General features: G+C 42.2%; 1 protein-coding gene across 1 annotated transcript; it reads right to left on the bottom strand.

Moving 5' to 3' along the window:
- Positions 1–810: 810 nt before the first annotated feature.
- RAD23B (RAD23 nucleotide excision repair protein B) lies at positions 811–33,743 on the bottom strand. The gene is given in 11 exon segments (XM_075067439.1): positions 811–2,136; positions 9,572–9,583; positions 9,970–10,110; positions 10,112–10,129; positions 11,491–11,618; positions 14,396–14,525; positions 21,672–21,799; positions 26,186–26,241; positions 28,126–28,397; positions 30,539–30,618; positions 33,666–33,743. Coding segments are annotated over 10 exon segments (1,011 nt in total). The 5' UTR covers positions 30,551–30,618; positions 33,666–33,743; the 3' UTR covers positions 811–2,022.
- Positions 33,744–54,624: the final 20,881 nt, after the last annotated feature.

Raw genomic sequence — 54,624 nt, 5'->3', positions numbered from 1 at the left:
TTATCTGAAGTGTACTGAAGTTTGTTTTTATTTCTGCTTTGTTTTCTGAAGTCCTGAAGTTAAATTTTGTAAATTTGCAAAGGTTAAAGTTCATTCAGGAACTATTTACAGGTCTATACAGCTGCCCATGATACCACTGCCACATTGTTGCAGTGTTAGCACTTATGGATATTATGAAAGACACTAAGGAGTTGCAATGAAAGCTGAATGAATAAGAAACACATCAGAAAACTGAAGACCCTCAACATGATTGAAGGCTACAGCAGAGCGCTCTGTTGAGTTAAACCTCAGGCACCATGAAGCTCATTATTCTAGGCACCGAAAGGTTTAGTACAGTGTAACTAGTCAATGCAAAGATAAAATCCCAGGTTGGGAGCTATGTGTTTGTTTTACTCTCTCCCATCACATTCCCTTTCCAAGGTCCATGACTCATTGTAGACAGTGAACAATGAGATCAGTCAGCATACTGACTACCCATTCTATACCCAATCCCTCCTCCGATCAGAACTGTACCATTAAAAATAGAGATGAATAAGGATGAAGAGCTCAAAGGTTAAACACCGAGTTTAGAGAGTTAAAATATAATTGCTGTATGGCCAAAAAGTGACGACTTATTTTCAGACCATGTTCATGAAGTGTTTACAAGAGATTTTTGGAGAAAGTAAAATTAATTTTCCTCCTCAGCACTGCAGCAGAGTTAAAGTTGTCTCTGCCAAGCCAAAATGTACTTAAGCAGGAAGCTCAATGAATTAGCCACTCAGCACTCAAAATAACTGACAATGAGGCACCAAGAAATAAGACTCGGAACTCTACAATTGGAGCTTACTTTTAATAGAAGGAAAAGTAGGTGTGCATAATGTTTTGGGATGCAATAACTTGATTGTTCGCCTAATTCTCAGGTTCTGAATTCCCCCCACACAGCAATTTATAGACAATGTCCTTCCTGAAGAGAAGTACCTGGAAAATTACAATCCTTTCCAGAGCAATACAACGCCAATAGCTTTAGAGTGGTCCTACGTTGTCACAGAAGATGAAAAAAATAAAAGCAAAGGTATTACAACATTAGATACCTGGTTTTGAAATACTTCCAGCTGTACTGGTGAAACAACTTTAATAAAACAGGAAGTACAGTGGAATCTGACTTGTTAATAAATAAATATTTCACTACGATGGAGAGAAGTGAAGTTTACATTTTTTTTTTTTCTGACCAAAAAGTGCTCAATTCACAAAAAGGGATACATCAAAACCAAACATGCAACGGTTGTTTTTAAAACCTTTACTGCAACGTAACATTGAAGTAAACAATAATTAGATATCTATCATTTTTTTTCCAAAAAGAAAAGACCTAAAGAGGAAAATAAGTTTGCCTGTATGTGTACAGCTTCTCAGATCATGTTAGAAGGGAGTCTAATTCAATGATCAACAAATTTTAACATAACAGTAATGAGTTTTCATTTGAAGGCATTTTTTCTTAAATCCAGCATTTAACATGAAATCATGGGCTTCTTGCACTAAATTTAATACATCTGAAGCAGCAAAATAACCCCCTATATTTTGGCATGTATGTTTACAGTTGCTCAATTCTTTTAGATTTCACAAAGCCATTATCCAGTGTTGCAATGAAATACAGATTGTAGATTCTAGGTAGCAAAAGCTATTTTCCAATACCAATGTTAAGTAAAAAGAAACATGAAGCAGGGCATTACACTAAGTTTCTGGAACTACTACAGTAAAAGTGAAAACCTAGAAAAAAGTTAACCTACAGCTTACAGAAGGAACTAAATACCTGCAGAAGCTGATTTTTGGTTGTGTAGTATTTTACACTGTGTGATTTGCTGCGTCTGCCAATTTAAAGCAGACATGCTTTATTTATCCTTGCTTTGTTTCCTATGTTTTTTCTCCCTCCCCCCATACCATACACCAAGTATTGTGGATATGAGCCCAAATACCCCCAAACAATCCAGTGAACAAAGTTAGTGTAATGCACTGGTGTGAAGCGTGAGATAAAAAAGTCTCTCCCTTTCAATCTTCATCAAAGTTCTGTTGTAGAAGAAAGTTGGCAGCCAAGTTTTCATTCTTCTCGCAAGCAAAATATGCTTGTATCACAAGTCCTTCAGGAAATCCTAATGCCTTTAACTAAAGAAGAGAGATGCATTTAGAAATCATTACATTTAAGTATATTAAAACTCCCTGAATGTTTACTATATTAGGATTTCACCATTTAAGTCATTTGTTCATATAAATAATGTGACCACAGTTAGGCTTCTCTTCCCATCTCTTATTTACTAGAGATTTTGAATTGAATTGATTTCTTGTAGTAACCTCAAATTAAGTTCTCATTTAAAAAGTGGTTATGTCAGTCTGAGTACATTAAGCCACATCACTACGCTTTCACTGCTGTAATAAGTTATAAAACAGGCACCAGGAAATCGCAGCTGAATGCTGCATTGCTGTAGCTAAAATTCATTCAACACAAAGCACAGTTGAAATATGAATAGTATGATAGTTCAATGCCTTTAGCAATAAGTATAGATTGTAGCAAAGCGGGTCTAGAATGCAAGGACACTGGGGAACCTGACTATAGCAAAAAGAGTGATTTTAACTGAGCGAGCAGGCAAATGCAATTGCTGCTGTGAAGACCATTAACCTCTGACTACTTGGTTAGGTTTGGATCGACAAGAGTGCTGGATTTATCCACTTTACACTTCTGTTTAGGTCTTCATTTTAGCTAGCTATAAGTCAGTCAGGTTAAGGAATTTGTGTTTTCTGTCACAAGATTTTCTGCACATATTCTAAATTAATACCAGACTAGCACTTAGTGTCTGAGACACTGGGTGCTCTTAACCAGAGGAGGATATCAATCCCTAATTAAATCGAGAGACTTATCATAGTGTACCTCTATAGAGCCCATGTCAGCAGTAACACCACATAAGGCATTTGAGCTCTGGAGTGTGCTGAGCATCTGACCAGAAAAAAATGTTACACTCTTTATGAGGTTTTGAAGTTATTCTAGAGTTAATCCTTTGCTGCATAAAAATGAATTTAAAATGCTTCAGCCCCCATTCCAGAGGACATGCTTTCATGCTGATGTCCATTTAAAAAATGTGTTAATTACATTTGTAACTTAACTCCTTGAGGGAGAATTATATGTCTCCTGCTCCGTTTTACCCACATTCTGCTATATATTTCATGTTATAGCAGTCTCGAATGATGACCCAGCAAGTTGTTCATTTTAAGAACACCTTCACTGCAAATCTGACCAAATGCAAAGAAGATACCAATATGAAATTTCTAAAGAGAGCTACAGCACTTGACCCAAAATTTAAGAATCTGAAGTGTCTTCCAAAATCTGAAAGGGACGAGGCATGGAGCAGATTTCAATAGTCTTAAAAGACCAACACACTGATGCAGAATCTACAGAATCCAAACCACCAAAAAAGAAAATTAACTTTCTGCTGGTGGCATCTGACTCAGATGATAAAAATGAACATGCGCCGGTCCACACTGCTTTGGATCGTTATCGAGCAGAACACGTTAGCAGCATGGACACGTCCTCTGGAATAGTGGTTGAAGCATCAAGGGACATATGAATCTTTAGCGCACTTGCCATGTAAATATCTTGTGACGTTGGCTACAACAGTGCCATGCAAACACCTGTTCTCACTTTCAAGTGACACTGTAAACAAGAAGCAGGTAGCATTATCTTCTGCAAACACAAACAAACTTGTCTGTCTGAGCATTTGGCTGAACAAGGACTTGTAGGCTCTAAAGTTATACATTGTTTTATTTTTGAATGCAGGTTTTATTGTATAAAATTCTAGTATTGTACAATAATTATGTATTATTGGACTATAAGGTAGATAGAAAGCTGGTTAGATCATTGGGCTCAATAGGTAGTGATCAATGGCTCCATGTCTAGTTGGCAGCCGGTATCAAGCAGAGTGCCCCAAGGGTCAGTCCTGGGACCAATTTTGTTCAATATCTTCATTAATGATCTGGAGGATGGCGTGGACTACACCCTCAGCAAGTTCGCAGATGACACTAAACTGGGAGAAGTGGTAGATACACTAGAGAGTAGCGACAGGATACAGAGGAACCTAGACAAATTAGAGGATTGGGCCAAAAGAGATCTGGTGAGGTTCAACAAGAACAAGTGCAGAGTCCTGCACTTAGGATGGAAGAATCCCATGCACTGCTACAGACTAGGGACTGGGTGGCTAGGCAGCAGTTCTACAGAAAAGGACCGAAGGGTTACAGTGGATGAGAAGCTGGGTATGGTAACAGTGTGCTCTTGTTGCCAAGAAGGCTAACGGCATTTTGGGTTGTATAAGTAGGGGCATCACCAACAGATCGAGGGACATGATCATTCCCCTCTATTCAGTATTGGAGAGGCCTCATCTGGAGTACTCTGTCCAGTTTTGGGCCCCATAGTACAAGAAGGATGTGGAAAAATTGGAGAGAGTCCAGCAGAGAGCAACAAAAATGATTAGGGGGCTGGAGCACATGACTTACGAGGAAAGGCTGAGGGAACTGGGATTGTTTAGTCTGCAGAAGAGAAGAGTGAGGGGGAGATTTCAACTACCTGAAATAGGGATCCAAAGAGGATGGATCTAGACTGTTCTCAGTGGTAACAGATGACAGAACAAGGAGTAACGGCCTAAGTTTGCAGTGTCTGTGGGGATGGGGCCCAGGGGGTAGGTTGAGATTAGGAAAAAAAACTTTTTCACGTGAGGAAGGTGTAGCACTGGAATGGGTTACCTGGGGAGGTGGTGGAATCTCCTTCCTTAGAGGTTTTTAAGGTCAGGCTTGACGAAGCCCCGGCTGGGATGATTTAGTTGGGAATTGGTCCTGCTTTGAGCAGGGGGTTGGACTAGATGACCTCCTGAGGTCCCTTCCAACTCTGATATTCTATGATGATTTGTAAGTTCAACTTTCATGATAAAGGGATTGCACTACAATACTTGTAGCAGGTGAATTGAAAAATACTATTTCTTTTGTTTACAATGCAAATATTTGTAGTAAAAAATATAAAGCGAGCACTGTACACTTTGTATTTTGTGTTGTAATTGAAATCAATATATTTGAAAATGTAGAAAACATCAAAAATATTTAAATAAATGGTATTCTATTAATTTTTTAATCGCTTGACAGCTCTAGGAATTCTTGCTTTGCAACTATTTATAGAAAAAAACTGTTTTAAAAGAACTGCATGGAAGCACCCTTTGACATACAAATCCAGATTTAGATATTTAACTATTTCCTTAGTGCTGATAGGTAGAGGTAAAAATTATTGTGCATTTTACACTTTAATGCTCCAATCTAGTGATTACTGCAAAATTCCAGCTATGCTTCTAGTTAGCAAAATAATGGAACCGCAGTCTATTCTACAAATTTTAGTCACAACTGCTCAAGTTTCATTTTGTTCCAAATTACTACGTGTCACCTTTACTGAGCAGCAAGTGGAATTTAATGCATTCACTGCATTACATTTCCAGACCTTGCAAATCTGCAAGTTTATTTAGATGTTTACTAGTATTTTTAGCAACCTACGGAGCAAAAATTCAGAGTCAAATAACTGGGTTAAGCAGTGACTTTCATCTACGTCCTACAAAAATTCAGAGCCAGTCTGAATACTTTAGGAATCATTTTTAAGGTACAAAAAAAGCACTACCCCTGCACATTACCAAAGCACTATTATACTTCCAGCATTGGTATCTGAAGCTTTCGCAAAAAAGAATGGCTACTCACTTTCTTGTTACTGTTGTTCTTTGAGATGTGTTGCTCATATCCGTTCCAATCAGGTATGCGCACGCTGCGTACAGTCAATGGAAAGTTTTTTCCCCTAACAGCACCCATCAGGTCGTCCATTGAGCCCCCTGGAGTGGTGCTACTGTAATGCTCTACATATGATCCCCTCAGTTCCTTCTTGATGGCTACTCTGATAGGGGGAAGGTGAGTGGGTTTGGAATTGGTATGAGCAACACATCTCGGAGAACAGCTATGAGAAGGTGAGTAACCGTTCTTTCTTCAAGTGATTACTCATAGCGATTCCAATTAGGTGACTCCCAAGCCTTACCTACGCGGTGGGGTCCGAGTTATGGAATTGCTGATTGAAACGCTGCTCTGCCAAATGCTGCGTCATCTGTAGCATGCTGGACGATGGCATAATCAGAGGTGAACATATGCACAGAGGACCAAGTCGCTGTCCTGCAGATTTCTTGGATTGGGACTTGGGCCAGGAATGCCGACGATGAAGCCTGTGCCCTTGTAGAGAGTGTGCCGTAAGTGCTGGAGCTGGGATTTTGGCTAACTCATAGTATGTGCAGATGCCACGACTATGAATAGCTGGTTTGATTTTCTGAACGGGTTAGTGGAAGTCCGTGTAAGGTAGGTCAGAGGTGAGGGCATTCAACTCAGACACCCTTTGTGCTGAAGTAATGACGATCACAAAAGCTACCTTGTAGGATAGAGGAGGAAGCAAGCTGCCATCAGTTCAAACGAGGGCCCCATTAGATAGGAGAAGACCAAGTTCAGATCCCACACAGGAACTGGCCATCTAATCTGCGGATGGAGGCATTCCAGGCCCTTGAGAAAACATCTCACTGTGGGGTTCGCAAATATGGAGTGTCCAGATACTCCTGGGTGGAAGGCTAAAACAGCAGTGAGGTGTACCTTAATGGACGACGCTGCCAGGCCTTGTTGTTTTAGGTGTAGGAGGTACTCTAGGATGAGTGCTATAGGTATCTGGATTGGAGGGATGTGATGCTGGGCACACCAACAAGTGAACCTTTTCCACTTAGCTAGATACGTGGATGATTTCCTGCTGCCAAGTAGGACCTCTGTTACCGGTTCCAAGCACAGAAGTTCCATGGGATTTAACCTTGAAGCTTCCAAGCTATGAGATGGAGAGACCTGAGGTCTGGGTGGAGTAAGCGACTGTGGTCTTGAGTGATTAGGTTGGGGTCGAGTGGCAACACAATCGGGGCGTCCACTGATAGTTCCAAGAGCGTGATGTATCAGTGTTGTCGAGGCCATGCCAGGGCCACCAGGATTACCTCCCCTCAAGGTCCCTGTGGACTTTGAGAAGTACCATGTGCACCCTCCCCTGGAGAGCAGAAACGCATCCGTGACCAAGACCGGGCTGTGATTCTCGAAGGAGCAGAACATCGGGCACTTCCTGTTGCTGCAGGTGGAAAACAGGTTGACATAGGGAAACCCCCCACCTTTGGAAGATGGCATGTATGACTTCCGGATGGACGGACCATTTGTGATTGTGGAACAATCTGCTGAGACGCTATGCCAGGTCATTCTGAGCCCCTGGGAGATAGCCCATTCCGTTCACCTGGAAGTGTCCTATGCAGAACTCTCAGAGCCTGAGGGCTTCTCGATATGGGGAGAAGGAATGGGTTCCACCCTGTTTGTTCATGTAAAACATGGCAGTGGTGTTGGTTCATCCTCATTGCCATGCACTGGCCTTGCAGCCAGGTGCAAAAAGTTTGGTATGCTAGGTGTACCGCCCTGAGGTCATTGATGTAGATATGAAGAGAGAAATCGTCCCGAGACCATAGGCCCTGCGTTTGTAGATCTCCCAAATGCGCACCCCAACCCAGAGCCGACACATCCATTACCAGGGACAAGGAGGGCTGTGGATGGGGACTCCTTTGCACACCATCCAAGGGTCAAGTCACCACTGGAGGGACTCGAATATGTGCTCTGGTACCATCACTATTAAGACCAGGTTGTCGTGTCCCAGGCAATAGGCCGATGCACGCCACACTTGCAGGGGTCTGAGCCTCAGCCTGGCACGCCAGACCACCTAAGTGAAGGCTATCATGTGGCCAAGGAGATGTAGGCAACCCCTTGCGTAGTGGTCAGGAATTGCCTGAGGCCTTGAACGATGTTTGACATGGCTTGGAATCGTGTCTCCAGCAGAAATGCTCTTGCCTGCACCAAGTCCAGCACTGCTCTGATGAACTCTGTTCTCTGGGTCAGACACGAGACTGACCTGGTCACACTGAGGAGGCCCAGTCTCTCGAAAGTGGATCTGATGAACCAGGCCTGAGATTCCACCTGCTCCCTAGCGTGCCGAAGCAGCCACTCGAGGCAGGGATATATCTGCACCTGTCTCTTGAGAAGGAAGGCTGCTACGACTGACATGCAGTTGGTGAAAACTCAGGGGGCTGGCAACAGACCGAATGGGAGGACCATGAACTGACAGTGTTTGTGGTTGACAACAAACCTGAGAAATCACCTGTGCATAGGGCAAATGGCTATGTGACAGTACATGTCTTTCATGTTGAGGGCAGCATACCGGTCTCCTGGATCCAGGGAAGAGGTAATCGTGCTCAGGGAGACAATATGGAACTTCAACTTCACCACGAATTTGTTGAGTCCTTACAGGTCTAGAATGGGTCAGAGACCCCTCCTTTGCCTTGGGGATTAGGACTCTGAGCAGTACTGGGATTCCAAATGGTACCTCGTCCCTGGCAGCACTGAGGGGTGAAGTATTGCAGGCTTTCTTGGGACAGTGTCACAAGCTGTGGCATTGGGGGCTTAGTGCGAAGGGCCAGGGACTGCAGTGCCCTCATGTCTATGATGTCTCTCGCGATCTCAAATGTATCTGGGGTGGAAGGCAGTTGTACTTCCTCCACCACCTGACACGGTGAGTCCAATTGCACCAGACTCAACGATCCTCTTGCAGGACTGAATTCGATGGTGCTGGCTCCAAAGTTTTCGGCACTGGGGGCTCCTCCCTGGGACGCACCCCACTGGCTGGTTCCGAGGGGTTGGGTCCCAAAGTCAGGGAACCATTCCTTTCTTTACTCCGGTGCCACTTCTGACCTGGGTAATGGGACCAATGCCAAGTCATCTCTGACTGTTTGTTTCCGCACTGGAGAGTGGCGGTGATGCGGGTCTCTTCAGTCCTTCCACGGTGCCATCTCCACCGCTGACAGGGCACTATGCACCGATGCACTCAGTGCCGGATCCTGCCGTGCCAAGGCTGGTTGCAGTCTAAGTGGTGCCTCCATGAGGGGCTGCTTCAGCTTAAAGTCCTGCTCCTTCTTTATTGGGCGAAACCCTTTGCAAATCCTGCATTTATCCATCTTATATATTTCCCTGAGACTTCAAGCAATCGTCATAAGGGTCACCCGTTGGCATAGGCTTATTGCAGGACCTGAAGGGTTTGAACCCCTGGAACATAAGCATGCCCTGAGTCCCCAGCGAGAGCACGGCTGGGCTGAAGGAGAACCCCCCCACTTCCGACAGTGAATTATTAACACTACACTAATAACTAACTAATGAAAACAAACACTAAGTAAACAGAGCTAGGGAAAGGTGCAAGCCTGCTGAGCAAGACACCATAGTTCCAATGATTGTCACTGGCAGGAAGAAGGAACTGAGGAGGCGCTGGGTCAGCAGGGTCTATAGAAAGTGCTATGGAGGCACCACTCCAGGGGACTCCACAGCTGACCCAATGGGTGCTGCTAGGGGAAAAACCTTTCCGACAACTGTGCACGTGGCATGTGCACACCTAATCGGAATCGATATGAGCTAGCATTCAAAGAAGAACTCGTTTTATCCTCTTCCTGAATAGGGCTCTATTCTTCTCATTCAGTTATGCATGTGCACAGTGGACCCTTGGCCACTTCAAACTGCAGTGTTGTGATTGCAACTGCACGGCCTTTTAAGCTTCTCTTCTAAAAAGGCAGGTTCCAGAAGAGGTTGGGAAGCAATGGCCTTACAGCAAGGACATGATTTCCACCAGGCCAAGACTACAACAGCTTGTAAATCTTACACTGGAAAATTAAGATGATTCACAGCAGTAAGATATCAACTTCACATACAGCTTCAGTGCAGGTTTTCACCTGCACAATGCCTAATCTTGGGAGAAAAAAAAAAAAAAAAAAAGATATGCAAGAGACACGTCAATATTTTAAACCAAAAGTGCTTATCCCACTCTCTATATGCTTCTTTCTCTGAGGTGTTACTGAATGTATTCATCTGACCACTTCCAGCTTCTGCTACTCCTCCACTAGCCCGCCAAGCAAACTAATCCTCCTTGCCACAGACTACTTGAACTGGCTCATTAACATCTGCAATAAATGCCTCACTGATGTTGGCTGATTTGCTGTGGTGCATGGCGAGACACAAAAGGGAAGCAATACCTGGAAATAAAGCGTGTTCAGTTTCCTGCCACGCGCACTAGTTTCTAGTTGCAGTGAATTTGTGGTCTAGAGAGAAGTTATAGAAGCCCTTTAATTTGAGAATAACTGCTTGGGCAGGTTCTGACTGAGAAGAGATGCCATTATAGTTACAGAAGTCATGCGCACTATCTCCTTACTTCTTACAAATATCTGCATCCAGTAGAAAGGAAATAAGCTGTCAAGGCAATTCATGTCAGGAACTAAGGCGTTTCTCTCAATTATTCTCACTGGCCAAAAAGACAGCTACTGAGGAAGCCAACTTGTCAACAGATATGACTTTAGGGAAGTATCTACCTCGTCTATTATCTAACATATAATACCTAATCAGTTGAGTCTCATAGCTCCCACTTGCTGAAAAAGTATTGATTTCTTCTTCCAACCGGCCATTTACCACACTTATAATTTGAGAAGGTGGTAAGAGAAAATGAAAACTAAGGAGAATTTGCAACTATAAGTATTAGAATTAAGGACAAGTGATCAGCATCTTGACGCATGAATTAGTAGGAGCATTGCCAGCAGATAGAGGGAAGTGAATTATCCCCTCTATTCGGTGCTGGTGATGCAAACATCTCTAAGATATGTGCCATCCCATTTTGGGCCCAACTACAGAAAGATATGGACAAATTGAAGACAGTCCACAGCGGAGGGCAACAAAAATGATCAAGGGAGCTGGGGCACATGACTTACGAGGAGAGACTGAGAGGAGATGGGAATTGTTTAGACTGCAGAAGAAATGGAGTGAGGGGGGATTTGATAGTACCTTCACTACTCAAGGGGGCTAAAAGAGGATGAACCTTGCTGTCTCAGTGGTGCAAGATGACAGAACAAGGAAAGCAAATGGCTCAAAGCTGCAGGGAAGGAGGGTCTAGTTGATATTAGGAAAAACACTATTTCATTAGGAGGGTGGTGAAGCACTGGAATGGGTTACCTAGGGAGATGGTGGAATCTCCATCCTTAGAGGTCTTTAAGGCCCAGCTTGACAAAGCCCTGGCTGGGATGATTCAGTTGGTGTTGGTCCTGCTTTGAGCAGGGGGTTTGACTAGATGACCTCCTGAAGTCTCTTCCAACCCTAGTCTTCTATGATTCTATGAACTCTGAGACAGTATCTAGTACTTTGGTTTGTGGCCAAACTGGGCGAGCTGCAGAAGGAAAGCCTCCATCCTAGTACTTTCCAGTCATAAAATTGTTTCACACACCCCGAAAATAAGAGGGCACATTGTTACTATTGATACATTAAAGCGCCCTTGCCTGATCTAGACACGTTATCCCGTGGTGCTTAAGTCACCTGCAGTAGCTGGGGGTTTTCCCGTCCTATCTGCTGTAGCAATGCTGGCAGCAGATTAGGATTCTGCTGAATAATTTGTCTCATCTGCTGGAACTGAGGCTGATTTCGTAAAAATTCAAGTGGATGTCCTGCAATATAAAGAGTTATACATTTAAGAAAAAAAGCAAAGAAGTTACTACAGTGGCTTCTGTAAATGAGACCAACAATATATATAAGAAGGAAAAAAACGATTAGCTGAAGTTTCACAATTGGAGGGTAATGTGAAATTCCTTTCAAGGTGACTCAAGTCTTTGAAGTGCACAATATTCATAATGGCCTTATTACGGACAAGCTCAGACAAAGGAGTGGACCTGGCAGCAGGACCTGTCTCACCCATAGAAGTGGCCCCTCTCTTAGGGAGGAGGTGCACCAGTGAAACGGTAGCAAAGCTTGCCTCACCAATAACCACACGGCTCCTGTTCTGTGGCTCTATACAGAAAACTTCAGTTTAAGAGAATGTCAAGCAACATTGCGCAAGAATTAAAAAAAAATAAAAGCAGACTTTGGTCTCTTAAGGCCTAAGGTGGTGCTATGTTGGGGACTAACATTTCACAGTTTAAACAGTAAAATGTAATACAAAGGGATAAACCAAATATACAAGTTCAAAGGATCTTGTGGCTTTAAAAGCAGTGTCTCAGACTCCAATGAGATGGTGACTGCAGAGCTCATCTGAAGACCACTGCAGCTGAATTACTGAGATCAAGTAAAAGCAGACAAAATGTTCTGCCTCTTTGGGACCAGCATTTACTGGTACAAAGTCTTTTAAGAGGCTTCTCCGCCCCTTCACACATTGAACTGTTACTTTCCAACCACCCATGAACAGTAATGAAAATATATCACCTCAAATAAAGACTAACATCTAACCTTTTAAAGAGTAGAACATAAGATTCCAAGGGTGGTTTTCCATTCTGTATAATTCATAGCGGAATTAATTTTAACAAGCATACAACATTTTATTTTGCTTTTTAGATAAAGAGCAGGATGATTCAACATAATGGAAAAACAGATATTTCTGCTAACCTAGGGGAGGTCAAAAAATTGGTGTCTGTGAACCATATAACTCCCTCCCAAATATCCACATCTGAAAGATAAAAATGCAAAGCAGTAGCAAAAGCCTTTATAATATGCAGCATGGGTGTAGTTTTATTCTGGTACACACAAAAAAGGCAGAACTTAAAGCAAACTTGTCATTACAATGACAAAAATGCAGCAGACAATTTAATTTATTTTTAGCATTCACTGAAGTATGAAGGACTAGCAATAGCAATGAGCTGACACGCTTACTGACACTCTCCACCTCCTCACACTAATTTCATTTTGGGGGTGCCAATTCCAAGTGTTACTCCTTTTACCACCTTCCTGATGATGTATGTTCACTCCCTTAAGTGTCTCCACACAACAGCTCAAACTTTTCAAAACTATGCAGAAGAAACTATAGGGGCTCCTTTGAAAAGTAATGTTTGAAGCTTTATATTTGACAGTGTAACTTTGCAACCACATTGCATTTAATGAACATAAGTACTTGTTAAATGCTTATGTTAAGGCAAGTCTGAGTCCTCTGAACTTAGTAGCTGGACTGGTGGGTCCCCTGCAGAAAACTCCAAAGCTTTCTGCTGCTGTGAGGTAGTATATCTGAGGGAGGTAAAATGATATTCATGAACAGGTCCTCTTCCCATGCACCCTCAAAGGCTTACCCAAAAGACTGGTCTACGTACAGCAGAGCCCAAACTGAGATGGCTCACTGAGCATTTCATGGCAGCTGATTAAGAGCTGGGTGGACATGTAGTGCTGGCTTTGTTTCCAGCTACTTCTATAGGCCTCTTTGAAAACAGCTGGAGGCATGGAGAAGCCAGAAATAGTGGAGCCAGTCTAGCTGCTTCTATTAGGGTCAGGTACTACACAGGAGGACAAAATGGAGTCACTAGCTAGAAAGGTACATCCCTGGAAGCAAAGCAACCAAGGATCAAGTACCATATGCAGAACAGGTGGAGAGGGGACAATAAAAAGGAAAACACTGATGAAGATTGAAAAATTGAGTTGCACTAAGACATTTACTATATTAAAAAAAGGAAATATACCATTTTATTTTGTCAACCTTGATTTTCCATGTACCACTGTTGCAGGTGCAAGAGAGAGGAGGCTCTCACAGATCACCTACTTAAGAGTATTTGCCACATTTTGAGTTTTAGGACCCTGATTATTATTTATATTACAGTAGTGCCTAGGAGCCCTGGTCATGGACCAGGCTCCCATTGTGCTAGGCACTGTACAAACAGAAAGAGCCCCAAAGAGCTTACTAATAAGTTTAAAAATTTCAGGTGGCCACAAGCAGGGCTGCCCATTATAGCAGGCAATACAAAAATGGACACCTTTATAAATTAAACCTAATACTCTGGGGTTACAAGTGAGGAAGTTTTGAAGTGATGTACTGCTACAACTCTAATTCTAGACAGTAAGAAGCCAGAGGTGAGGATGGGGAAATATGAAGTTGTCCATAGCTGCGATCTCAGAAACTTAAAACCAAACATATTGGATCAGAGTGGGTATAAAACAAACAGTGGTGTTTGGGAATTTTATTCATAGACTCTAGGACTGGAAGGGACCTCAAGAGGTCATCGAGTCCAGTCCTGTGCCCTCATGGCAGGACCAAATACTGTCTAGACCATCTCTGATAGACATTTATTTAACCTTTGAACAACTATGGCCCCAACATTACAGATCTACTCACCCACAAGTGTTTCCTCCAAGCAAATTCTGCTGCTCTTTTGTCTCTCACTTTGAAAAGCCTCATGAATTTAAACCCACTATTTAAACATCTAGTACAGACACTGCTTAACAGCTACCCATAAACACAAGACCATCTTACCTCCTGAAGAACTAGTAGTCGTAGTTGTGGTTGCTGCCGCTGCTGCCACTGCTGAAGATTGAGAAGCACCGGTGCTTGCTGCCTGAGGGGGATCAACTGCAGCTTGAGTCTCTCTATCTCCGGGGATACCCTAAATCCAGGGATCATGTTACAATTTACAGCATTTTCATGGGTAGAGATCAAAGTTAATGGTTTCACTGCACTTGTTTTGCCCTAGAAATAAGACTCAATACTTTTGTTGCAAATATAAACCAATTAACACACTACAAATTGCAGACACTATTGCTAACAAACCTACAAACAGCTCCAATATTTTTATGGCTGACCTGGAACAACGCTTCCTCAGCTCTCATCCACTCATCCATTCACGCCCCTTCTCTACCTACGCTACATTGATGACATCTTCATCATCTGGACTCATGGGGAGGAGACTCTAGAAAAATTCCACCACGATTTCAACAACTTCCACCCCACCATCAACCTCAGCCTGGACCAATCTACACAGGAGGTCCACTTTCTAGACACCACGGTGCAAATAAGTGATGGTCACATTAACACCACCCTATATCGATAAACAACCAGATGCCGCTCATGCCTACCTTCATAGCTCACAGCTTCCTATCCCGGGCACTCAACAACATCCATTGTCTACAGCACTAAGCACTTGAGAGTACACAACCGCGATCTGCTCTAACAACCAGCAGAACAGAGACCAACACCTATCAAAATTCTCCACCAAGCATTCACTCAAAAACTACAATAACCCGCACAGAGGAAATTAGAAACAATCAACAGAGCCAAGATATGTAACGCCAAAGAAAAGCCTCCTACTGCAGACAAACCAGAAGAAACACAGGAACCACTGCCACTCAATACAGCCCCAGCTTAAAAACACTTCCAGGCTCATCAGTGGATCGCAAACCACACCCTGGACAATGATCCAACTTTCCCAGGCTTCGAGTGGCAGGTACCGTGCCATCCACGACAACTGCCAACCTAGAAACGTTATCACCAGCAACTGCACATTGTTATCATAGTACCTAAGCTCAGAACCATCATGCACAAACCTCAATGCCATAACCCTGCCCAATATCTACACCAGCGAACACCTCCACGGACCTAAACCAGATCCAGCCATACCGTCACTGGTTCATTCACCTGAACGTCACACATTGTATATACAGACTAATTAATGCCAGACATGCCCTCTAATGTAATCGGCCAAACTGGACGTCACTCGGAAAAGAAAAACACAAACAGATATTAGGAATGGCAATATACAAACCTGTGGAGACACTTCACCCTCAACTGGCACCTAATACGAGCTTAAGGGCCATTCCTGCAGCCAAAAAAAACGTTGCCAAGGGCTCAACCCTGAAGACGACTTAGGACTGTGAGCTGTCAGTTCATCGCAAGTTTGACCCACGAGCCTCTGATAACAAGACTGTGAAGGCTTGCCATCTACAGAACCCAGTTTTTCCTCCCTTGGGTTTTATACCTCTACTGGCTAAAACAGGGCCCCATCCTCACAACCTCACCTGACTGAACAACTAAACCTAATACTTCTAAGCACTAATTGACTTGCTAGCAATATATACAACACTTAAAACCTCAGCCGCACGAAATTTCCACTACCTGCGTCTGACGAAGTGGGTATTCACCCACGAAAGCTCACGCTCCAAAACGTCTGTTAGTCTATAAGGTGCCACAGGATTCTCTGCTGTTTAAACAGCTCCAAATCATTCAATATAGCATTGAGTAAACTGAAAAGGGAGAAAGGTCTCAACAATTTAGTGCTCAACATCTTGAACTGCACTAGGAAGTTTACTGGCACTTAATCCAGAGAAGCGCAGTGTTCCAATACATTTTTTGCATGGTGAGTGCTTCGTTATATGACTTTAATAGAGGTAATCGATACATAATTGTCATAAGGGCCACATCCAAATGGGAGGATTGCACTTGTTGCCAGCCGCTGATGGTTAAAAGCACTCTTGCCTACAGAACTCAATAGTTAGAAGCGGACCAGGATTTAGGACCCTTAAACGTCAAGTCTGTATTACAATGGGCTCTGTCAGTCAGAGGTACAGATCTAGTTCTTTAATTGCTCCCCCCAATATTCTTATTTGGGTTGAGCAGTTCTTGGAACATTTCCTGGAGGATAACATCTTGTTTCAGAAGGTGGAGGAAATAACCATGGGACACCCATTTTAGACCTGATTTTGACTAACAGAGGAATTGGTTGTGAATCTGACAGTGAAAAGCAATTTTGCTGAAAGTGAATCATGAAATCGACCATTTCATGACTAAGGAAAGAAAAGAGTGATCAGCTGAATAAGGACAATGGACTTTTTAAAAAAGCAGACAAAACTTGACAGCAAGTTAAAGAAGTATGGGCAGGATGAATGGACTATAAGGTGGATAGAAAGCTGGCTAGATTGTCAGGCTCAACCGGCAGCGATCAATGGCTCCATGTCTAGCTGGCAGCCAGTATCAAGCGACATGCCCCACGGGTCGGTCCTGGGGCTGGTTTTGTTCAATATCTTCATTAATGATCTGGAGGATGGCGCGGACTGCACCCTCAGCAAGTTTGCAGATGACACTAAACTGAAAGGAGTGGTAGATATGCTGGAGGGTAGGGACAGGATACAGAGTGATCTAGACAAATTAGAGGATTGGGCCAAAGGAAATCTGATGAGGTTCAACAAGAACAAGTGCAGAGTCCTGCACTTAGGATGGAAGAATCCCATGCACTGCTACAGACTAGAGACCGAATGGCTAGGCAGCAGTTCTGCAGAAAAGGACCTAGGGGTTACAGTGGACAAAAAGCTGGATATGAGGCAACAGTGTGCTCGTTGCCAAGAAGGCTAATGGCATTTTGGGCTGTGTAAGTAGGGGCATTGCCAGCAGATCGAGGGACGTGATCATCCCCTCTAGTCGACACTGGTGAGGCCTCATCTGGAGTACTGTGTCCAGTTTTCGGCCCCACACTACAAGAAGGACGTGGAAAAATTGGAGAGAGTCTAGTGGAGGGCAACAAAAATGATTAGGGAGCTGGAGCACATGACTTATGCTGAGGGAACTGGGATTGTTTAGTCTGCAGAGGAGAAGAATGAGGAGGGGATTTGATAGCTGCTTTCAACTACACCTCTACCTTGATATAACGCTGTCCTCAGGAGCCAAAAAATCTTACCGCATTAGAGGTGAAACTGCGTTATATCGAACTTGCTTTGATCCACCGGGGTGCGCAGCCCCGCCCCACTGGAGCACTGCTTTACCGTGTTATATCGGGTCACGTTATATTGAGGTAGAGGTGTGCCTGAAAGGGGATTCCAAAGAGGATGGATCTAGACTGTTCTCAGTGGTAGCAGATGACAGAACGAGGAGTAATGGTCTCAAGTTGCACTGGGGGAGGTTTAGGTTGGATATTAGGAAAAACTTCTTCACTAGGAGAGCGGTGAAGCACTGGAATGGGCTACCTAAGGAGATGGTGGAATCTCCTCCCTTGTAAATTTTTAAGGTCAGGCTTGACAAAGCCCTCGCTGGGACAATTTAGTGCGAATTGGTCCTGCTTTGAGCAGGGGGTTGGACTACAACTCTGATATTCTATGACAAACCCAGAACTGGTAGATAGGGTCCCATGGGAAGAAAATCTAAGGGTTTGGGAGAGGAGAGTTGGCAGTTTCTCAAAGAGACAATATTAAAGGCTCGACAGAAAACTATTCTGATCCAAAGCAAAGTAGGAAGAACAGTAAGACACCAATATGGCTGCATTAGGAGTTCTTTAATAACTTGAAAAATCAGAAAGAAATCCTACAAAAAATGGAAACATGGATAAATTGTTACGGGTGAGTACAAAAGAACAGCATAAGCATGTTGGGACAAAATCTAAAAGGCGAAAGGCACAAAATGAGTTGCAACTAGCAAGGGATACAGAGGCAATATGAGGAGGTTCTATAAATCCTCTCTCTTGCTTCTAATGTAAAGTGTAGGTCCACTATTTAGCAGGGAAGGAGAGCTAATAACTGATGACACAAAGGTAGCTGAGGTGTTTAATGCCTCTTTTGCTTCAGTCTTCACTAAAAAGGTTAATTGTGACCAGAAGGGTTAATTGTGACCACAATTAATATTTATAACAAGGAATAAGGAACATAAGCCAGAATAAGGAAAGAACATGTTAAAGAACATTCAAGTAAGTTAAATGTATTCAAGGTAGCAGGGCCTAACGAAATTCAGCTAGTGTATTTAAGGAACTTGCTGAAGCAATCTTGGAACCACTGGCAATTGTCTTTGAGAATTCATAGAAAGACCGACGTGGTACAAGAGGGAGAAGGGAGAAAACAGTACCTAGCTTTAAAAGGGGAACATAGGACCTGGGGAATTATAGACCCATCAGCCTAACTTTGACACCTGGAAAAATACTGGAACAAAATTATTAAAACAATTTGTAAGCATCTAGAGGATAATAAGTAATAGCCAACATGAATTTATCAAGAACAAATCATGCCAAACCAACCCTAATTTCCTTCTTTGACAGGCTTACTGGTCTACTGGACTGGTGGGGAGAGAAACAGACTTGACATTTTGATTTTAGTAAGGCTTTTGACATAATATTCTCATAAGTAATCTAGAGAAATGTGATTAAATTACCGAATGGCGGGTTCACAACTGATTGAAAAACTAATCAAAAGAATAACGAGCAATGATTTGGCATCAAACTGGAAAGACTGATCTAGTGGGGTCCCAACAGGGTTCTGTCCTGGGCCTGGTATTAGTCAACATTTTCATTAATGACTCAGACAATGGAGTGGAGAGTGTGCTAATAAAGTTTGTGGATGATACCAAGCTGCGAAGGGTTGCAAGCATTTTGGACGATAGGACTAAAATTCAAAACTACCTTGATAAACTGAAGAATTGGTCTGAAATCAACAAGATGAAATTCAATAAGGACAAGTACAAAGTACTACATTTAGGAAGGAAAAAAATCAAATGCACAAACAAAATAAGGAATAAATGGCTAGGTGGTAGTACTGCAGAAAAGGATTTGGGGGTTACAGTGGATCACAAATTGAATATAAGGCAATTATGATGGTAGGTGTAAAAAAGGCTAATATTTTGGGGTGTATTAATGGGAGCATTGTATGTGAAACATAGGAAGCAGATGTCCTATTTTGGGTGCCACCATTTAAGAACAATGTGGATAAATTGAAGTGAACACAGAGGAGAGCAATAAAAATTGTAAAAGGTTTAGAAAACCTATCTACAAAGAAAGATTACAAAACTGGGCATGTTTAGTCTTAAGAAAAGATGAGTTAGGAGAAAAGATGACCATAAGTCAATGGTGATCAACTATACTCCATATTCACTAAAGGCAGGACAAACAAGTAATAAGCTTAATCTGCAGCTAGGCAGATTTAGGTTAGAAACTGGGGAAAATTTCTAACTATAAGGCTAGTTAAGCATTGGTATAGGTTACCGAGGGAGGTTGTGCAATCCCTGTCACTGGAGGTTTTGAAGAACAGTTTAGACAAACACCTGTCTAGTTGGTTCTGCCTCAGCAGTGGCACAGGGTGAGGGGGATTGGATTAGATTAGTGTTTCTCAACGACTTGCAACCTCCTTACCAGTCCTGAGATTTCCCTGACACAGTTTAGGAAGACAGCAAGCCAGTCTCTGGTATCAAAAAGGTTGAGAAAAACACTGGAGATGACGACATCTCAAGGTCCCTTCCAGCCCTACATTTCTATGATTAGCTAGCTATCCCTCATCAAGCCCCAATCCCAGATACACAGGAACTATGCGGAAGTTTACATCATTAAAAAAAATATCTTATTGCTGGCTTATTAAACAGCTATGTAAAGAAATTTCTTTATTATTAGACTAACATTGTGAAACCTATAACATTAATGGGGAGGATTGAGGTAGCTTTATATCTGTTCTGTAGTGCAATGTTTAGTCCTTGCAGTTTAAAGTTTGAAGTCATTTTCAGAAGCAGTTAAATGGAATTTATGTTGAAAATGAGTCATAAGCAGGGCTTTGGAGCAAAGCCCAGAGCTGGAGCGCGGAGCAGCTCCAGAGCAGTGGAGCTGCAGGTTTTTGCCTGGAGCTGGAGTGGAGCCGGAGCACAGCTCCAAAGCTCTGGTCATAAGTAACAAGTGCAGCTCTGCTTAAAACTGTAAGTAGTAACCTGAAGGATTAACATACGAATGATACCTATGGAAAAGAGTTACCAATTCAAAAGCTTCCTCCTAGGAAGTTCCAACCAGTTTTTTTCCTTCCTTGGTCTATAGAAAGCCACATTCACACATGATCTGTATATCTCAGCCTCAAAATAAACCAGAAATTAAGTTCATTAAGTGTGAATGGGGAATAGCAAAGGGAACCTGATGTCGGGGAAAAAAGTGACTGTTTCAAATGAACCCAAAAGGTAGCCAAAACTGGAGACACTGGAAATATGCATTAAATATCCATCTGTCCCACTGAGCTTCCATATTCATTTTCATATTTTTCTTCATTTCTAGAGCTGCTTGTAACCTATCAGGCTGAGAAACAGAACTGAATGTAACCCAATACAAAAATGGAATGCAGAAGATTTCAACATATGAAGTAACGTAACAAGATTCACTTGGACTTGTAGCCATTTTCCATTTCCTCTCAAGCAAATAGAAGTGCACTGCATTTTTAAAGCCAGTCTTACTACGGATAGGTTTTATCTTGTTCAGCAGATTGATCGATCAACTCCTCTCTAAGTTTAACTACTATTTAAAGAGAACACTGAAGTCCAGACCCTAAGTTAATATTATGCATACATGATATGCTCTCTACGTTCTATAGCATGATTCGTACCAAGGATGAACCAACAGCTTTAAGGGCTTGGTCTGTTTTGTGATACTATAGCTGCCAATACAAAAAACAGTGACTATTAACCTCAATTGTTACAATAAGAGAATCATTTTTAGTTCATTGATACAGGCAGTATTCTATTGAGATAGGGCATAGCTAATTAAACCACACCATGTCAGCTTCAAAATTTTTAGACACACTTTGCATACACAGCCAAATAAATGAGTACGAAATATGGTAATCACAAAATTTAGACACCAATATCACCCTTAAGACAGTAGGCTCTTTAAAATCCATTTCTCAACCTCCCAGTCTTTCTGCTTAAAGCTGCTGTTCCTTTGTGGACTTTTACTCATCTCTTATAAATTGTATATTTTTCGAAGATGAATTCTTCCAAAAAGACAAGGAGAAAGTGAAAACATGAAAAAATAGCTCACCATTAGAAGGTATTCCACTGCTCTGTCAGGATTGTTGAAGCTGGCTCTCAGTGCTGCAATTACTTGCTCTCGCTCATAGCCCATTGACATGATCTCAGTCACCATATTCTCATAAGACTGACCTGTCACTAGAGGGGCAAAAATAGCAGTTTTAAATGCGGTAGAAGGGTGCAAGCAGACTTTGAGAAATGCCAAAACAGACATTCACTCGACAGGAAGTGAGGGAAAGTCACACTAAACTTGCCAATTTCTGCCTATTTCATTTTTCAGTATGTTCAAGTTTTATATTAAGGACTCAACAGGATGGCAGAGTTCCCGGGGACAGAGCACAATGCAGCCTTCTATGGAAGATTCAATGTTTGTGACACTCCTTGTACTAATAATTCCTCTTCCCCATGCTTCACTAAGGTCAAGGGCATTTTCACAGCTATCTAATATTCAGTTCCTGGTTTAATTAAAAAAGCTTCCTGCAGTTTAAGGCTGGATATTAGTCCCACTAAGCCGAAATCTGTGCCAGCTTGCTTTGGAAAACCAAATGACGACTTAACACAACAGCTGGAATGGTCACCAATGGTAAGTGTGGACCAACTGACAGTTGTGCACCATTGGAATGTGGTAAGGGGAGACAGTGAAGGCCACCTGGACAGCACAGTAAAGCATTGGATGGATCAACCCAAGATGGCAGAGAACGGAAGTTCTGAAAAGTAACAGAAGGCTTGAAGTGCTGTTTAGCGATGCAATTTTTTTTTTTTTTTAAACAGTCAGTGGATAGTGAATTGGGTCCAACAAAATTAAGAGTGTTACATATTTATGGCCCCACCAACTGACACCTTCCTAACTTAATAGATTCTAAGTTACCAAGGCAGTCTGATCTTATCTGTCCTCCTGCATGACATGCGCTACAGGACTTCTTGGATGAACTAGAATATCTTTTAGAAAAATATCTAATCTTGATTTAAAAATTGCAGAGATGGAGAAACCACCACAAGTCTTGGTAAACTGTTCCAGTGGTTAAGTATCCTATTAAAATATTGCACTTCATTTCTTGTCTGTTTGTCTAGCTTCAAACTTCCAGCCATTGGATCTTGTTTTACCTGAGAGATTAGAGAGCAGAGATAAGATTAGTGCCCTTTATCAAATGTCTGTTTCCCATGTAGGTACATACGGACTGATCAAGTTATCCATTAATCTTCTCTTCATTAAAAACTGATTGAACTCCTGGGGTATCACAGACAACATAGGCAGTAGCTTGGTGTACAGCCCTCTCAGGCAGGGTTTTCTACACTAGGCTGTTGCCTCCATCTTTAGACACATCTGAAGATGCTCCAGAGGTCCCAACACTAAGGTGAAGGGGAAAAGGTGCACACATGCCCTGCCTCATCATATGTAGCATACTTAAGGACTTTTAAAGGAAAAAATTCAGTGTAAGAACCTAGAAACTACATTCAGACACATTAGAGTAAAATGACTGATTTTTGCATTTAATAGTAAATGCATTGCTGCCTTTCTTTAAAAAAGGAGCACATCACACAAGTCAAGTCAAGGGCTGATTCTACCTTGAACTATAACCTGACAACTTTCATGGTGTGGTGAGGGGATAAGTGTGGCAGAGCTGATCAGCACTAACTGACTCAATGGAGCTGTACATCACTGTTCTAGATACTAGTGACACAGACAGGTCACTTGAGCAAGGTTGTGAAAACCATTCAAAATTGCAATTACAGCAATTACTAACAGTTTTGTTTTCCTGTTACTTATCCATATTCTAAATTTGCTAATTGTACTCTGCTACGAGTACTAAGTAACAATGGAAAAGACTCTCATATTTTGGGGCTGGCTCCCAGTCGCCTCCCTCACCAAGCACACAGTCTGGCCACCCCTGCACACGCAGCCCGAAGGAAGGCAGGAATGGCCTGGGAGCAGGGCAGAGAGCAGAGTGGGACCAAGCAGCTCCCATGCAGGGGTGAGAGCAGCAGAGCTCCCAGCTCAGCACAGCTGGGGAAGGGATGACCCCCACCATCCAGGCAGCAGGGAGCTGCTAGGTTGGGTTGTGTGCATTTTCCTCTGAAACCTGTATTTTGCATCTAACTTCAAAACAGACAAAAACAAAAGCCAACCAAACACACCTTCATTGACCATCCCATTTTTAAAATTCAGAATTGCAAAGTTTCATGCTAATAGTATGACAGCCCTGGAGACTGATGTCCTAATTATCTCAGCCTAGAGCTGGAAAGCCCAATTCTCAGAGTATATGGTAGTTCAGCATCAGCCTTCTCAAACTGGAATAATTCTACTGCAACAGTCACCAAAGGAGTTAATTATTCAGATTACGTACTCATGTACCCCTTATCAGAGTTAGGAAACAAGGTGGGCGGTAGAGTTTCCCTGCAGTGCATTATGTTACTAGGGCTAGAGTGTCAACAGCTGTGGGGTCAGGCATGCTAGGCACTTTGGGATAGAGTTTCTTTGACTCAGATCTGTGCGCAGCAGTGTGGATGCCAGAGTCCCAGGTTTGAGCATGGGTCAGAAAACTCTTAACCTAGGGTTAAAATGCAACGTAGATGCAAAATTCCAGGGTTCCCTGACATGCATCAGCTGACTGGAATCCCACCAACCCTAGGCTTACACTGCTGTGTAGACACACTCTTTATTATCTACAATGAATTTAGGGGGTAAGTGGAGGTAACATACATAAGCCACTGGCTTATCCAAAATAACCCAGTAAACCACGTATAGAGCTGGACTCCCCATGGCATTAGTAATGTCAATTCAACATTAAACAAAAATCAGTTCAATTCTAAGTGAGCACCACCTAGACTAAAACTGTCAATGCAGGGTCAATAACTTTGGCTCAGGTTTAAAGAAGTGCATGCACAAGGTACTGTGGTTATGTGTGCATCTGCAATAAGGGATTAACCATTGTCTCTCCTTGGCCTTTCAAGTTTACAGAAAGAAACATCTTAAAATATAAACTTGTAAAGTAATAGATTTGTGTTTTGAGAAACAGTGGCAGAAAACCAGTACAAGTACAATCATCTTAGGTGAGGTGATCTTAACTTACCAGATCAGCAATTCTTTCTACTGCCACATTTACTCATATTACAAATCACAAACTAAGACTGGCAAAAACATGATTCATACTTCAAGTGAAGATCACCTAACCCCTGGTCCTTACCCACATTAAACTGGTCACTTTTTTCAAGTGCCTTTTGGGACCACCAGTGTTATTCAGGCGTTAACTAGAACACTAGATGAATGGGGAAAACTAAAGGAAATCTGAAAAGGATAAAGGTCAATTTATTCTAGCCTACTGCAGTACGCATTGATTAAGATGAAGGAGAAATCTGAATACTGGTAATTTATGCATCTATAGTCAACAGCAATCCATGCACTCAAATCTGATTTCTCCAGTCACTCCTAAGTAGTGTTAAAGCAGGCTTGTGACTGGTACTCTAGGATCCACTTTTTTGTTTTGACAATCCATCAGTACCTCATTCATATTCAGTTGTGGATATTCTAACCTCCAGTGAAACCTGGACTGCTCCAATGAAAAAGGAGTAAACAGTCAGCTAATTTACACAGTGAGAAACACTAACAGATGTGCCATCCATCCTTGCAGCATATGAAGGGGGAGCAGCAGCTTTATTCAAGTGGAGAGAGAAGGACCTCTCCATAGAAAGTAATCATTTTACTGCACAGACTGTGGCACTAAAATGTCCTTCCACAAAATCCTCCCAGAAGCCAAGTTAAAGACCAGACTGAGTCAGGATACTTGGGTTCTAGATCCAACTCTGCTAATACGATGCGTGATCTTGGGCAATTCATTTCTTTTCTAAGTCCATTTCCACATTTTAAAAAAATGTGAGTTTATGCCCACTCACCTCTGAGGAGTCTTATGAGTTATGGATAATAAGCACTGCATGTGCTATAAATTAAGACCAGCAACTCACTTCACAGGTCACTGCACTACATCTAGAGATAATTACTGCAGAGACCATTTATGACCAGGACTGCATTCAAACAAGTGACCCTAAATTCACTGGGTGCACATGGTATATAGTACTGTCAAAGTTGAAACGGTTCTTTCAATATTGTGAACGTAATGTCAGAGAGTGCAAGTCATTGGTTGTGTTTAATGGCTATAACATAAAACAAAACATGCCACACTCAGTACTCCATTCAAACCACTTCAAGTTGAATCACTGGGAAAGAGAGTATAAGAAATCTGGAAAAACCAGAAGGGATGTTATAAGTTTGTTTTCCCGTCTTTATACGACACATCTTTGTATACAAGTTGAAACAAGCTCTGTACTAAAGTGAGAAGAATGTTTACATGAGGTTGATTTTACTACATTTACTTCTGTTCTTTGGGAACAGTGCTTTGATTATAATCTTCAGGATAAAAAGGTATAGTAGAGGTGAGAATGCAAACAACTTATCTGTTAACCCACCATTTATTTCAGCTGCAGTGAAACAAGGTTTAAGTGCAAGCTAAAGTTTAGATAAACACTTACCAAGTGCGCTTGTAGCATCCTCAAAAAGGTTTGATCGAGAAGTATCACCTGATGTACTGCAAGACAAAACAAGATCTCAAATAAACAAGTTTGGAATACATAATTGGTAAGTAGAAGCAGCATCTGTAACTAAAGGAGTTAAGGGTGTCTATGACCTGGTACGAAGCCAGAATTTACATACTTCTGTGCTCCAAGTTAATGCGACTGTTTTTAACCCTTACTCTTGCTGATTTCCATCAAGAATATCCACATTTGGAATACCGCTTATCCATTCAAGTGCTGACACCTGCTTACCTAAATATTGTCTTTAGGACTGCGAGAAAAGTAAGGGTAGGACGGGATTTTCCTAAGGGCTCAGTGTTTGCCTAACTGCTCCCACAGAAGTCAACAGTAAAACTCACATCGAATTCAGCGGGAGCCGAGTTAGGTCAGTGCAGAGCACTTTTTAGAATCTCTCAACATCGCCTCTTGAAGGACAACTTATCAAAGTTTATCCATTCCCTTTAAAATTCCTGCAACATATGAAGACCTTTGTTCCCACAGTTTGTCTGAATCCACTTCAGAAGACACTGTTTAAATGGATGTGAATTTTTCTACAGATAAAGAAAAATATTCTGGAAAGAGAACCACACTATCATTTGATACTGACAAGATTTACCAGAGCTAGAAATGCTACAGAGTGAGGAAAGATCTGTTTTTACTAACCAATTTCAGGGAAATCCACAGCCATACTCCAGAGGACAGTTATTTAAGCAACAGCTTAAGCAAGGGGATTTATGGTTAAAACCACCTGCCACACTCTAGCAAGATTTTAAAAAGAAGATTCTATTTCCATTACTACACTCTTTCTATCTCTAATTCAGAGTTGGGATTTACACAAAGACTTATTTCATATTCAGCCTGAAGTTTTATTTGTGGCCCTTCTCTTTTCTCTCACACCAGTTTCTGGACCATCTTTGCATCTCCTGCTGCCCCCTCCCGCCCACACCATCACTTGAGTGAATTTTAATATTTACAATCCAGAAGACAAAAAGTGTATTTAACTAAGAAGTGCTTGTATAAGTGAGTATCCACATTTTACTCATTTATATCAGCCCATATATGAAGTCATTCAATAACCAAGAACTCTCTCTCTTCAGACCCTTTTGTGTGTTTGAGGTATTTGTCAACTACCATCTTCAAAATGAATAGGGAAGGGCAAACAAGATCTAGACAAGAGATTCTCAACCTCTGAACTCCCCAGGACACAAATGTCAAATGCAAGTTGTCACAACCCACCCAACTCCCACAGACCTTTGAAGCTGGGTCAAGGATTGCTTTTATTCTGGATATTTTCCAATAGTGGTAAGATGGAATAAGTCAATCTTTTGGAATCTATTTAGCAACGGTCAGTACGATAGATTCCTTATAAAATTATTCTTTCCAGAAACTAAGTGAGATTCTGGTCAGAATAAGAACTTTAACAATGTGTCTAGTGCATCTAACTAAGATGTTTCAAGTCATTGCTTCTGGATGGCAATCCATTTAAGTCCGGAAGGGCTTTACAGACATTAATTCATTATGGATCACAATATCCCAGGAAACAGGAAAGTATACTGAACTTAGATGGGAAAACAGAGTCACAGTAATTCTATGACACATCCAAGGTCAGATATGTCTGTGAGAAAGCCAGAAATAGAACCTAGATTTCTCAAACCCACAGGGCTGGAATTCAATCGTAAGACCGTCCTTTCCCTGAAAAAAGGTAGTGCACTCTACAAAGCTTCACACTGGCCAGACAGCCATACAAAAACTATCGTAATGGAGAAAAATAATTAGCCATCTTTTCACTCCATGTCCCACTTTAGTGGCAGATTTAATTTAAATCAAAGCTAAAGGAAAGAATAAAGGCCAATTTCACATGGAATGGTTTCAACAATTTCCAAGTGGCCCATTCATACCTGTCAGTTGATGTTGGGCTGACAGCAGCTGTTGCCTCAATGGGCTTCTCTGCTGGTTTCTCTTCTTTAGTGGCACTTACAGGTGCAGGTTCACAAGCCACTGCAGCTGGTGTTGGAGGGGTAGGGGCTGGGGCAGGAGCAGGGACTGGGAGAGGAGCTGGTGCAGGGGCTGCAGCAGCTGTTGTGGTAGAACTAACAGTAGTAGTAGCAGCAGCAGCATTTGATTGCTGCGTTGTAGCTGGTGATGGTGCTGGAGCAGCTGCTGCTTTGGGCTACAAAAACAATGGAACAGAATTAAGATAGCACATTCCTGCCCTAAGTATGCTTTGCAAGGACCAGTTATGCTTCAGATAGTAACTTGCAAACTCAAACTCTCCATTTAGTGGATTTTATAAAAGACATTTAAAAAATATGAAGATGTATAGTTGAAAAACCTAAATTTACAATATCTTAAGTATCTAAAGATTCACATTTTCAAAGGCCATCATTTTGCAATCAGAACTGAGGTATTTATTTAATATATAATTACAACATCCAGTACTATGTTAGAGGCTTCATGTTTTGCTTCAAAACCAAGTACATTCAAATCCAAATACTGTACATTAAAAGAATGCCTACACTTTTTTATAAAATGTACATTTCATAAATATTCTATAAGTAACAATGTTTATAGAGGAAATTCTTTAAGATAATCATCAGCAGATTTTTGACGAGTGAAGACAGTTTGAAAAAAAATTTGAAATAAGCTGATAAATGTCAAATTTTCATTTTAACTGTTAATATGTTGGAAGGTAAAGTACCAAGAGTTAAGATTAGAAGTAAATCCTTAATATTAAGCTTAACCCACTAGCAGTATGCCTAGGTACTAGAGCAGAGATGGGCAAACTACGGCCTGCGGGCCACATCTAGCCCGCAGAACCCTCCTGCCCGGCCTCTGAGCTTCTGGCCCAGGAGGCTGGCCCCAGCCCTTCCCCTGCAGCTTCAATTTGCTCTGCAGCCCACCAACTGCGAGGCTTCAAGCTCCTGGGGCGGCCTGACCTGGTGCTCTGTGCTGCCAGGTGGCATGGCTGCCTGTCCTGGTGCTCTGGGCGGCACGGTTGTAGCGCCACCAGCCATCAGTGCTCCAAGCAGCGTGGTAAGGAGGCGGGGGCTGATAGAGAGCAGGGTAGTTCAGAGTGGTGGTCAGGGGCAGGGGTGTGGATAGGGGTTGGGACGGTCAGAGGGCGGGGAACAGGGGGAGGGGTTGAATGGGGGCAGGGGCCCCCAGGGAGCAGTCAGGAAGGAAGGGTGGTTGGATGGAGTGGTGAGGGGGCAGTCAGGGGCAGGGGTTCCAGGGGCGGTCAGGGAGAAGGGGTGGTTGGATGGAGCAGGAAGTCAGGAATAAGAGGAGGGGTTGGATGGAGTGTCAGGGGCAGGGGTTCCTGGGGCTGTCAGGGGACAGGGGGATTGGATGGAGCAGGAGTCCCTGGGGGGGCCGTTACGGGGCAAGAAGCAGGAGGGGCTGGATAGGGGGCGCAGCCAGGCCATGCCTGGCTCTTTGGGGAGGCACAGCCTCCACTAACCGGTCCTCCATATTATTTTGGAAACCCAGTGCTGCCTCAGGTCAAAAAGTTTACCCGCCCCTGTACTAGAGCACCATTTTCAAAATACTGCAGAGCATTTTAGCTGTATAGTTACCACCGAAGTCCACAGAAGTCATGCAGTGTCTTTAATATAAATTAGTTAGCAATGTGCGACAGGTTTGCTATTACAAACATGATGATTTCTACAATTCTCTCTTCCCTACCACTCACCACTTGAAATATATAAAACTTATTTACATTCAATATTAAGTCCTCATATATGGTCCCCTCTAATTTGCCACAGCTGTCAAAATTCACAAGTCCACTTCCTTGAACAAATCATGTTTTTTCCTGGTTTAAACTGTTGAAGTTGACACAAAGGACCACAGTCATGAGTTTGGAAAGGCAGCCACTAGAAACTTTGGAAGTTCTGAGCCTGGGGATTTAATAGTGGTCTTCCCTCTTTAGTAAATGAACTCATGAACAGGAGGACAAGAATGTAATCCAAGTACGTAAAATGAAACATGAGGAGATTGTAAGAAAGGATGGACTGTAAAATTCAGACTCCACTTATCACCCAGGAGCCATCAAAATTTTGTTGGAGATTTTTGCATTCTAGTATTGGTGTTCATTATTATCTGCTGCAACATTTATGCACAGTGGAGTGGATAAAGGACAAAGTTTCAACTCAATCTCCGCTACGCACACACTTCATGAATAACGTAACTCTCAGATAACTTAAATAGACTTCAGTGGTTCTGTAGGTATATACTTACATGTGTAATGCTGAGAACCACAGTAAGAACTCTTTACAAAATGGATGCGACTTTGATGAGAAAATTGCAACTTACTTTTGTCACCATAACCACCACAAAGTTCTTCTCATCGATTTTGTATTCTTTAAGAGCAGTATCATCATTAAGGATTTTACCTAGCAAGTTCAATATGAAAGTTATTGAGAAGTCATTTAACATTTGTTAGCTCATCTTAATATTCCATTAAACGGTATCAAAGTACCTAAAAATAGCTATGTGCAGACACTTGAATATGCATAAGACAAAGAAGAATGTTTTCCCCCTAAACTCTGGCTGCAGAGCTCCCAAATAAAATTTTCCTGCTGTGCCCTTCTATAGCACAAGTTATTTGAAGCCAGTTCTGACTATTCTGACATTTTCAACACTACACCAACAGCGTCAAATATGTTCCGTAATATTGAAAATAGGATTGTCATCTCAAGGAAAAAGGTTTTGTTCAGTGTTGAGCTTTTCAAACTAGAAAAAAAACTTCAGTGTATCAAATAATTTAAATTTGCCTAGTGCTTAAGAAAAAAAATTCGATATCCTCCATGCTTTATATCTCTACTGCCTTATTGTGACTTTGTTAGCCTTTCAGAGCCAGCAACTGATCAGCATAAATGCATTTACATGAGCAAGCTTGCAACTCTGCAATTTTACCAATTTAAACTTAGACTCAAATACTGGCTTTATGTGAAACAGGCTTAACCTTTCTTTTAGCCTGCCTTGCAAAAAGATTAAGGTAGAGACAAGACAAAAAAGAAAAAAAACAGTGGTGCCTTCCTAATTTGCACCACCATTGTTGATTAGCATCTTTTGTTATTAAGCAGAAAATGGTCAAGTCCACTTACACCAATTTGGTTTAAAACTTCATTACACTACATAAATATCCTGTAAAATCAGTCTCAGTTATAGAATCACTATAGAACTCTAGTCTTTGAGAAATTAGGTGAGATAAGGTTAGAGAATACTATTTTACTATAAAACTGAGCAATAGTCTCAGTTCTAACAGTCAGGTTTCCTGCAGAGGCACAAGTCTTACGGATGGGTTGGAACTAACATACATATGCACTTTTACAACTGATCCCATCCCCATATTAGTGGGGTTTAAAAACAATATGCTGCCTCAGCTGTAGTTAACAGGATATTTCCTTGGCCTGTGGTGTAGAAAGTCTGGGCAAGGGAGGATATGAATAGAACAGCCTCTCACTCATGTGGCTCCACCTGGGAGTTGAAAGTAGACTTGAGTCCTAAATGGTTTGGCCATTTGAACACCAAAGGTGAAATGTGGATGCACTGTCTGAATGGCCAATGTTTGCATTGGTCTATTTGCCCACTGAGGACCTCTTATTATCTTGTAAGCAGTGTGGGAAAGGAACTACCACCTGTGTATGCACAGGACTGTGCACCATACCCCCAAAAATACTCAAAGCCTCCAGGGACTACTGTAATATAAATATGATACTACAACAAAGTTATCCTCACCTTCGAGCAGTTTATTGTTTTTTAAAGCAAACCACCACAATTCCACCAGGTGGAACCAAAGCCTAGCACAGTGCTTTTAAAACAAAAACAAAAAAACGCCACAAAATGCCAAAACGAGCACTCCCCACTCACCTTCCTAAGAAAGGATTTTATGCCATAACCAATGACACCACCAATATCTTACTTCTAAAATTTAAAAAAATAATGGTGCAAGCTAGGATTGTGGAAACATGAGTCTTGACTCCTTAGTTTAGACTTTAATTCTATATCTTATTCCCTACCGTCCCTATACAATTTTATTTGGATTAAACAATCTGCACAGCGCTGCCAAAGAGGCATAAGAATTTGAGAATCTCAGAAGTGTAGCTACTTGCATTAAGTTTAACTTGTGTTAAATCCTGCGCCCTGCTGTGTCAGAATTTTTCAGCCCCATAACCAACAGAAGTTTCAGAATTTCATACAATTTTAAATACATGCATGAGACATTTTATGAAGAAAGTTTTCTAGTTAACATATTTAGAAACCCATCTTTATGTACTGAAGTCAATGAGAATAAATCAGGCAAGACAAGTCCATTTCACTATCCTGGGGACTTTCCTACCTGTTTGTTATTGTTCTCCCTGACTTAAACCCTCCAGGGCCAGAGATGAAAAGAGAATCCAGAACAGTTGCCTTTACTGTCTTTCCCCTTATTTCAAATGTGGGGTTTCCAAGTTTAATCTTAACTTTCTATTTCCTTTTTTATTTATGCTAAATGTCCCTATGTATTTTTTCTCTTAAGTTACTGACATGTGCACTCAGCCTTAACTCCAATTTAAGGATTTTTTTTTGCCTCTGAAGGAGAACAAACAGTTGTTCTGAGTTCCAGAAATCCCGCCTTGCTGTGTTGGGGAGAGGTCAAGGCAGCTGCTTCCAATATGTTAAGGATATCAACAAGGCTTTTTTGGGAGAAGAAGGAATCTGAGAGAGTATTTTGGTCCTTGAGATAAGTGTCCTCTGAACTCAGAAATGAAGCTATGAGAAGGAAGGAGAGTGGATTCAGACATTTTAAAGCCAAAAGGGACCATTATGCAAGAGGTCAGACTAGATGGTTGTTACACAGCCACTGGATTTCACCAAGCGATTCAGGAATCAAGTATTAAGAATATGATTTTAAGCCCTAATGTCTATTTTCCATGGCCAGTTTTTCATTGGTATATACCAGTGGTCCCCAGCCTTTTTCATCTGGCAGACGCCAGACAAAAGACCATAGCAGCGGACAAGCATCCACTGAAATGCCGCCGAAATTCAGTGGTGACGCCTCTGGATGACACCGCTTCTCAGCGGCAAGCGGCAACATCCAGAGGCATCACCATTGAAACGCCACTGAATTTCAGCAGCATTTCAGCGGATGCTCGACCGCCAGCCAGGATGTGGGCGCATTTACATGTCCCCACGGGCACTGCATTGGGGACCCCTGGTATACACTGTATGTTTCTAGGTGATTGATTGTGATGCACCTGGAAAACTACTACTGAGAGCTGATCCCAAAATATCAAGAACTCCCTCTGCTGATGAGACAGCTTGTTTTGGTTTTTAGTACTTCTAAAGGCTAAACAAAATCCTAATCCTTGGAACAGGGGGATATTGAGTAAGAAGTCAGTGAAAAACAGAAAATTTGTCAGTTTCAGATGTAATCTTTACTTTTAGAAGATATTACCTGCATAAATTAGTTTTTGGCCAGCTACTGGAAAAGCATCTTTCCCCTTTTCTGATTCGATCTTCTCTTTCAGCGCCTTCACCTAAAGCACATAGTTCTTGTTAGAGGAAAGTAAATTCACACACTTCAAATCCCGCTTAACACTGTGTTTGTTTCAACAGAACAGCAGATACAAATAGACAAAGTGTATTTCAATCCCAGGTTTGGAACATTATGTCACAAAAGTCAAACTGCCAAAGAGCTTTCCTTCCAGCCTCCTCTTGAAGCAATATTGTTCCAATTATTTTCTACTAAAACAAATTAGAGTTACAATCCAATGTCACATTACAATCACTCCCCTGACAAATATGAAATACAGATCTAGAATTCAGTGAAAAGTGAAGATGAGATTTGATGCAGAAAGTACTCGTTAAAGAAATGAGGTATCACGCCTAGTGCACTTCCCTAAAGCACTTGCTCAGAATACAGAGTAGACAAGAGATTTAAAAATGAATAAATATTCCCTCCCCCCCCAACAGAATGATGATCTCACTATCTATAAATTCAGTTGCACTTTTTTTAATCACTGCAGTCACTAAGTGATCTGCTAGATCAGGGGTTCTCAAACTTCACTGCACCGCAACCCCCTTCTGACAATGAAAATTACTACATGACCCCAAGAGGAAGTACCAAAGCCTGAGCCCACCCAAGCCCTGCCACCCCAGGATGGTGGGCCAAAGCCCAAGCCCAAAGGCTTAAGCCCCAGTTGGGGGACCCGTAAGCTGAGCACCATTGCCCTGGGCAGTGGGACTTGGGCTTTGGCCCAGCGTGATAGTGTTCGGGCTTGGGCCCTGGGCCCCGGTCCCCAGCAAGTCTAATGCCAGCTCTGGCGACCCCACTAAAACAGGGTTGCAACCCACTTTGGGGTCCTGACCCACAGTTTGAGAACCACTGTGCTAGACCACTGTGAGGGGCAAGCTGTCCAGTTTTGCTGCTAAAGTTAGAGGACTCCTATCCAGTGGGACTATATTCTGGCACTAACGTGTAAAAGGATCACTAAAGACTCTTCAGTATACATAATTAAAGAAATGTTTTTATACTAATGCACTTAGAACATTAAATATAAACACTCAAATGCAGTGTACCTGGAAGCATTCTACATTTGTTGCATTTATCCCTTGACAGTTCACAAGAACCGTGACAGCTTTAACAGGCAATCTGAAAGTCACTCCCGGGCATCCACAAACTAACCTATCTTCTAGAGGATTTCCATACTTGTCTTTCAAAAAGTATACAACACAAGCTGGTGCATAGTCAGTAAGAGAGATATGGGGATTGAAAAGTGCACAACATGCTTAACTCAGAGGACTATGCTTACTGACTAACGCAAAATATCATAATATAAGTCAATACTACTTGTGCCCTATGTAGCTGCTACATGATCAATATTGTTTAATTTTCGAATGCAGCTTGCTATTAAGGCTAGCCCAGTGGCCGAAATATACTCAAATGCTTTCTATTCAATAGCTGATAGAGTTCTTAACTTAGGTATTACAAAAAGCTGTTAAGTTATGGCACTTAACACTGGTGAAATCTGGCAAACATTTGCCCTTACATGTTTCTTGTATACTTCCTGGCATCACTTTGTTATGTAGTTCTTCCTTCTGTCTCTCCTCTCCAGTTCCCTAGCCCCCACCCCTCAACTTTGCTTCTTCCATTTTTTTCTGCTACATTATACATTTTACACACTTACTGTATTTTAACTTTCTCCCAGCACCCTCTCCTCACAGGGCTTAGAAATGAGAGCCCCCTATCCAAGGGAAACTCACATGAGGAGTCACGCCCTCCTCTCTATCCACCAGCTGGGGAGAAGACTGCGCTGATACTCCCATTAGACATGCTGCCCTGGGACTGATCAGAAGCTCTCTCATATCAGCCTCCCAGATAATCAGTTGTATTTTTATTGGAAAACTAGCCAGGCTCTTGACTTTGGATCTGTTACAACTCCATGACCTCTACATGGCTTTACCATGGACAGGATTTTCTTTGTTTATAAAAGGCACTCTATTCCCCTCTGAATTTTTCCTGCAATACTATTGACTTGTTGGCAAGCTGCATTATATTTTCTTTAAATAATAAAATGCCAGTTTTTATCCACTGTTTACTCCAAAAAGGCTTTACATGGAGTCCACAAAACCATGACTGTTCAGATGTAAATTCTTCCTAGACTACTTCTTGAGATTGAAGGACATTAACCTTGTTTTTGAAATGTTAACCTAGGCTGTCTCTACACTGCCACTTTCAGCACTAAAACTTTAGTCATTCAGGGGTGTGGAAAAACACCCCCCGTGCAACAAAAGTTTTAGCGCTGAAAAGCGCCAGTACAGACAACACTATATTGCCAGGAGATAAAGCTACCACTTCTTGTTCGGGGTGGTTATTTTTTTTTTATTGCCAGGAGCGCTCTCCCCTGGCCATAAAGCATGACTACACTGACCGCATCGCAGAGCTGCTGCAGCCGTGCTGTAACGTGGACAGTTTAGTCAGACCCTAACTCTGAATCATTTGTTACCACAATAAATAAACCTGTAAATGTGATTTGTAAGCAAGCTGGATAAAAGTTTTATGGACTTTACTGGCTAAGTCTAAAAGCTGCCATTAGCAGCTGAACTAATTAGAACTTGGCTGATCATTGTCACACTCAAACTCAGCCACCACATTCAGTTGCCCTGCCCTTTGACTATGCTATTTCATCTTCCACTTAAATGTTTAACACCCATTTTGTAAGGATATTGTAGATTTTGTTCCATTCGTTGTAGGGTGCACAGTGTAGCTGCTCTGTCACTGGGCAAGCTCTCCCAGTGACAAAATAAAACCACCCCAACTGAGGGGCGGTTGCTTTGTCCACAGGAGAATGGCAGGAGCTGATGAAGCACTATCCACACCGGCACTTTTCGTTCTTAAAACTTCTGTCATTCGGGGGGAAGGGGGGGTTTCCACACCCCTGCGCAACAAGTTTTAAAAATGAAAGTGCAACTGTAGACAAAGCTAAGATCAATGTGCTAATTATGGTCACTAATAAGAGCGATTGATAGGGTTGTTTTCCTACTAAAATTTCAGCTAATGACTTGAACAATGAGTTGAAAACAATCTACCCGAGTTCAAAAAGGTGGTGTTTACAAAAAAAATACTGGAGATATCTAAAAAAACGACAACAACAACAACGAGTCCGGTGGCACCTTAAAGACTAACAGATTTATCTGTGCATAAGCTTTCATGGGTAAAAAACCCACTTCTTCAGATGCATCAAAACAACTACCTACTTAACAAAACCATATAGGATGCAGGGCCAAACCACTCTTCTACACCAGATCACTGATATACTTTTGACTAGACTGAGCCATAAGATATAAAATTAAGAAGTGTTCCAGAATTGGTTAACAAGAAGTAAATCGACAGTAAATTGAAAAAAGCTATAAGAGATGTGTCTTTCAAAATATCTCAAACTTAGGACTTGTCTACATAGGGACATCTAGGAAAAAGTTCATCCAAATTAACTAAAAGTGTGAATTTGAAGTGGATTAAACTACATTAAAATCATGTGAACACCCTCATTCAGAATAAACGTGGCCTTAATTTGGTTTGGCTGAATTTACTTCTGAAGATAAACTAAGGCCACTAATTCTGAAGTATTTAATGCATTTTAACTAATCCACTTCAAATTCATACCTTTAAAATTCAGATTAATCTTCCTGAACATTTCTACGTAGATAAGTCTACAGGTGTCCATCACTTTAAAAACAAGACATATTAATTTCTGACATTGTGGACCAGATTATCCTCAATCATGCTTGTGCAGCTCCACTGACATCAATGGGGATCCATGGGTGTAACTGAAGGTCAAATTAAGTCATAAATTAAGAGAATTTCTATTGACCAGCTGAATTTATTACCATTTTATGCAATACTCAAATTGTTTCCAAAACAGCAATTTCTAAAAATACACACACTTACTTTGATAAACCTAAAAGACCTCACTCACATTCTGAAGAAACACATTTCCTTAAGTTTAAAGTGGTTGTTTCCTTTCAGAAAAATAACCAGAATGAGAAGTTCTTCTGCTGTTACCAAGTCAGTACAGGTGTAATCTGTCACAAAATGAATTCAGTACAGAAACCAACAGACTTCTGCTACTAGAAACAGAAGTAAATTCCTTAAGACATTCCAGCTATAATTAGTTTCGGCAACTGTAAACTCTTCTGGTCTTTTGGACTATCCAGCCAAGACTCTCCTCACCTGCAGAGGGCTAATGAATAATGCTAGACCTGTGTCATGGTTGCCACTGATTCTATAATCATGTTTAATTATTTATGACTCAATTTTATTTTAAGCCATCTGATCACAGAAATATTAAGCAACTCAAGTTTCACTAAGAGTTAAAAGTTAAATCTTTGAGTAGAGATGAGACAAACAGACCAGTTGCTCAGCAGTACTACCAGATTACTGGACGAAGTGAAAACTTAAACTGACTTAAAAGCAAGCAATGTTAAAGAGGCAGGACAGACAACTAAAGGAACATCCATAACCTTATGACCACTGTTCTCAAAGCACACACCAACCAGGCAGACATCCAGCCTGCTGAGTAAGCATTCAATATAACCCTTTTTCAAAAGAGCAAAGCTTAACTCGACCCAGTTTGGCAGCCAAATACAACTATCTACTCTTGAGGACTGAGAAGTGTTTCGCCACTGCTCAGAGTTCCATCCTTTTAATACTTAGGCCATGTCTACATTACAGCTGCTACAGCAGCACAACTATACCACTGTAGTGCCGCAGCGTAGGCACCTCCTACAGCAAAGGAAGGGGCTTTTCCATCACTACAGGTAATCTACCTCACTGAGCCATGATAGCTAGGTCAACTGAAGAATTATTCCGTCAACCTAGCCACATCTACACTGAGGGTTAGCTTCCTATAGCTACAGCTTTGGGGAGTGGGGTGACTTTTTCACATCCATGAATGCAATAGCTATGTCAATCTAGCTTTTAAGTGAAGGGTAGGCCTTACACAAATTATTTCATAGTGAACTGATTTCATTCAACTAGAGAAGTTTAGAGGGATTGTGGCAAGGTAGCTACTGGCCTCTTCCACAGCTGACAGCTCTTATGATTAGACAGAAGAGGCATGAGACTTAGGGGATGCCCCTCACACATACCACTGATTAAGGTAGAATCTATAGCATGTAACAGCCCTCAAATCCTTCAAGTCCCCAACTGGAGATGAAGTAACAGTATGGGAATTCTTCCAATCAGCAAATTTAAATATCCTGAAAAACTGGATTTTGATGCTTTTGAAAGAAGCACTTCACTCACTTACCACTGTAATAGTTTGCAACAAATCTAGTTCTTATATTTAATGCAAGACTTCACTATAGAGTAAGCAAAGGATTCTCCCCATTAGCCCAACAGCCTCCAACACCCTCAGGGATCCTCATTTATCATCTGCACCTAGTTGCTCTGAAGATATAGAAGTTGAATTTTGTATACAAGATAAAAATGCTGTTAATGCAAAGTAGAAAGTCAGGAAATGCAAGAGTTAAGGTTTCTAAAGCAACACTACAGTAACTCACAGTAAACATGTCCTTTTTATTCCTGTTTTCTTCTTAAGAATTAAATGTATAATACACAGGTTGTGCAAAATGGTCACATTACTGCTTTACCTTTTGCATTCTGGCTTTCACCCCACAACCTCAGAAATGGCATTATGAAGTTTGGTTTATTTTTAAGAGAAATTGCCCATGCTTAATGCAGTTGGCATTTAAGTAGTCCCAATACGCTGTACCCATGATAGCAAGCTTAATGAAGGTGGCAGAGCCAAGTTTGTTTGGCTGGACAATTTCTACAAAGCTAGTGGGGCAGGTATATTTTGCTTGTGATGGCTCTCTTGGCACTTGATGGCTAGGAACTCATATCTTTTCAAAAGAAAGCCTGTAGTGCACAAACGAATCAAGCAAAGATTTTGAAGACCTTAAAAATCCACAATTCACAACTCCTTCATGTCAAAGATGAGACAGTTTACAGATGGCTGTGTTTCAACAGACACAGGCATCAACATACAAACACTACACCCAGCGGATGCCTAAGAACAGCAGCGTCTTGACTGTCAGTCTAGGCAGAGAAAATGGACATTGTGATTTTTGAGGGGGAGCACTGTATCATTAGGATCCAATAAAAATCTTAGATGCCTATACACAAAGCATGCTTATTTATTTAAAAACCAACTGGTTGTGCACATGTCAAATGAACACTATTTACAAACCAAATTTCAAAGTTCAGTTAGCTATTCAAGTTGTAGGAAAATGCAGCAGTAATTGGAGTTGCGAAAGGCAGACAGCTGGAGTGCATGAACAGATTTTCCCCCTTCAAACTTTTTGTTGTTGTTTTTAAAGTCAGCTTTCAGATGAAGCCTGTCAATCTACAGGGGTTTCTTCTTGCAAGTCATAAGCAGTGCTCCCTCTAATTTTTCCCACCCATGGGCAGAATGAATTTTGTTATGTGCATCAATATGGAGGTAATGTTCATATTGGTGCACAAAACAAAATTCATGGGGGGAGGTTGGGGCCAAGGGGTTCGGAGTGTGGGAGGGGCTCAAGGCTGGGGCAGAGGATTGGAGTGCAGGGGTATGAGGGCTCCACCTGGGGATGTGGGCTCCGGGGTGGGGACAAGGATGAGGGGTTTGGGGTGTAGGAGGGTACTCTGGGGCTACAGCGTGGAGAGAGAACTCTCTCCAGCCCTCTCTCCCCGCAGCAGCACCTGGGCTGGGAGGGAGAGGCACCTCTCCTACCACGGCAGCTCCAGGGCTGGGGCCACAGGATAGGTGCCCTCCCCCGGCCCCTGTAGATCCAGCCAGGGCTAGGTTCAGGGAGAGGTACCCCAGCCGTGACAGGTCCGGGCTGGGGCTGGGTTTGGGAAGGGGTGCCATATAATAGGGCTGGGCAGGGTCGCCCGGGTTTGGGACAAGTCACCGAGGCTGGGGCTGGGCTGGGCCGTCCATCTCCCAGAATTTCCAATAAGGTCCCAGCAGCGGCTGGGTCCAGGCCACGGTACCCTGGCCAGATCAGGGTAGGGGCGCTCCATCCACAGCAGGTGTGAGCTGCAGCATAGTTGGGGTTGCAGGGACCACCCCAGCCACAGCAGGTTGGGGCTGGTGGAAGAGAGCCCCTCCCCTGGCCATTCCCCAGGTGGGTTCCCTGAGCACCTGCGTGTTACTAAATAGGCTGCTGCACAGCTGTGCAGCTTACAGGGAACTTAGGTCATAAGTGAGAGACAGTACAGAGTAACAAACTGCTTTGCAGATGTTAGTTTGCAAACTATGCTTTAATAGATTTTTTGCTCTCCTTATTTAGAACACCATTTTAGAAACTTAAAATAAGTTTCCTACTAGCCAACCCACTGTTTGTTTCTGCACTACCACTAAACTGAACTGTCACCATTCCCAGAGGTTTGGTGATGACTATGCAGCAGTAAAGTGACCTCAAATTGTTCACACGTCTCACAGAAGTAGTGGCTACTTGTTTTTTTGTAATCTAACTTGTGACTTTTTAAAAGCAAAAAGTTTTAGTCTGGTGGGAACTGTCATGTTTCTTGTCATAAATAAAAATACCGAGCACACATCCAAGAGCTTCCCAGGATGAATCCTTGGTAAATAATACTACTGATTTAAAAATTGCATTTTACATGCTGCTAACAAAGTTCAGCGAGAGTCCCAGGCAACCATCTATAGTCAAACTAAGGTTTTGATTACACTGAGTTTTTACTTAGCAACTAAAATCAGTGCAAGATACTCAGTGTGGACAAAAATTACGTTAATAGCCTGTCTGACTCTAGCTCTTAAGTGGGGCTGGTAGACTGTTTTGAAGAAATCATCACTTTTGTTATTACAAATGTTAAATATTTAAAAGGGATGTCTGGTTTTATTTAATTCCATATGCGGGGAATATTCACTTCATTTGTTTTTTCTACCACCATTTGATCCGCAGTTACTGCAGCGGGGAGAGGAAGGGATTAGCATTTACGGCACACTCCCTATCAGTACCCCGCCCAGCCCAGCTAATGATCAACCAGCAGACCAAACTTGGCGGTGAATCCTGGTCACGTACTACCTGAGGAACATTGCACACACGCTAAGATGACAACGACTGAAGCTGCAGCTTCCTGTTCAAATGGATTGTTAAGTACAGTATCAGTGGATTCAAAGCATATACAAAGTTCTTACCCATCTTATAAGTTCTATAGGTTGCTCAGAAAACATTTAAACCAAAGCATTTTATACTTCTTTTTGTATTTCACTTTGAACACAAACTAGTGGACTAGCGTCCACATTTTGGTTCTCAAGCATTGCCGTCTAGCCTTTGAAAAGGATATTTGCACTGTGATAATTGCTATATAGTGTGTGTTCAAAGTCAGCCCATGACATCGCTGCTAGATCAAGAAACAAACTGACTGAGAGCCAGAAGTGGTAAACTGACCGATATAACAGGTTTTATTCCCCTCCTCCAAGAACACAAAAAGACAAAGGACCAACATCTCACTGATCACTAAATAATCAGTGTATTAGTGTAAGGCCAGGTCTACACTAAAAAGTTAAGTCAATCCAGCTACATCGCTCAAGGATGTGAAAAATCTATGCTCCTGAGAGACACGGTTAGTCAACCTTTCCCCTAGCGTAGACAGCATTAGGTTGATGAAAGATTTCTTACAGACAACCTAGCAACTGCCTCTTGGGGAGGGGAGTTAACTACAAAAATGGGAGAACCCCACTTGTCACTGCAACAAGCACTACAGAGGAGCAGCTGCAGCATTTCTAGTAAAGACAACCTAACACAACTTCACTGATAAGGGGATACCTAGCTCCGGCTTTTAGTAGAAGTATCAAAAACTGCCTTGGTTGACATGAGCCTACTTTATTTACAGTGAGGCCTTTTACATGGGATGCCAGGTTTTATTTATCCTCAATTGATATAATACCTCTGGACCAGGAGCAGAACAGCAAACTGTCTTGACAGTTGCATGTAGAGACATGGCAATTTAGTGAGAAAGAAAACCAAGTTCTATTAACCCAACCTGGTTCACTAGTTCTGATGTTTCTGCCATGCTCTCGTACTAGTAATACTGAGACAATAGCAGGACTTTAAAGTCCATTTGCCATTAGGAAATAGGATTCTGTCCCTGAGAAGCATATGGGGGGTGGGGGAGGGAGGACTAACCCAAATCATTTTCTTTAAAAAGCTTCTAGACTTCCGTTTGTGAAGCTATGCTTCTGCAGGTGTACCAAATTTAAACTAATGCCATTCTTCCCTCACTGTTTGCAGAGACTCAGAAGGGTAGCCGTGTTAGTCTGTATCCACAAAAACAATGAGGAGTCCAGTGGCACCTTAAAGACTAAGATTTATTTGGGCATAAGCTTTTGAGGATTAAAACAAACACTTCTTCAGATGCAGAGAGGCAGCTGCAGTGATATTGCTATCCATAGATTTCTCAAGCAATATCAAGGAGAAATTAACAGTTAAGTTTCAATTCTCATTTTTAAAAACCCTATGGACAGGAATGAAGCCACACAAGAGTCACATCAACTTCACTCTGCTGATGACTGGAAAAAGCTGTAAGCATTACAGGCAAGCACTGAAGTTATTTGAGAGAGAAAAGGCTTAAAAAAAAAAAAAACAAAACCCAACACAGAACCCAGGAAAGGGGGCAGAAGAGAGGTCTATTTGCCCTGTAGTCAAGACGAAGGAGGATGTAAGATTTCTTCTTTCAGCAGAAAGAAGCAGGGGTAGATTTGAGATTTCAGACACCAACTATCCAAAAGCTGATACACAAGATAAAGAGTTCTGTCAAAATTCTATTTGCCTCTCAATACCTGAAAGTTTTTGGGGAACTGGCACTGCAGGACAGAAGAAAAGAGAAATGCAATTGGATTTCTCAACTAGACCTCTCACAGGTAGGTCTGGTAAATTTTTCAAAGCACTTGTCTACATTCCCAAAATTTCCACCTTAGCAAAAACAGTAATGGGTCAGCAAGCTCCTCAGTCAACTCTTCTAAACTCTTGGATGCAAATTATCTGGACCTGCTGATTTATAAATACCTAACTTTAGTAGCAGCTGTTTAACATCCTCATGAATTATTACTGGAATAGAAAGCGTCATTATATGATACAACTACATCACCTGGACATTTCCCCAAATAACTAACAGAAATATTCATTGAACATTTCTGTGTTATTTGTTAGCACATAGCCCCAAAAGTCTGTAGTAAAGTTAGACTGATAGTTAATTGCCCATACTCTGAACTTCATCCAAGGAAAGACGTGATCATTGAAAGCAGTATAATATAAAATACAAAAATTAAAAAAAAATCCACATGTATAGTTTAAGAAGTCAGAATAGGCATACAAAATTATTAGAGTGGGTGTGAACATGTATGGTTATAAAATAGCTGAGAGTCTCCAGTACTTTAGAGATAAATAATTATCCTATAAGGCCACATTGTAATGTATCTGAACAAAATTAGTTGTGAGCGTACTCTGGCATTTCATGCAGTCTTAACATTCCTTTAATGAAGATTTACGGAATACAATATATTTATATTAAGAAATACTACACAATACTGAGGAGGATTAGAAAACCAAAGAGAACTGGATTTTACCCTTCCCTAGCCTGAGAACTCAAACTGTGGCTATAAGACTGGAAGCAAACAGAATTTCCCAAGAAAAGCAAAATGTGTTTTATGGAAAAATACAAGTTTGACTTCTCAAAAGGATGTCTCGCCTTGCCCACAGATCTTAATTTGGAGGAAAGCATGACAAATTATGAAGCAAAAAAATTAAACTACTAAATGTTTATTCTGACAGTACAGAACTTTGAAGTTACTATTTTTGCAGAGCCATCCACTGAGAATCAAGAAGCAAAGTAAAAAGAATGAGGAGTACTTGTGGCACCTTAGAGATTAACAAATTTATTTGAGCATAAGCTTTCATGGGCTAAAACCCACTTCATCGGATGCATACAGTGGAAAATACAGTAGGAAGATATATATACACCGAGGACATGAAAAAATGGGTGTTGCCACACTAGCTATAACAAGAGCAATCTATTAAGGTGGGCTATTATCAGCAGGAGGGAAAAAACATTTTTTAGTGATAATCAGGATGGCCCATTTCCAACAGTTGAGAAGGTGTGAGTAACAGTGGGGAGGAGGGGAAATAGGTTTTACTTTGTGTAATGACCCATCCACTCCCGGTCTTTATCCAAGCCTAATTTAATAGTGTCCAGTTTTCAAATTAATTCCAATTCTGCAGTTTCTCATTGGAGTCTGTTTTTGAAGTTCTTTTGTTGGAGTAGTATGACTCTGAGATCTGTAATTGAGTGACCAGGGAGGCTGAAGTGTTCTCTGACTGGTTTTTGAATGTTCTAAGTAAGGCCCTTACACTTCACAGCTTCCTCAACTATTTGTGCAGTAGCAGTTAAAGCAGCAATATAACTAGCCTTTAGAAGGGAAACAAGATGTCATATAGCGACTGAAAAGTGATAAAAGACATCAGGGATGAAGTACATGTAAGAACATCTTCTTGCCTAGAAAAAGAAAACAGACAGGTTTGAATTCTGCACAGCTTCATGAGAACATTTCCTCCAACCAATGTGAACATTAGTCCTCTCATAGGCAGATCATTCTTGTGTTTCTGCTAGCATGTCAGGAGAAGTAACTTGTGAATGAACCACATATCTGGAGTGGAGAAAGCCACACAAAGGACAAAAATAGAGGTATAGAGGGAAGGATGCCTTTCAACTGTTCTTCACAATTATGAATCTAAAATTAAACTTCCATATCTACTTCTAAACAAAGGGATCTTTCTTCTCTTTTGCTACTGTAAAGTTGTGAGAGGTCTGACACGTGAAATAGTGGTGACAAAAATCTTAGAGAACAAACACAGCAACTCCACATTATAGAGTGTTCAGCACATTTATTCTTGTGCCCATTTTTAGGCCTGACAGTTTGAGATGTTTGAAGGAAGTTGATCTTGCACTTTTTCCTCCTGTCTGTACATAACACCTACTTCTTCTCCTAACCCACACTTGAAATCTATTAATCCTCACACTTCAGTTAAATGAGGCTACTAGAGCAATAGGTGTTTTCCTGGCACAACCCCCTACCTCACCTAGCAAGATTTAATTGAGTCCTGAAGAAATGTGAATCTTCTTCTCCAATGCAGCTACCGTGGGGGGCGGGGAGAGGGGAATATTTACTACAGCAACAGAAAAATCCCTTCTGTTCCTGTAGTATGTAAACTACAACAGCATAGCTGCAGCTGTGCTTGTAGTGTAGACATACCCTTATTGTGTAGAGTTAACAAGAACTTCATGACAATTTTTAGAGACCGTTTCAAGCAATTAATTAGTTTAGTGACTATATCAAGAATTTTACACCATGGTTTCTATATAATGAGATCCCAGGATTATCACTCTGAAGCCTAGAAAGTCTGTTGATACTGTATTAAATGATGGGAACAGCTACAAGCATGATAGAAAAGTTTTTTGTTTAGAATAATGCCATGCCAAGAATCCTAGACCCCACTGTGGTATCAGAGGTAGGTAACTCAACCAATCACTACCTTTACTCCACAGCTAATTTGGATGCAACAATTTCATTGGTTGTAAGAGAGGCTGAACAGATGGTGGATTACTTGGCCCAACTACCACACTTCTGCAACAGCACCACACACACACTTGTCGAAGGGGAAGAAACAACAATTAAGAGGATGAGGTGCTGGTCCAGTGGTATAATAGGAACACTTCAAGGTTCAGGACCAAATTCTCATTTCAGGTACTACAGAAGGATGTGCAGCAATGCAGGCTACCAGTGCAAATACACACCCAGGGGTCAGGCAGGCTTGTGAAGCCTGCGCCATCAGGTCCTTACTGCCATACGTTTAGTGAGCTGCCAAGATTAAAGCTGGTGCAAGCATATTTACACAATCTGCAAATCACACTCATGACTTCAGTGTAGACAGAGTATCCACCACTAATCTTCCTCAGCCAGAAGGGAAATTGCAGCAACAGAGAAAAAGGAAAGAAGGATCTCAAAAAGGACACTGACAAAACCAAACAGGTAATGAAAAAACACCTACCTTGGGAGCCAAGGCCTCAATTGTTTATTGAATGGTAGCTGGAACTTCAGCTCCAATATCTTACTCAACCCCTTCCCTCACTCCCCTCACCAGTTCACTGCTAGTTCCTAAAGAAAAGTTAATTCCCAAAGCAGTAAAGTTAACACAACATAGGGCTTAAAACTAACGACTAGTCTGCCAACCCATATGAATTTATATTACCTAAAAATAAAGAAGTTAGGTGACTTCGGGCCTAGTGGTTCCTGCTGGTACTAGAAAATGAAATTAAGTCACTGAAACTAGAAGGTATATTGCAGACTGAGTTGTAATGATCCACTTACATGAGAACAGCTACACTGGGTCAGACCAATGGTCCATCTAGCCCAGTATCCCGTCTTCCACTGACAGTGAACAGAGCGAGATGCTTCAGTGGAAATTAATAAAACAGGGAAATTACGGAGTGATCCATGCCCTGTCCTCCAGCTTCTGGCAGTCTCAGGTTATGTGACACCCATATGTCCCATATGGGACATGTCCCAATGGCTAATAGCCATTGATAGACCTACCTTCCGTGAACCCATCTGATTTTTTTTTTAACTCAGCTGTAATTTTGGCCTTTGCGAGTTTCACAGGTTGTCTGTGTGTTGTGTGAAATAGTACTTCCTTACATTTGTTTTAAATCTGTTGCATATGAATTTCATTGGTGACCCCTGGTTCTTGTGCTATATGAAGGGATCATTAACACTGTATCATTCACTTTTTCTACACTGTGATTTTATAGACCTCTTACCTCCCTCTTTAGTCCTCTCTCTTCTAAGATGAAGAGTCCCAGTCTTTTTAATCTCTCCTCTTACGGAAGCTGTTCCATACTCTTAATAATCTTCATTGCCCTTCTCTGTACCTTTTCCAATTCTAGTATCTTTTCTGAGATGGGATGATCAGAACTGCACACAGCATGCAGATATTTTCTGTCTGATTATCTATCCCTTTTCTAACAGTTTCTAACCTTATCTTTTTTGACTGGCATTACACATTGAGCAGATGTTTTCAGAGAACTATCCACGATGACTCCAAGATCTCTGAGTGGTAACAGCCAATTTAGATATTACCATTTTGTACGTAGAGTTGGGATGTTTTTCCAATATGCATTACTTTACATATATCAACACTGAATTTTATCTGCCATTTTGTCGTCCGGTCACCCAGTTTAGCGAGATCTCTTTGTAACTCTCTGCAGTCAGCTCTGAATCTATCTTGAGTAATTTTGTTATCAACTGAAAATGTGCCACCTGTTTACCCACTTTTCAAGATTATTGTTGAATAGCACAGGTCCTGTCCAGCTCTTTGGAGGACCCCACTTTTTAACTCTCTCCATTGTTTAAACTGACCATTTATTCCTACCCTTTGATTACCATCTTTTTAATCAGTTACTGATCTATGACTGGACCTTCTCTCTGATCCCATGACTGCTTACTTTGTTTAAGTTTTTGGTGTGGGACCCTGTCAAAGGCTTTCTGAAAGTCCAGGTACACTACATACACAAGCTTGTTGATACCCTCAAAGAATTCCAATAGATTGGTGAGGCATGATTTCCCTTTGCAAAAGCCATGCTGACTTTTCCCCAATGCATTGTGTCCATCTATGTGTCTCACAATTTTGTTTTCTACTACAGTTTCAACCAATTTACCTGTTAATGAAGTTAGGCTTCTTAGCCTGTAATTGCCAAGATAGCCTCTGAAATCTTTTTTTAAAATTGGCATTACATTTGATCGGTCACGTAAGAGGCTCTATTCAGCAGCACAGCTTCAGTTTCAGCATGCCACATTATATTCCATTTTGGTTTAAAATTGCCAACTTTTCCCTTTGAAGATTTATTGGAATGGAAAGAAAATGCTTGACTTTTCTACCACACCATAAGAAATGCAAGTAGCACAACTGCAGTATTTACTTTTGTCATAACACCACAACTTGGCTGTTGAGTCAAGAAGTGTGCCCTTCTACACTAGCAAGCGTAAAGCATACTATGGCACTGGCAGCTGGTGACAATGTTTAAGAAAGAGAAAATGAAAAGTTAAGGTAGATGAATAGGGATACTTCCAAACTTTAGGTTTGGCCTAAACCTAACATTTAGATCAACCTAGCTAACACTTTCTGTCACTAAGTGTCTACACAGTGGTGATCTGTGCCACTGGAGTGCTTCTAGTGTAGATCCGCTCACAAGGTGATCTGTTAAAACTAAGGGCAAGTCTAAAATTTAGACAATTCAAGCAGATTATTTTTGGAAAAAATACATTTATCACTCACTTTATTCTTGAACACTGAGCAAATGCCAAGTTCTGTCTGCCACAAAAATCAAGCGTTTAGGGCTTGATGCCACTCCTGTTGATTTCAATGACAAAACTATCACTGACTTCAGTTAGGGCAGAATTGTGTTTTTAAGCACTGTGGCCTTCCCACTTCATTAATTGCTTTTAAAACAGTTTTTAGCAAAACTTCTGAAGTACTGAAGAGATTAGAAACTGATGGGACCAATATGTCTTTCAGTCTCAAACCTGCATATAAATCTACTTATAAGTTTCAACCACCCAAAAGATTATTTGGTTTAGTAACATTATCTGATTCACAAATTTAACATTACCATTACAAGTAAGATATCAGAAAAGAACCAGAGCTACATTTTGGGATTCCACCCATATATATGTTTGCGATTACATCACCAGAAAAAGCATTCCAGATTTGTCAGATTTTACCTAGGCTCTGGACTCCCCTGACTGACAGGTTTTTACCCCATCCTTCACTGTAAGCCTGCTGGCTTACTCCCCATCCCTCAAAATCTCCCTTACCTTCCCTGCTAGAGTAGCCATTTCTTCCTATCATCCTCCAAGAGCTGTATATCACCCTTGATGGAGCACTACAGATGTTGACTCAATGAAGCCCTACGTGCAACACCATCATCCCCACTGTAGCTTTTTCGCCTTCCTCCTCTCATTGCAGCTTCAATGGAACCTGCTTTGTGTCCAGGACTCCTTCTTTGTTAGAACCTACCCTCCAGGCAGATTCCATAATGCTAAAATTTGAGAGGCTAAAGCTATGTGCTATCTAAAATACAGCTTTCAACATCACCACAGATATGTTACGAACAGGGCTTTTTGAGGTGTACATACTACCGTCTATATTTGTTCATAATCCAAATATTTTTAGTAAAAAGGGGAAGCACCAGAAAAGGGGGTCGGCTCATGAACGGGTATATAGAGGAAGAGGTGGGAGACAGCCCCTCCCCCCAACAGAGAGCGCAAGGAAAGGCAGCAGAGCCAGCACAGTCAGAAGGGAAGAGGCGGGGCCAGTCTCTCTCTGCTTCTGGCCACATTGTTCTCCCCCCAGCATCCAAAGCAACTCAGCTCCAGGACTGACAGGCTGCACCCGTGGCACCCAGCCCCGCCCCCCTGAGCAGGCTGTGGCCGCACCGCCCGGCCCGCCGGAGCACACTGCAGCTGTGCCTCCCGACCCAGCCCACTGGAACATACCGCGACCGCAGCACTCGGTCTGGCCCACGGGAGCAGGCTGCAGCCGTGCTGCCCAGACTGTGGGAACAGCTCCAGCCAGGCCAGAGACATCCTCCCCTGGCCCTCTCCAGATAAGGTGGGATTGGATGGGGAAAGTGTGGGGATCCCAGGTTAGGGGTGGGGTCATGTGGGGGTGGTCACAGCGGTTACTCCCCTAACCCCCAGCTTCTCACCCCTAAAAAATTCCCCCACCAGTTGCTGTCCCAGCCCGTCAGGGTGAGCAGCTGTTATGCTGGGACACTTTGTTTACTTAGGTTTATCTCTGTGACTGCAGAGACTGGAAGTAAACAAACCATCTCAGCCTGCCAGCGGTTTATCCTGATGGCCCAGGAGCCAAAGTTTGCTGAACTCTGAATTACAGGGTCGGCTTATGAATGGGTCATAAAAATTTTCCATTTTTACTTATCCATCGGGGGGGGCGGGGAGAGGTCAGCTTATAAACGAATCGGCTTATGATCGAGTATATACAGCAGTTATATTTATATTTTACTGTTAAAATTAACATGAACACCAAATGTGTCTAAAAGTTGTTTTTAAAATAGCTTTCACAATTTTTTTTTAAAAGATGTTTCTTAAACAAACAAGCATTCCTTGAAGAATACTAGCACAGGAGAATGCAGACAATGTTAACTAGACACCGTTAGAAAAATAGTGACATTTTGGGATTCCACTCACTTTATTCTTGAATACTGAGCATTTCTCTAAGCTTGGAACAAGAGATTTAGTTCAATAGCCTAGTAAAATATGAGTTAAAATTAATTTAACTAGGCTCAATTATTGAAATCAGCATTCAACATATTAGGGTAAAACGTTCTTAAGCTTCCCGACACTACTGTATATTTAGAAGTATGCTATTCCTGGGTGCACCTTGGTCTAAGCATTCCCAACAACATAACACCTTTCAAAGTCTACAACTCTGGATTGTCATGACTGTCTTTCAGCCACAGGCAAGAACTCCTTTGCTAGACAGTATTGCAAAAGTCTCAGGTAGTGGGAATTATTTCAGCTTGTGGTCCTCTAGTGCAATCATCATTTCAATCAAAGGTTGTCAGTAAATAGGAGCACCAACTACTATATAAACAGGTGCTTTTGTTCAACCTGAACCAGCCAGAATGCATTACAAGTATTCAGTCAGCAAAACTCAGAATACTCCAACTGGCAAAACAAACTTCCATAGAGAATGAGGGGTATAAATATGATCTTTACACATTTGTTCCAGAAGTTGACTGCCCAAAATTCAGAGGCCAGAACAAAGTGTGGCACGTATTTCCCCTCAACACAGACCCTACAGAACTTCTCCAACCATGAGGCCTTTAGCAAAATTTTCTTAAACCAAGTATTATATCAGATGAGATTTTCTATAGTTTCTACCTGATAAATTCAGAAGTGTACCTCCACAGACAAAGACAGGTCCTAGTCTAGTAATTAGAAAGTACTTATATAAAGAAAGTTAAAGAAGTGGCCATAAATTGCTAGACTAGGAGGAGGTTTAAAACAGAAATTTCCTGGGCCTATCTTAACTAGATAATTTTGGCCATGCCACAGTACAGGGCAGTGCTCCAAGTAATCAAACCTACCTTTAGCACTGAGCATATGGAAACAGTGAATTGACTAAATGTAATGTTTCAAAAGCTCCCAGGAGTTAACACATTTTGATTCAACACAAGCCTAACATTTGGTCTGGGCACTAGTATACTTAGTGCTATAAAGGGCCATTTTCAAAATTAGACTGAAAAGGAACATCCAACCAAAAAAACAGCTTTGAAACCAAAATTATTAACAAGGCTGTTTTAAAGGATTTGGCGATTTTAACTGATTTTGGTTTTTAAACACAGGCCTCATGAGCATGTTTTTTTATATAAAGTTGGCTTACCAGTGTACCATCAACTGTTCTAATGTTTAGCATACTTTTTCCAACAAGTTTCTACTGAATGCACTAGTTTTAAATACTCCAACCCTATTGCTGCAGAGTTATCAAGATCATGGTTTCACTATACATACTTTTTGACATAAGATACTCAAAAAATTGTGTCAAATTTTTAGCCATAAGTCTACTGTATCATTGTGTGTATTCAAAGCCCCATATCTACTGGAGCACGTTCTTTGCTCAATTACACTTATGTAGCCATCCAATGTTTGTTAACTGGAGAAACCATTCTACTTCTCCATCCTCTAACACCTAGCCCAGGGGTGGGGAACCTACAGCATGTGGGCTGGGTCCAGTCCACTGCTTCATTTTAACTGGCCTGTGGCAACTTTCTGCACAACAGTCCAGAAGCCCTGAGCCTCGCGCCCCCCCACATCCCATGGGGATGGAGCCGCGAGTGCCAGCTCACCCTACTGTGGGGTGGAAGCTGGGGTTGCCAGGCCATCAGAAGCCCGGTCAGCTCTGCACAGCTCCCAGAAGCTACCTGCATGTCCCCACTGCCCATGCTCCTTGGGGCCATCAGGGAAGCACCGCACGCTGTCCCTGTACCCAGCACCAGCTCCAGAGCTACCATTAGTCAGGAACGATGACCAATGGGAGCTGCGGGGGCGACGCCTGTGAGCAGCACACACAGCCACCTGGCTGCGCCTCTCTCCAACGGTCGGACATGTCGGCCGATTCTGGGAGCAGTATGGCACCTACTTTAGCCTTGCTATGCCATCAACTGGGAGCCACCTGAGGTAAGCGCCACCTGGCTGGAGCCCACACCCTGAACTCCCTGCCCCAGGTTTGAACCCCCTCCCACACACTAACTCCCTGCCAGACCCTGCACCCCCATCCCCTGCCCCAGGTCAAAACCACCTCCCACAGCCTAACGCCTTCCTGAAGCCTGCACTCCGAACCTTCTCCTGCACCCCAACCCACTGCCCCAGCCCTGAGCAGGGCCCCATCCCGCAACCCACACCCCAACCCCAAGCCAGCTTCCGCACTCCAAACCCCTTGGCCCCAACCCAGAGTCCCCTCCTACACCCCAAACCCCTCATCCCCAGCCCCACCCCAGAGCCTGCACCCACCAGTCGAAGCCCTCACCCCCTCCCACACCCAAACCCCTGCCCCAGCCTGGAGCCCTGTCCTGCACCATTAAACCCTCATATCTGGCCCTAATCTCGAGCCTAGGGGAAGCCTCGTGCCGATGTGCCCCCCTGCAGGGTTACGTGTGACCTGTAACTGATTTTTTTATGTGGGTCAGTGCCCTGATAGAAAAAAACGTTCCCCACCTTGACCTAGCCAATACTTTTTGCAGACTCACATGCACAGTTTATGCGGCTAGCAAACCTCCCCCTCTAATCTTCTCCTTTTGCTGAGGTTTCCTAAGACCTCAGACCTGCTCCAATTCACTCAATATGATGAGAAGGGAAATAAAAAAAAAGAGAAAGCAGCTCCCTGGGTAGGGATTAATTATAAAGGTTACTGTTTTAAGGCTGTGAAGGACTCCACTGTGTACATTTCAATTAGACATTCATAATCTCTCTCAGCCAACTTGTCTAGACCCAAGCACCCCTGTGAGCAAGCTGCAGCTACCCTTCACAACATTCAGTTACCCGTCCTTCCCCGCAAAAAAGAAAAGGTGTTTAAACAATCAGACCTAGGGAAATACAGAGGTCTTTCCATAGGTTCATTGCCCAACCCTAATGGGCAAGGCCTGGGGAAGATCCACCGAAATCCCAGTGGGGTGTTAGAAGATGGCAGCAGGTATGGGTGTAACATGGGGAAACTAGCTGTAAGAGGTTGCATCCACACTCCTCTCTGAGTTTAAAGGGCACTGTAGTGCATTTCCAAGGTTGGAGAGAGTTTAAGAACCTACCCGTCATTTTAGTTACACGCAACCTCCCCACCTCCCTTAATATCAATGGGCCTACATCAGGCTCACTGGACTTTCCAGTAATACCCATCCCCCGGCACTCACCGAGACTGTCAGTCACCCCACGCATGCACCCCCACTACAGAGCAGTCACTGCAACTGGAACACTTAAAGGAACTACTGGAATCATCTCCCCACAAGCTTCTGCTACAGGAAACAGGGTCTCTCAATTCACACCCAGTACCCCCCTACACATACTTCCCAGGAGAGTAGTGCACCCACTACAACCCGCCCCCCCAGGGCGGGCAATGAAGTCTCCCCACATACACCAACCTCAGGCCTCACCCAGGAGAGATGCACCAGTCACCCTAACGCCACCCAGACTGCAAAAAGGATCACCCCTACTCACAAAGTGGGGCAGCTGTTAGCCACCATCCCCAGCCTCCCCACCCCTCCACCCCCGTGCAAC

The sequence above is a fragment of the Chelonoidis abingdonii genome, chromosome 6, assembly GCF_003597395.2.
Source record: "Chelonoidis abingdonii isolate Lonesome George chromosome 6, CheloAbing_2.0, whole genome shotgun sequence".
NCBI classification, from domain to species: domain Eukaryota; kingdom Metazoa; phylum Chordata; order Testudines; family Testudinidae; genus Chelonoidis; species Chelonoidis abingdonii.
The sequence above is the reverse complement of the archived record's forward strand: the minus strand, read 5'-3'. Positions and strand labels throughout refer to the sequence as shown.